Genomic DNA, 68,285 nt, shown 5'->3' with positions numbered 1-68,285 from the left:
TCTCCTTCGGTGCGGGCTCGGCCGGCCACCCAAGAGTACAGCGGCTCCCTCGGCTTCGCGGCGCGGGGCTTCGTTCCCTTCGGGCGCACAGAGCCCCTGGCCCCAGCCAGCCCTCCCTAGCAGCCCGGTCCCCTCCGGCCTGCAGCCCGCTGTGTCTCCTCCCGGCCATCCCATTTTCTCCCGCTCCCGCGAAGCTGGTCCCCAGTCGGCATTCCTCGTCTCCCGCCCCCCTGCCGCCCCCGCCGCGTCTGACTTCCCTGGGAGCGTCTGTCGCTCCGTCGGGCCAGAGTCCGCGCCAGGTGCCCCGATGTCCGCATTGCCCCGGGCCCTGGCCGCGGGAACACCTCACCACCCAGGGTTCGGAGCTCCAGGTCTAGGCCCCGAGCCCATCTCTCCGCGCGCCCGGGCTAGGGGCGCCCCCTCCAGCCGCGGCCAGTTGTGGGCACCCGGGCCCGAAGATGAGCCCGGCTCGGCGGCGGGTCTTCCCGGCTCCTGGGGAGCTGGCGGCCGCGGGGAAGAGAGGGGGCGGCTAGGAAGGAGCAGGTGCGGTAAGGGCGGCTGGGGGTATTCCCGGCTCGGCACAGACGGGGCCGGGGGCGGCGAGGTGTGAAATGAGGCGCGCGGAGCGGCCGGGACAGCGGGCCGGGGGCGGCTGGAGAACCGCCTCCGCACCCTGCCAGCCTCCCGCGCCCGGCGCCCGCCGGCTCCATCCGCCTTACCCCTCGGCGGCAGCGCTAGGCCTTTCATGGTCACTTCTGCTGGCCATTTTGTCTGGTGGCTGACCGTCTGTTTGTCTCCAGGATTTGGCAAGGTCTCCAGGTTTTTCTCTTCCTAATCTTTCTCTCTGTCTCTCCTATTCTGTTTCTCTCCCGCCCGGCTCCCTTTGTCTTTGATGAGGTGCTTTTGTGTGTTTCTAGCACTTTCCTTGGGAGGGGACCTTAAACCTGGGTGATTGAGGGAATGGGTGAGTAGAAGAGAGGGAAGACTTCCTGCAGGGGACTGCAGAGGTGGGCCGCTGTAGGGGCTCCAGCTATGACCCTGGCATCTCTCAGGTATCCTTTTGACTTTGCATCAGCTCCTGCTCCCTTGCTCACATCACCCTGCCTTCCCCACTAGATTTAATTTGTTTGTTGAGGGCTTTGAGGGCCAGGAGAGGGAACAGCCTTTACCCACTCAACAGAATGTAGCTATCCGGGCCCACACATACCCCTGGCATCCCGACTAGGAGGTCTGTTTCATTCCCAATTCATGCAGAACAAAAGGGAGCAGCCTGTTGATGGATAACTACCTTGATGATTGGTTGTGCTTGCCTTATGAGGCCAGGGAAGGCGCCCTGCCCACTGCCCCTAAAGCCTCCCAGTCTCTGTGACTCTGACTCCCAGCCCATCTCCATTCTCATATGACCATTAGTCACCAAATCCTGCAGGGTTTTCAAAAAGAGGCTCTTCCTATCTACCTGCCCATGCTCTCACACTGCACCCAGAGCCTCAGGCCTGGTCTGTGCTCGACCCCTCCACCTCTTCTCCTCTCTCCATCCCATCTGCAAAGTCATCTCTGCAGAAAGATATTTGTTCAGTAAATCAGCACATCTCCCTTTATGTTCCTTTGAATCCATCATTTCCTTTCCCCTTTCGTCTCACACTTAAACTGCAAGCTGCAAAGCTTGTCATGGTTGTTTTAAGTGTCAGGAGAACCCTCCTCCACCTAGGGCTCATGTCTTCCCCTGTGAAGTTCTCTCCACCCCCATTAGAGGTGGTCACTCCCAACAGTGCCCCAAAGTCCTTTGTTCATAACCTCACCTCTATAGCCTCTCCCTGCCTAGAAGCTATTTGTTACACATCTGTCTCTCCCACCAGACTGAACTTCTATATGTATGCACTGCCTGGCATACCTCATAAAAAGAGTAAGGATGGACTTCAAAGCCACTCTCATCTCCCCACTCCCTCTGAAAACACCCAGAAACATGTATACCCAAGTTCTATGTCTTGGAAGGGACTTTTGATATCCAGGAGATAAATTTTCCTACCAGCACTTGGATTTTCCCCACAAGCACCAAATGCCCTCAGCTTCCCTCAAACCTTGGTTCACCTACTTGCGGAGCTTTCTTCAGCCAGCAGGCCCCAGGCACCCTTTCCACTGCACCTCTGTGATGAGTTTCTGTTTGGAGCCATCATTTTCCCTGATGGGTATTCTTATCACACCTCCACAACTATTTTAGATTGTCATGGGTGTTTTGTTCATTTGTTTAGGTTCTTTATTCTGTGGATGGTTCTGTCCTTGCTGGGGTTCAGTTTGGATAGTGATGGGGTGAGAATTGGGTCAGAAAAGACCTAAAATAGCCCAAGCTCAGCCTCTGGCACCCTCCAGGGAGGCCTCCGTCCCCATTCACTTGTCAAGATAGGCCATGGTGCCATGTAGCTAAGAGGGCCTCTAGGTGCTTATGGTTAGACTGAAGTCCAGTTAACCTGTGGCAGACTCCAAACCAGTGCTCCCATACCAGCATCTCCAGCCGTAGCAGGCTGCAGCTCTTCTTCCTATGACAGCCTCAGCTCTGGAGCCATCAGTTTTCTGAGCTGGGAATCTCAGATGTTTTGGGTCTCAATATTCTACTCCTCTCTGAAAGGACAGCACTTTTGCTGAGTATCTAGATAGGGAGGGCAGGCTCTGGGAGTGGAAGCACCAGGAAGAGGGCTGGGAGAGCCATGTTCATGTGCTGAGTCCTGCTCCACATTATCACACCAGTGTCCCTTCATGTTGCCTTTGCCTGGCACATTCACTCATCTCTATCAAAGTCCTTCCCATTCTTCAAGAGCCTCTTCATGTTGCCTCCGTCAGTTGTTTCCCTGCCTTCCTCACTAGAACTCACCTGAGAGGTGCTCTGCTGCCAATAGCCGCCCTGGGCTGTATCATGGTGTCTAAGTGCACATTCATCTTGCTCATCAAGACCTCCCAGAGACCAGGAAGGATGTCCCACTCATTGTGTCTTCCTGGTGGTGCCTATCATAGCAAATTAATTTGGTTGGGTTCTACTGTCAACTCTACCACCAGCCAACTATGGGGCCCCCATCAGTCCTTTCCTGCTCTGAGCCTCACACTTCTCATTTCTTTATTAAATTGTTAGATGGGACCATTCATCTGTAAGATGCCTTACAGCTGTGAAATTCTGTGGCTCTGTATATGGAAGGAAAAGGGAGGTCAGGGTCTAAACTATTTAATGGCCTCCGTCTGTCCACAAGGCTTAGGGCATGACCCGGCCTAGGGAAAGTGCGGGAGATGGTCAGCATTTGCTGAGGCCAGCATGGGGGATGAGGACCTGGGAATGAGCAGGTCAGCCTGACAGGGGCCAGACTCCAGGTGGAATGGTGTTGCCCTCTCAGTCTCTTCACAGAGCCCTCGGAGCCCCTCCCTGAGGAGCCCAAGCCTGTGGAGATGCCCTTCCACCACTGCCACAGGGACTCCATGCCACCGCCGGGCCTCACGCCTGAGAGAATGCGGGCGCGGAAGCAGCTGTACGCCGCCTGTGCTGTGTGTGTCGTCTTCATGACTGGGGAGGTGGTTGGTAAGTGGGGAGCAGCTCTCCAACCTGGGCCAGTCCAGGGATTCCTGAGTGGAGAGGCGGAAGGTGGAAGGGTGGGAGGGGTGTGCCCAGGACTCAGGAGGCGGGAAGAGGGGTGGTATTAAAGACAAAACTTCAAGGGGGGTTCAGGGTGAGTGATGGCAGTGCTGGCAGGCCAGGGCTGACCTCTCCGTGTTGGCTGGTATTTAAAAAAGCTGTGTCTTTTTATTAAAATAGAATATCATTGTAGAAAAACCTGAAAACATGGATGCATGAAAAGAATAAATAAAAACCCGCCCTTAATCACACCCAAAAAAACCAGTTTTCTTTTATTTTGTTTTAGTTGTAGTTGGACACAGTGCCTTTATTTTATTTTTATGTGGTGCTGAGGATCCAACCCAGTAACCTGGATGTGCTAGGCGAGTGCTCTACCACTAAGCTACAACCCCAGGCCTCCAGTTTTCATTTTTGTGTGTTCTCCTCTATTTATTTTCTGTGTCTGTGAGCACAAACTATGTGATACTTCCTAAAGGGAACTAGACTTCACATAATTTTGCCCTTGCAGGTGGGTATTTGGCACACAGCCTGGCCATTATGACTGATGCCGTCCACTTGCTGGCAGATGTGGGTAGCATGATGGGCAGCCTCTTCTCCCTTTGGCTCTCTGCCCGGCCAGCGTCCCGCACCATGACCTTTGGCTGGCACCGCTCAGGTAAGGCCCTGCATGACCCAATGCCCCTAAATGTTGCAGAAAGCACCTCTCAGGGTCCTGAGCATGTCTCTGACAGCTTGTCTCCCCCTGCAGAGACTCTGGGGGCTTTGGCCTCTGTGGTCTCCCTCTGGATGGTCACTGGTGTCCTCCTGTACCTGGCCTTCCTCCGCCTGCTGCACAGTGACTACCACATCGAGGCAGAGCCCATGCTGCTGACCGCCAGCATTGCAGTCTGTGCCAATATGATGTACGTTCCAGTGTGGAGCAGGCACTATGTGGGACTCAGGGCGAGGGCTCTTCCTCCAGGATGAGAGAGCTGGCTCTTCCACACACGGTTCTCCACTGTCTGCTTTGGGTCAGCTAGAAAAGGGGCCAGGGCAGAGACCTATAATTCAGAATGAACAGACATTTGTAAAGGGCCTGCTGTGTACTCGCCCCTTTGGGGGTCTTTCATCGGTATAATCTCAATTAAACCTCAAATCACCCTTTGAAGTTGGTAGTATTATTCCTTGTTTTCCATGAGTGTAAAAGATTCTGGTGGGGGTCTAGGTGACTTGTCCAGGTCATACAGCTAATTAACTAGTAAGGCCAGGATTTGAATCTATGTCTCTGGCACCAAGTCCAGTATTGTTTCCCCCAGGCTGCATTATTTATCTCTCTTAGGCAATGCTGGTTTCTTCCTGGGGCTGGGAACACAGGTAGATTGGGTTCCTGGGGCGGTGGGAGGAGGTGGCATGGAAGCGGGGCAGAGGAGGTCAGAGAGGCTGCCTGTGCTGAGCTGCTCTGCTTTCCCCTCAGAATGGCCTTTGTGCTGCACCAGGCTGGGCCTTCCCACAGCCACAGTTCTAGCGGGGCAGAGTATGCACCGCTGGAAGAAGGGCCTGGTGACCCCCTGTCCATGGGGAACACCAGCGTCCGGGCGGCCTTCGTGCATGTGTTGGGGGACCTCGTGCAGAGCTTCGGGGTACTGGCTGCCTCTGTCCTCATCTACTTCAAGGTACCACCTGTGGAGGCCTACCCCAGCCCTCCTTCTCACTCCAAGTCCCAGCCCCTCCTTCAGAAACCCTCAGCCTCTGACAGCCTCCTTCAGGCTCCCAGCTCCCAGCCTCTTCTTGCCCTGGGTCACATTCCTGTTCCCCCTCTGCAGGGCTCCCCTCTCACCTCTTATTTGTCTGATTCCCCCAAGACCTTCCTCTAGAGGTCCCTGTTTCCTGGGCTTAAGGATCTCTTTCTCCATAGCCTCAGTACAAGGCGGCTGACCCCATCAGCACTTTCTTCTTCTCCATCTGTGCCCTTGGATCCACCGCCCCCACCCTCCGAGATGTTCTTCACATCCTCATGGAAGGTGAATCCAAAGCTACTGCTTCCCACCCCAGAGGCCTCTCTGACAAAACCCCAGCACTGGGCCGCCCCTCTTTTCTCTGAAGGAGTGTACAAAGGCTGAGTCATGAGACCTATTAGTGAAAGAAGGATTGGGACACAGGGCAGATCACGGAGGTCCACATGGCCCGTGGATATAGGATCAGGGAGGCGGAGTCTGGGGGGACTGCCTCTGGGCAAGAGCAGCCCTAGCAGTAAGACATTATGGTGCTGGTTGCAGGTGCCCCCAGCGGTGTGGGGTTTGAACCTGTAAGAGATACACTGCTGTCGGTGCCAGGAGTCCGCGCAACCCATGAGCTGCACCTGTGGGCCTTGACACTTACTTACCATGTTGCCTCTGCACACCTGGCCATTGGTGAGTCTACACTGGCCCCAACCATTACCTTCCTGGAACCATCCTCTGGCCCTCAACATGTGACAGTAGGCTGAATTACTGGGGATTGTTTCATTCTTGATCTTTCTTTCTCTCTGTCACACACACACTAGAAAGAAGGAGGCCTTGACACTGTGTTCTGGGGGAGGTTTCACCCTTTCTGAGGTAGTATTAGAAACCAACAATCCTTTAAAAAACCACTAGGATCTATAGGTCTAGTGATGGGGCACAGTTAACTTATGCCACTCAGTGGGATATCACATCACTATTAAAAATGACAATTATGAAGTCTGTATGGCAACTAGGAAAAATGTTTATGGTATAATGCTGAGAAAAAAGCTGAATATAAAATTATATCTACATTATGATTCAACTATTAAAAATATATACAGTGACTCATGAGCTGACAAAGAATTTTTGAGTTTCTTCCAGATGCAAGAAGCAATCAGAGGCATGCAATTTAGATGCTAAAAATATCATAACTTGTGGGATACTTGATGGTAACTCTAGCAGGACAATGAGACAGAATGTTTAACATCTGAATTGTCCTGGAAAGCCGGGTGGTGTGGTTGATGAAACATCTAGCTGTATGTTAATACTCAAAGGTAGAAGAAAATAGAATAGTAGGAACAGTTTAGTGTGTTAACCATGGTCTATTAGGGTGAGTCTTTCTGACATTTTCTTTGATGATTTTATGCTATTCATACAATACAGAAAGAAAAGCAAGTGCGCCATTCATGCCTAGCTTTAAGGCTACGCAGCCCTCAGGCCCCCTTCACTCTGTCCTTATCACAGCCTGCCTGGTCTGACTCCCTGGGGACTGAGGCTGCCTCTTATCTCTCTCCCACAGACTCCACAGCTGACCCTGAGGCTGTCCTGAAAGAAGCATCATCCCGGCTCTACTCCCGGTTTGGAATCTCCAGCTGTACCCTGCAGGTCGAGCGGTACAGATCTGAGATGGCCCGGTGTCCACGCTGCCAGGAGCCACCCCAAGCCTGAGCCACAGCCCCACCCTCACCCCACTGCCAGGCCCAGGCTCAGTCCTGGACTCTCAGCACCTGCCTCCCTGGTCACGGAGAAGGAATGGAGCTGGGCCCATACCTTTTCCTCTCTCCCTCTTCCACCTGCCAAACGCCCCAGCTCCAGCCCCAGTGAGCAAGACCAAAGTGTGTGTGGGGGGGAGTGTTGGGTGGGAGTCAGGCTGAACAGCTGGAAGCAGGTCAGAGGCAGGGGGATGTAAGAAGCCCCCACAGTCCCTGCTCCCCACAGCCTGGAGAGCCGCGCATGTCCTTTCTGTGCAATCCATGTGTCTGTGTGGCAGCCTGTCTGGCTGTGTGGCTGGGTCATCTGCCTCTCCGTGCTCTTGGTGTGCCTATGCCTGGGGAGGTCAGCAGGGGCCCCCTCCCCATGTGGCCCTCGCTCTGTCTATGCAGGGGTCCCAAAGCCTGCACTTTCTCCATGTGTCTTAGCCCTGTGGTTTTGTCTGTGTGTGTGTTCCTTGGTGCTGTGGCCTTGGTGTCTCTGCCTGTGTGGCTGTGCTATGGTCTCTATGAGTCTGCTCCACCCATGTGTCTGTCTGGGAGTCTGTCTGTCCATCCCTCTGTTGGTGCTGTGCCCCTAGCTGGCTCTCCCATGGGAGGGAGGACTCTTGCTGCAGCTCCACCAATAAACTTGTGTCTGACTGCATCCTCCAGCCCCGTGTGACTCAGCGTGGGAATCAACTGACAGACTCCGCAGCTGGAGTGACCTCCCATGGCCCTCATGTCCCTTCCTAGCCCTCCACCCTCATTCAGAAAGAGGCAGAGATACACCAGCCTCTTTCCTCCCTTTCTCTGTTTCACAGCATGCTCCAGCGTGGTCCTTGGTTCAGGGAGAGTCCCCATATGCCTGGGCTTGGTGGCAAGAGAAAGCTTGCAGGCTAGGAGTGAAGCAAGGATTCTGGGGAACTGTTCATGCTTAAAGGCTCCAGGAGGCAGGATTCCTTCAGGCTGGTTGCAGGGAAGCTGGGTGCCTTTGCGGGAGTGGAGTTGGACCACAGAGCCCAGTGGACTTGGTCCTTATGCTGTGTAAAGTACTTATGCGGAGGGTGGCAATCCTGAGCCCAGGTGTGGGCTATGTGTGGATGCACATCTCTGGGACAGCAAGAGGGTGACAGGAGCAACCATGGCCGGAATGCAGGGGTGGGGAGAAGTGACAGCTCCTGTTGCCTCTGACACAGCCACATCATCAGTGACTTTGGAGGAGGACATTCTTCCTAGTTTCAGGCACTAAGATCTCCCTGTCCATGGAAGAGACATGGGGTATCCGGGGTTGCTGTCTTCAGTAAGCTTTCCACAACAGAGCAAAGAGTCCCTGTTCTTTCTGAGAACAACCTGGGAAATACATGAGCCTGAAAAAGAACATTTTGGTCTTCGTTGGACAAAAATTGTCCCCTCCCTCTTGTCCCTTTCCTCCTTCCTCTTTTCTTCCTATGCACAAGCTTTTCTATATTGGTAAATTTTGCCAAGAAATATTCTTTTCCAGTTTGCTGTGGGCTTGGTTGTCATAAACCAGCCTTCACATCAAGGGCCTCTTTTATATTTAGTCTCCTTTGTCTTAAAAATTACAAATTTCTGGGCTGGGACTATAGGTCAGTGGTAGAGCGCTTGCCTCGCATATGTGAGGCACTGGGTTCGATTCTCAGCACCACATAAAAATAAATAAAGATTTTGTGTCCATCTACAACTAAAAAGTACTTTTAAAAATTACAGATTTCTGAAGATTTAGTCTTACAGACCAGCCACACTAAGAAAATATTGATCATCTCATTAAAAAAAAAAAGCAACTCAGTAGGGTGTACCTGTAATCCTAACTACTTGGGAAACTAAGATAGGAAGACCCCAAGTTTGAGGCCAGCTGGGCAACTTAGCCAGACTTTTGTCTCAAAATAAAAAGGTCTGGGGATATGATTTAGTACTGGAGCAGCCCTGGATTCTATCCTAGCGCCACACACACAAAACCAGTATCTATGCTTTTAGACTGGGCATTTTCATTAGCCCATACATGTTTCTGTGAAGATTTTTCCCCATAATGGAAATACTTTTATTATAAAAGTAATATATGCTTGTTTTAAAGGTCCAACAAAGGCAGTATCTGAAGTAGGTGAGTGTTTCGATCTTACTCCCAGAGGTATATGCTAGTCAGCAGGGGTCCGTCCATCCACATTTTTGTGCATACTGATGTGTTTATGTGATAACATAAATGGGGGTGAGAAGCATCTAAATCCTGACACATCTTTCCATGTCAATATACACGGATTTCATGATGTTTTTTTAGATGAAGCTTTTCGACTCATTGAAAATAGGCCCCAGGCTGGGCCCCCCCAATGGCTGGGCAGGGTGTGGAGGCTGGGCTGGGGCAAAAGCTGGGGGTCCACCCACTCAGGCAGGCTATGGGAGATTGCCCCAGCTGCTCACCACGCTTTGCTAGTTCCTGACACTTTCTCATTTTATGTCTCATTGATTATGGGCCCCAAGTGACAGGATGGGGGTGGGGAAGAGTGAGGAAATGGAGAAGAGGAAAGGAGGGCGGGAAAGAAGAGGGCAAGATGATCACCCTGTGAAGAGCTTTACTCAAGGGCTGTCCTAGGTGCCCAGTGCAGGTGAGGAAACAGAATATGCAGGGCAGAAAGAGACCCAGGCATACCATTCATTGGCTGCCCCATACCCTGCAAGATGAGGCTCAGAGAAGGAAAGGACTTCCCAGTCTCACACAGCCAGTGGTGGGCAGGAGTAGATCCCTGGCTCCTGAGCCACCCTAGGCTATTGAAGCTCATTCCCAGGTGAATTTTCTGCAACCTTTTCTCAGCTTCCCAGCCACCTCTTCGCTAGCATGCCCAGCCCCTGGGGCTTTGGGACCAAGTTTTTCTGCTCTGGTGTTGCCTCTGCTGATTCTTGACACAGTTAACCTCTCTGCATTTCCCCTTTCCTAATGGTAAGATAAAGATTCCCTGATACTGTGGCTGGAAATGTGCCCAGTATAAAGGTTAGCTTTGGGTTGGAATCCAAGATGAGGGGGGAAATTTCAAGGGAATAGGGTGACCCAGCATGCTAACTGCAGGGGCAAGAACCAACATTTACTGAGTTTACACTTTGTGCAGGGCGCTGTGAGTAGGTAGTATTTACACCTTACAGATGGAGAAACTGAGGCTTACTGTCCATGATCATGTAGCTAAACAGGGTCAAAACTGAGATTCAAACTTTGTTCTGGCTGCTGAAAGTCCCCAATCCTTTTTCCTTGCTATTCTGCCTCTCTGCCCTTCAGGCATCACTGTCACAGATGGGGAAGGACAGGAGGACCAGGAAACTGGCCTCCTTATTCACTGGCTCTCCCTCCCTTGGGAGGAATCCTTATCTGCAGGGGATGCTCCACCCCTCCTCATCATTCTCAACCCACCTTCTCCTCTTTGCTTATCTAGAAGTCCTTTCCTCGGGACGCCATTCCCTGGTGATAAAATAACATACAATAGGAGGTAGTGGGAGAGGTGAGGGGAGGGGCTGCATGAGGGGAGGCCAGCGGGAGAATAAGGAGGGAGTACCCATCCATCAGCCCTGGCGGCTCTTTACACAGCTGAGTAACTGGGGAGGCAAGGGCCAGCTTGCAGGCAGAGAGACTGGAGGAAAGGGAGCCAAAGGGAGCTGAACAGGAATGAGGTGGAGAGGAGGAGAGAGCCGAGTTTGTCACACTGAAAGCACAGTTGGGAGACTCTTTAAGAGACTAGAGACCAAGGGGCCAGATGGACTAGCCAGAGAGGAGATCATGGATCTGAGAAGCTGCAGAGACTATCTGGGGCCACCCAGCTGGTGGAGGGACAGGCTCTGCTCTCCTCTCTAGACAATTCACTGGGAAGGCCCAGGGAGGGCCGTGTCTGAGACATGCAAGCTAAAGACCTGGAAGAGCAGGGAGCAGCCTGCTCTTTGGAAGCCCAGGGTAACTGGCAAAGCAATATCCACATCCAGCCCCTTTAGGGACTTCAGTGCTGACTAATCTGAAAGAGGGTCCTGCAGCCCACCCTGGTGTCCAGACCCAGACTGTCAGTGGGAGCATTGCCCCCCTGAGGCCCATAGCAGCAGAGGCAACCAGAAGTCTGGAGGGAATCTCTGGACCAGAGTCACTATGGGAAGGGTGGAAAGGATCCCTGTCCTCTTCCTGGCAGATTCTCCCACCTCTGTGGAGCATTTCTTTCATAGTTGAAGGACTTTACACCCCTAACTTTCCTTCCTTCAAACTCAGGGAGTTCCCAGGACCTCATTGTCTGTACCTCAGGGCTGACCCATCAGCACCTGGTCGATACCTTCCAACTGGTGCTGGGCAGTTCCTGGCCCCAGTGGGGCAAAGTCTGAGGGCCCAAATGCAGCTGTGGTCACACATAATCCCAAGACAGTGGACCTGTGGCCAGAGCTGGTGATAAAAAGCATATGGGGAGAGTGGGTAGGAAGGAGGGGCCCAGTTGCCAGGACCTGTACCTCCTTCCTTCAGCCCCCACCCCCAGCCCCTCTCTCCTTTTGCTACCACTTCCTATGCACTGCTCCAGCCCTGCTCACCTGCGCTCTGGCTACAGCATCCTGAGGCCGGGGAAGTTCATTCAGCAGATAGGATCCAATTAGCCCTAACCTCTGATCCCAGTCTCTGATTTCTTTTGACCCCATGGTGGGCTATCATTGCAGCCCAAAACCTGGGAACAAACAAAAGGGAACCAAAACTGCAAAATAAAAGGGACAGCAAAACTTACCAAAATAAAAAGTTTTCAGACGCTGACCAAAACTGAGCCACACAGAATTTCTGGGAGGTGCAGTGGCAGTGCTGGCTGGGTGAATGCCCTGCAAGTGGTGCTCTCCTTTAAGGAAGTCAAGTTGACCTTGGGCTTGCCTCCACAGCCCCCGGCTCACAGCCTAGTGCTGAGCATACACTCAGTGATGACTGTTGGTAAACGAATGAATGGATGGAGGGATGGTGAACAAGATGGGCATGGAGCCAATGACCCATCCCCAGCTGCCAAGTCAATACAAAGCCACAAATGTCTTCTTTGACCTCAGCAACCACCAATGGGCCAACAAACCACTGACTTCCCTGGGTGCATTTGCCAAAATGTGTTAGTAACTATGCTGGTGTCTCTCAAGGAGGCAATAATTTGTATTTCTAAGGTCCTCCATGGTGGGTGACATGCCTACTGCCACTAGAAATTTGCGGGGCCTGCATTCCTCCTGAGCCCTGCCACCTGGCAACTCTTAATCTCCTTTGGACTCATCTCAGGTTTACATCCTTTTAAAGGCTCATTCGGGTCCCAGTCCCAACACCTCTTTTTTCCTTGTCTCTTAGCAAGTGATTTCAGCTTCTAAACTAGTCCATCAGTAACCAGGCCCTCATGAGACCTGGCACCTACCGTCCCACCACAAGCACTGAGCTGATGTCTGCTGGGAGTGTCCTTGCCTCAGCCTTTGTTTTACCTCACACTTGAATTTGGGGCCTCCTGGAGGTCTCTAGCATTCCTTCACATTTCTGAAAATCAGACGTTAGCCCTCTGATCATTTCTCTCTTCCCCCTTAATATTTTGTGACATCATTCCTGTCTCAACCCTGACCCTCTTCACCTACCATTTGCATTTACTGCAACCAATTCCTGATCACCCTCCCTGATGGTGGAATGACTCCCCGCCTCTACCTCTCAGGTGTTGCTGCCAGTCTTCCCTGAGCACTCATTTCACCCTGGCCCTCATTCCTTGCTCTACCAGTGTCTCCCCACAGTGACTAGGATATTGTTCCAGAATTAGACATCTATCAGTTTTATACTGGGAACTTCCATTTCTACCCTTTCTAATTAAAACTCTAAGGTACACCCAGTTGTCCACATTTACAATTAGTGATCAGTCAGGAATCAGACATGGGTGGACCAACTATTTTGAGATTTATTCCATCCCAAGGATTGCAGAGGAGTTGGAGAGAGGATGACTTTGCAGTGGTAACAAGTAAACATTAGTTTGGACTTTATTCAGGAGGGTGGGGGCAGATTTACAGGGTTCATGCAAGTGTCATATTAATATTTTTAAGATGCTTAAATAGTGCTTGACACATAATTAGAACTGTTAACTGTTTTCAAAAAATTAAATAGGTCAAATCTCTTCAGTATTGAGCATCTTGGGAGGAAAGGCAAACAAAAACTAAAGCCTATGGTTAATGACAATCACATGGAACACGTGGGGATGGTTTTCAGTGGATGTGGAACAAGCTCAGACATGAGAATTTTGTTTTATTATTAAAGGGCTGTTTTTGTTCTTTGCTGATATCTTCTTTCTCTTTCCCAGTGTATTAAGACCTGACTTCTGGTTGTAGGGGAAAGTTTATTCAACTTAGAGCTGTGTTATGATTAGGGAAGCCAAAGAAAGGAGAAGGGCAGGAACACCTCCCACCACTTTGCCACTGAGGAGAATGAGCATGCCGCCTGGCAGAAGACAAGGCTTCCACTTGGGGACAAGGATCCCAGGTCTGCAGAAATCTGTGACAAGACTGGGGAAAATATTCTGACTTATGAGAATAGTTTAAGCAGGAGACTGAAGCTCTGGAAAGAAGAGTTCTATAAATGATACTATTTACTAACTCAAGTCCCCCAGTTACCCAAGGAACTGGCTGAACAGGATTCAGTGACTGGAAAGGGTTCACGTTAGCGGAACTGGAGATCCCAGCTCTCTAGAGGACACAGCATCACATCTAGCCCTACCCTTCTTCAAACATCAGCCAGATTATTAATTCTTTATCTGTTGGAATCAACACTCAAACCTCACAGGTCTGCCGTTAGACTCTCAAAGCTTCCAAACATCACACAGCAGGAATCCTCTGCTGCACGTGTTCCATCTCCTCACTGTATGGCAAACTGTGTTGTACATATGGTTCTTGCTCCTTTGTCCTTTTGTTCACTCATCAGAATCTCTTCCTCTCAGAATCAGTTCCACCCCCGACTCCAATGGGCCTTTGACTGCTATCCATACTGATCCCTGCAAAATTCTGTTTGGATGGCATTAAAGTCAGAAACCTTTTCCTTTTCAATAGAAAGGTGGGTTTCAAGTCAAGCAGTCTGGTGGCCAGTAGTCTGAGAAGCCATCCACCAATTTCTCTGAGCCCATCTCCACATCTGAAAAATAGTTGGAAGGCTGGTATGAGATTAAATGAGACTAGGTGTGAAATTCCTGCTTATACCAAGTTTTCAAAAAATGGGGCCCTTCCCTTTTCCTATCTCTGTAACATGCTAATAGCTCTGGGTGAAGTAGGCTCTTCCTGTAGAGCCTGGGAAGAGTTTGGACCACCATGTGCCAAGGTGAAACAGGTTAACCTATAGATTCATGGAGTGCCTCAACAAGAGGCTAAAAATTGAAGGTGAGAACTGTTTACCTTGTATACCCACTGTGCATGGTGCCTTGGGCCCAGAGTTTGCCAAGTTAAAGTCTGTTGCAACAAGAAATGAGACTCCTCTAATGCTACTAAACTGCATGGGATGTAATGGCTGTTCCACACAAGACTTCACCTGTAGATACACAGGCTACTTCACCCTGTGCCCTACCCCAGGGTCTCCAGCCAAATGTTCCTCAGGCCTCCAAGGCTCTGCCCTTCTAGCCAACATCAGACAGAGGCTCCCAGGGATGGAAGGAGGGGCGCTCCTAACAGTGAGAGAACTCCAGGGTGAGGTTTTGAGGATGAAATGGGTGCCTTATCCACTGAAGGAGAGGACTGGTCAAAAACAGGAGGGAAAAGTAAGGGCCTGAAAGATAATAAACCACATCGGTCCAGCCCCAATGCACAGCCTTACTTTTATGGTGAGCTGTATTCACCCAGCATCCAGGAAGATGGCACTGCTGTTTGTCAGGACTTGTGGGTCTCTCATCCTACCACACAGAGAATGTGGCTTTAGCAGAGAATGCTAAAGCCTGTGATAACTCATGAAGAAGCAGGAACTGAAGCAGCTTGGCTATTTATTAGTCAGTAGAAAAGTAACTGTACAGATATGCGGTGCAAGAATGGAGATGTGGCAGACAGGGTCCCGGTATCTGAGGATGCACCCTGTGCCAGAGACCTCCAGTCTAGAGCCTGAAGTTGGTAACCACGTGAGTGCATATGTGAATGTGAGCTACATTTGCTAAGTGTGCTGCCCCCGTGGGGGGCACTGGGATTCCTTGCCCAGCAGCTGGGCCTGAAGACAAGGGGCCAAGGAAACTGGGGCCTAGAAACGGCCCAGCACAGTGGCTAACAGAGCCATGCGGATGTACATGCCATTCTCAGCCTGGCGGAAGTAGGCTGCTCGGGGGTCTGAGTCCACCTCCATGCTGCAAGACAAGGAGAAGAGTTACTATGCAGCTCACAGAAGGCCTGCTCAGGACTAGCACACCCCCCCCCCCCCCGCCAACTCCAGGCAATCTCCAGTTTTGATTCCACATCACCTTATCTCATTGACTCGGGGCATTGGGTGCATCACCACCATCTTCTTCTTGGCCCGAGTCATGATGTGGGGAGTGAGGATGAACTGGCCAAAGCACTGCAAGGCAGATGGGGTCCCTGTTAGCACTTCAGGGCAGTGATGGCTATAGAGGACACAATTTGGGCTCCTCCAGTGTCCCTTCTATATCCACATGCAGCTACATCAACTAAGGGACCTGAGGCTTAATGGCCCTGCCCCAGCCCATGCCCAGCCCTCCCAAGCTCCAGCCCTGTTTCTTCTTCAAGCCCGGCACTCACAGCTTCATACTCCTGGGTAGAGCCAAATCGCTCCTTCTGGATCCGAGTCATGTACAGCACGTCAGTGTCAGGCAGCGCCTCTTCGATGCTCTCAAACTCTTCCTGGAGGGGAAGGCAGAGCCATGGGGAATGTAGAGCTGGGTTCTGACTACTCAACCCAGGTCCCTAAGCTTGCTGGACAGTGAGAGTCTCACCTGCTTGGTGCCACGGGAGGCCACAAAAGCCCACACATTGGATGGCATACGCAGGCTGGGAGGTGCCACGTAGCGCAGGCTGACACGGTATTGAGTGAGCAGGCAGGCCAGGGAATGCACTGTGCGTCCATGTTTCAGGTCACCCACCATGGTGATCTAGAAGAGGAACACCATCACCAGAGGGACCCAGATTGAGAACCACTGCCACCACTTCAAAGCCTATCTCCAGAGTATAGTATAGCCCGGACTAGAGAAACCACTGCTTTTCTCTCCAGAACCTCCCCTGGCAGGGCTCCAATCCCTGTCACTGCCCTCACCGTCATGCCATTGACCGTCCCTAGCTCTTCCCGGATGGTGAAGATGTCCAGCAGGGCCTGGGTGGGATGCTCTCCAACCCCATCTCCAGCGTTGATCACTGGCCTCCGGCAATGCTTGGCTGCCAGCTGTAAGAATGGAACGAGGAAGGAGAATCCTGCCTTCTGCAACTCAGAGGCCCCTCCCCAATCCAGCCCTCTCTTCCTGGGTCCCCTCACCCATGTGGCCCAAATAAGACATGAAACAGAGGCAGAAGGGACCCCATGTCCTTGGGTTCAGCCTAATCAACGCATCTCAGCTGGCCTCACCTCCACTGCTCCAGGCTGGGGGTGCCGAAGCACGACGACATCAGCGTAACAACTCATAGTCTGCACCGAGTCAACCAGGGATTCACCCTTCTGGACCGAGGATGTGGCTTCTGAGAAGCTGAGCATAGAACCCCCGAGTCGGGCCATGGCCGCTGCAAAAGAGCTGCTGGTCCGTGTGCTCACTTCATAGAACATGGAGGCCATGACCTTTCCCTGGGGAGAGGATGAGGAAGGCATGTGTGCACATTCATCTTGGGGAACAGGACAGAGCTCACCTCTCCAGTTTATATCAAAGAGAGTTGAGGGGATCCCTCTTTACCCAAACCTCCCCTGTGACCTGTCACAGTCTTGATATTTCTACCGCTAGTGTGTCTCTGAGCTAAGCATTCTGCCTCCAAAAAGCATCACTGAGTGTGAATAACTCAGCAGAGGAGGAAAGGCCACAGCTTTCTCCCATGACCACTTGGCACAGACCAGATGACCCCAAGTATGGTCTGATGCTCTAGTGCTCAGGTCCCCATGTCAACTAACTACCTGCTGAGATCAGGTCTAGAGCAGCAGGCCCTCCCAGAACAGAGGGCCGAGCTTATGACAATGCAGGGACTGGAGGCACACAAAAGAACCTGATGGCAGGGACAGGAAGATCCCCTCTGACCACTGCATATCCCATCCCCAACGGGGGCTAATGACAGATAATGGCGGGGAACCTCAGCCCACAACCCTGATCCCAACCTTGAGGATGTCGAGGCTCCGCTCTTTCTGTACCATCATACGCAGTGTGTGCGCCACATTGAACAGATGCGACATCTAAGAAAAACCCCAAGTCAGAGGGAAAGGCGCTGAGCAGCCCCTGGAGGTCCTGGCCCCAACTTTCCAAATCCTCAAAGCTCTGGGTATCCCTGCCCTCCCTCCCCCAGGCACCTGATCCTTGGTGAACTGCTTGACAGACAGGATATGTTGGCCCACTAATGAGTGCAGCAGGGGTGAGGTCTGGGGGTGCAGCAGGCCAGGGGTCCCCAGGTTCTGGGGTGACGCCTGTCTAGGTACTGGTGGTGGAGGGTAGCAGGTGCCATCAGGGGTTCCCATCAGCTCTGCAGTGAGGGACGGGGCAGAAGAAGCTGGTCAGAGGGTTCCTCCTACCCAGGCCAGAGTGGAGTGTCCCCAAGATGAGTGTGTGCCAAGAGTGGAGTCTTACCTGGCTCAGCTGCCTTCCGAGAGGGCTTCTCCTTTGGCTCCTCAGCTGTAAAGAGGGCAACAGGACAGATGCCAATTTTCAGCTGTGGTCTAGAGAGCACCAATTTTCCCAGGAACTTTGCCTCACAGCACCTGTGTTAAACCACCTCACACGACAGTAGCTACAGCAGGTTAGGGGAAGGTGAGAGGGTGCAGCAGCTCTGGGGTTCTGTTGTATGGGAATAGTGGTGCCCTCCCAGGGCCTTCCCCCTTGGCACAGGGATCCTAGGCAGAGGAATGGCCAGGCTCACACCAATCAGCAACCAGGATTTACCCCATACTCTGCTGCCCTGTGGGATCCCAGCTCCCGGGCGCAGGAACACAGCTGCCCATAACAAAAAAAAAGGGCTGTGAGAAGCAACTGTGGGAGGTTTACCTCAAGCTGTGGTGATTTACTTAGGCAAATGAGGAACAACTAGGACAAAGGGATGGAGAGAAGGACAGGCAAATGCTGGGAGGAGGGGCCTGAACCAGTTCCTGGGCAACTGAGTCCTGATCTTGGACACAGAATGCAGGAGAAGCCCGTCCCTACACACTTTAGTCAGAGTGGCCTTTCTCCTGTGCCACAGGAAGCCCTCTCTTACCTGGCAGACCAGGGTCGGAGGCTCGATGGATTCGAGGTGGCAGATGGAAGCGACCATCAGGAAGCCCTGGGATGCCTCGGCGTGGTCTTTCAGGTGTCTGGAGTGGTGACATGGGCTCAGTGTTTTGAAAGGTAATGAATCTAACCACAGTTCACAGTCCCACAGGAAGAGCTGTCCCTTGTGTGTGTGCATTTTTCTCCATGTCATCTCCCCTTGGCCCCATCCTTCTGGTGTTATTTTGTCAATAGGTGACAAACTGGCTTCTTAGAGGTGTGTGTTAACCCCGCAGCAGGGTTCTAGACAGAACCCTGGCTGGATGAGCAGTGGGTTTGTGACACTCACAGGCAGCCTCCTAATAGTCAACTTTGTTTTGCAGGAGGCAGAGAGAGAGGCAGGAGGCATTTTAGTGGTCAAGTGTAGAGCCCTTGACCACCAATGAAAATGTTCAAACTGTTGGTCCTACCCTTGGGCACCCCACAAGCCCCAGCCCAGGAGCAGTGTGATACCGTGGTTATCTCACTGGTGGCAGGGGCAGAGGGTGGGGGCTGAGGGACAGCCCCCTGAGGCCACTTCCGTACATCCTGTCCATAGCCCGGGGGCACCAGCACCTGCAGACAGAAGGCAGGGGTGGGGCATGAGAAAGGAACAGAGAACACCATGACTGGGATTCTAAAGGTGGACATCAGCAAGCAGCTGATGCAGGGTCAGCTGCAGGGGGCAGTGGGATTGTGTAGATGTGCTGCACAGGGAAGAAAACGAAAACCACAGAGGTCATTACTGAGATCGGGTAGGGGCCACACACGCACCTGCCCATCGATATAAGCAACCTCGCCTCGCAAGACCACACGGCGGATGGTGCCCTTCACTTTCTGCCCTTCAAAGGGTGTCCAGCGGGCCTTGGAGAAGGGCATGTGGCTGGCAATTGTCCACTCATGCTCCAAATCCACCTGCCCAGAGGGTGTGGTTACAAGAAGGAGAGGTCATACCAGAGAACAGACCAAGGGCTAGAGTCCCCCACTCGCTTGGGGCCCTCGCCCACACACCTCCACATAGGTGTCCTCCTGTTGGGGCAGGTGGAAGATCCTCCGAGGATTGTGATGCAATCGCTGCAGCAGGTCATCTAGACTGAGGCGGCCCTCGCTCACAGCTGTCAGCAGCAATGGCAGCATGGTCTCTAGCCCAGGGAAGCCAGGTGGAGGCTGGGGCCCACACTTCTCCTCCAACGTGTGGGGGGCTGGAGAAAGAAAGAGGTTACCTTCTGAGGAGGCAGGGAGTCACCTCAATACCTGGGGATTCACACCCCAGGGCTGTACTTCCAGTAGTCTTGTATTACCAACCTCAATGCTTTTTTTTTTCTTTTCCCCTGGGAATTGGAGCCCAGGGAACTGGGAACACTGTCCTCCCACACCTGTGCCCATGTATTCTCTCATTTACAAAAGACTCACACTTATTCTCTCAGTCAAGTATTTGTCAAGTACCTACCACGGACCAGGCAGTAAATTAGAGGCTGGGGTCCTACACAGATCAAGATCCTGTTTTTATGGAGTTCAGAGTCTAGCCCCCTTACATTTTCTTGCTAGGGCTGCTCCATAGCTTGACCTGGGACACAAAGGAGGAGTAGGCTGGGCCTTCTCACCGTGATCTGAAGCAAAGCAGTCAATGACAGCCATGTTCTCCCACAGGGCTTCCACATCCTGGCGAGAGCCAAGCTCGGGCCGGACTTCTCCCTTCCCAGGCCCCAGACGTTCCAAGTCATCACGGCTCAGGAACAGGTGGTGGGGTGCTACCTCACAGGTCACTGGCAGTCCTTGTGCCTTTGCGGCTTTAATCAGGAGGATCTAGAGAGAGAGGAAATCCGGAGGAGGTCCCGCATGTTTGTCCTTTGAAGTTCTCATGGCTGGCAACTCTCCTAGAGCATTATGAGCCAACTGTGCCCAGGGTGCTAGATCAAGGCCCTCCTCCCATCCTCTCCTGCCCCACAAGGACTACCATGACCTTTAGAGTTACTGGGAAAACAACAGGGCACCAGGACCTCAGGTGCACTCTCACCTCCTCCTTCCGTGCCACGTGACATATGTGCACTGGGCGCTGGGTCAGCTGAGCCACCATGAGGATGGCAGCGACACTTTGCCGCTCTGCATGAGCCACAATGGGAAGGTGGGATGGCCAGGTCTCGAAGTGCTGAGGGCAGAAAGAACTGATGAGGGAGAGTGCAGAGTCTTTGATTCTTTTCTCAGAGCCCAGTGCTTTTGGGGTCCTCAAGCCAAGGGATACCATTTGGTGGTCTTCTGCCACAGGTGTACTCCCTACCTCCATCCACTGGGCCACACTGTCCAGCCGTAGCTCAGAGAAGGTCTCATTGAGGTAGAGCTTCAGCCCTGCTGCAGACCCTGCCACAGTACCCAGGGTCCCTGCATTTTCAGATGAGGCTCCAAGGAAAAGGGCAAAATCACAGCGGGCACCAGCTTCTGCCAACTGCAGGGGATTCACATGAGAAGAAAGCTACTGACACCCACGCCCACAGGCCAGCCTAGCATCACACCTGGCCCCACAGGGAAAGAAGAGGGCAAAGGGCCCAAGGAAGCAGGGTGTAGTGGCTCACCTTCTGGGCCAGGGCCAGAGCAGGGGCATCAACAATGGGGGGCCGGGTATTAGGCATGGCACACACCATGGTGACACCACCAGCCAGAGCAGCAGCTGTGCCAGAGGCAAAATCTTCCTTGTGTGTCCCACCTGGTTCCCGCAGGTGCACATGAACGTCAATAAGTCCTGGGAAAACACGGGCACAGCAATATTAGAGGGAGATTCAGAAATAGGAAGGACATAAATGAGTTGGCATAGTGGGAAAATTAAAAGCAAATGATATAAGTTCCTCAGACCAGGGCATCTTGGATTAAGGAAGGAAGGGCTCAGAGTGAGACAGATTCTGAGGCCTTCACTGTCTATACAGTCCAGGGCAGAGTGGACCCATAGCCACCTGTAGAGCCCAAGGGGCTCTGTGCCAGCTACTAGTGTCCCAAGAGATGTACTTACCAGGTAATCGCACAAGCTTCTGGGAGGTCATACAATCAACGTGCACTTTTAAAGGTGGGGCTGGCCCAATCTGGCCTAGGGCCTGCAAGTGGGGAGCATGGTTAACATTGATTTAATGGAAGGGGGACCCAGGGGTAGTGGGTAGGGACCAGGCTTTCCTAAAACCAAGGCTCCTCCCTCTGTAGTCACAAAGCATTCTCAGAGCAATGCTGTTTCACACTGACCTTTTCCAATACTGAGGATGTGCTCACTATTCCCTCCCTACGTCATGCAAAGGAGAAGCAGGTTCCCTCCCAGCACCCCATTTCAGCTACCTCCACAAAGAGTTTGGTGCACTTGATGTCGATGATGAGGGGCACAGAGAAGTCAGCAGCCAGGCGCCGGGTACGGTAGCCCTTGGTAACGAAAGAAGAGAGACGCCGGCCCCCAGCCCCACGCATGGACAGATTAATCACTAGCTCAAAATGATTCTCAGCCAGCTGCTCCAGGATGCTCCGCTGTGGTGGGCACTCACCATCCACAGCCTCTTCAAAGTGCCAGTCCACAGCTGTCACCTGCAGGCCCAGAGTTAAGGTCAGGGCCAACCTGAACATGGCAGGGGTCAGGAAGGCCAGCCTAAAACTAGGAGAGCTGACCTAGGAGTTCATAACAAGGAATTAAGGACCCCCAGTGGGGACCAGGGCTACCTCTATTTGCTATTTGCAAGGTATCTTTCTTGACGGGAAACGTATGTGGAATGAGACAGGTTACCAAGGACCATAAACAATATGAGCTTGTGGGCACATACACAGGCAAGCCTTGGCAAAAAAATATGCCAGAATATTAACAGTGCAAAAAACTACAAAGGACTTTTTTCTTTTTGTTTTCCTGTATATCCTACTTGTTATACATGAATCACATGTTAATAACATGACATGATCACAGAAGCAGAGGAAGAGAGAGAGGCAAGCCTGGGGCCACAGGAGGGAAGTATGGGGTGGTGGCAGGAGTTGTACCTTGACACCATGCTCTGTGTAGAAGTCAGCTGTACCCAGGCTGGCATAGAGGCTGTAGCCCAGGCTCTCAAGCAGACGCACAGTTGGGAGCAGCTCACTTTTGTTCTGAAATCAAGCAGAGGCATGAAGTGGGAATGTCTCTCTGTCTTCCATTTCCAACTCCTGGGATGACCCTCTGTAATTCTGGTACCTTATAGCTGCCAATGGTCAGCAGAATATTCTTCTTGGGGATCTTAAAGCCAGTGCTTAGCATAGCCTTGAGGTAGGCTTCACAACGGCTCTCCCCGAAGCAAGCCACCTCCCCAGTACTGGTCATCTCCACGCCCAACACCACGTCAGCACCAGCCAAGCGGGAGAAGGAGAATTGAGGTACCTGAGAGAGCAGGATGAAAGAGAGGGCTGGGTTGTCCCTTGGAGAGGGACAAACATAGTCCTTGCTCCTTATTGTACCTGCAGTGATGCTGGCCTTCCCTGATGCTATGTTCCACATGCCCTAAAGCTTTTCTAACTGTTCCTGCTCCATCTGTTCAATGATCTTGGGATATTTTCCCAAAAAACTCTGAAAGTCAAAAATCCTCACAATCCTTGGGACTCAGTTCAAATGCCACCTCTTCTTCTAAGTCTTCCCAGGTCAGCCCTCTTGGAAGTTGCTTCTTCTGTATCTAACCATCTTGCACATTTGGTTTATACCTTAATAATGTGGGTTTATCTGACTGTCCCATAATAAAGCTATTTTTGGACCCAACTTCCTTTACCTCCCATTCCTGGAGAGTAAGCTCCAAAGGGACAAAAACTATCTATGACCCCACCATCTGGCAATGCCTAGGTAGGTGGCAGTTTATCTGCTGATTGAGCTCTCTGCACAAGGGTTTCAATCCTCCTTACCTTTACTCCTACGACTCCAGAGCCAGTCATGAGCCCTACAGGTTCCACCTTTTCCCCCATGATGACCCGTGTGGCCAAGGCCACCAGGTCAACACCTAGTGTCTTGGAGACGAAGGGGAAGGATCGTGAGACTCGCACGTTGCATTCAATAACTTTCAGCTGGTCGTCCTGGGGCAGAGAAACACTGGTCAGGCCTGCACAGGCTGGGCATTCTGAAGCTAATGAACCTGAACAACTGTCACTAACTCTGATAACACTGAGCTCTTTCCTGCAGTACTCCTGTCTACTTGGGTGAGGACAGACGCACCACAGGAAGGTACAGAACATAGAGGAGCTGCAGAGCCCTTTAGTCCCTTCCTTTTGCCTTTATTACCTTGGCAATGAGCTGAAGATTAAAGGGTCCTGTGACTTGCAGCTCCTGGCCTACTGCATGCACAATGGCTTTGATCCGCTCCAGAGTTTTGGTGGTGATGTCTTGTGGTGGGGTAACCAGTGTGGCATCTCCTGAATGCACACCTGCATTCTCCACATGCTCAGAGATGGCAATGGCTTCCACCACACCATCACAGGCCACAGCATCCACGTCAATCTCCTAGTGGGGGACATAGGCAGTGTGATGTAGGGCAAGAGCCATCCTAAGACTTGCCCTTTCCCTTGGATGCTCCCTCTACTTTTTTTCCCCCCAGTATCAGGGATTGAACATAGGGACCCCTGAGCCACATCCCCATCCTTTTTTTTATATTTATTTTGAGACAGGGCCTTTCTAAATTGCTTAGGGCGATGCTCCCTTTCTTTAACAGGCCCAAGATGTGACCCATCCTTCCCAACCCATTGTTTCTATGACTCTGCAGGACCAGAGGGAAGTCTCCTTAGGGCCCTGAGTCTGCCCCCAGATTTCTTTGCAGCTTCTCACCTTGGCTTCCTGGATGAACTTAGAGATGACTACAGGGTGTTCCTTAGAGACAGCTGCTGCGCTGCTCAGGAAGCGCTCCAGGTCTCCATCAGTGTAGGCTACATTCATAGCAGCACCACTCAGAACATAGGAGGGGCGCACCACACAGGGGTACCCCACGGTCTGGCAGAACTGACGAGCAGACTAAGAGGGACAGGGAGTTTAGCAGGGCTGGTCACATTCACCTACAAACAACATCCAGCCTATAGGCCCCTTTACCCTGGCCTACCTCTAGGTCACTGAGCTCCCTCCACTGAGGCTGGCTGATACCAATAGTGTCTAGGAGCCGGGAGAACTTAAATCGGTTCTCTGCTGAGTCGATGGCTTCAGGGGAGGTGCCCAGCACCCGGCACTGCTGCCGATGCAAAGCCATGGCCATGTTGTTGGGCAGCTGCCCACCCATGGACAGTATCACACCTTCAGGGTTCTCTAGCTCATAGATGTCCATCACCACCTATAGACAGTGGCCACAAAGAGGGTCAGGAAGCCGAGCCTTCTTGCTCACAGCTCCCTTCACTCCCAATAAGTGCCACAGAATATTGGGTCAGTCATTCTTTCCTGATCCTGGCCACCCAGGTATAGGGCAGCCCTCATTCCCCTTACCTCAAAAGAAATCTCATCAAAGTAGAGTCGGTCGCACATGTCATAGTCGGTGCTGACTGTCTCTGGGTTGTAGTTCACCATGATGGTCTTATACCCCATCTGCCACAGGGTGGGGAATTCACTTAGCAATTAGGAGGCAGGAAGAGCATGGAGAAACTAAGCCAAAGCCCCCACTGGAGAGTGCCAGCCAGCTCAGCTTCCTGTGAAACAGTTGTACAGCACAGCTGCATTGGGGGGAAGCAGGCAAAGAGTTGGGGAAGAGACTCAAGTACTGGATGGACTAAGCAAGGCCCCAACCCAAAGCTCTCTGACAGAAGAAAGGTATAGCAAATAACAGGAAGAGTCAGGATTAGGTGAGGGATGACAGGCAACCACCCAAACTGAGCAGACAGCAGAGAAACTAATAAGCAACACAAAATCTCAGACCTTGCGGAGCTGCTGGATGCAACCTACAGCACACCAGTCAAACTCAACGCTGGAGCCGATACGGTAGACGCCAGAGCCCAGGACCAGGACATGAGGTGTTCGAAAGGTGAGGTCATGGGTTTTACCCCAGTATGTCAGGTACAGGTAATTTGTTTGTGCTGGCCATTCGGCTGCAACTGTGTCAATCTGTTTCACTGCTGGGCAGATCCCTAGTTCTTGACGCAGCTTGCGAACAGCCAACTCTGTGCTGAAGGAGAAGGGTGGGAAACTCAGTCCCTGGGAGTAGGATACAGACTGACAGAGAGGTAAGTTCCTAGGGCAGGGATCAAAGAGGAAAATATCCCAGGGAAAAAGGCCAGAGCCTCCAAAGCAACCCAAGGGCCCTTCCTGATACAAAGGCTCTGCCCACACTTCTCAGCCCAAGCCCCTCACCACAAAGTCTGACCTCAGGACAGCAAGGGCAATCTGTTTGTCGGAGAAGCCAAGGCACTTGGCCTGGTATAGCAGGTCTGGAGGCAAAGGCTGTCCACGGTGTTGTTCCAACAGCTGGGCATGGGTGACAATCCTCTTCATTCGGTGCAGAAACCAGCGGTCAATGCGTGTGAGCTCATACAGGCGCTCCACTGAGTAACCAGCCCATAGAGCAGCAGCCACCACAAAGATCCGCTTATCTGTTGGCGTCTCCAACTCCTGATGGGGAGAATACAGATAGATATGGAACTGTGCAGAGGCAGGAGAGATCGGAATGCTAACCAAAAATATTCCCAATCAATCAGATGTGGTGGTGCATGCCAGTTTCTCAGGAGGGTAAGGGGGAGAATCATTTGAGCCCCAAAGTTTGAGACCAGTCTAGGTAATACAGTGAGACCTTATCTCAACCAATTAATCAAAAACAAATTCCCAACCTACTCATGTCAGCACCTCTGAAAGCCTGAGTGCTTGAGTTGGTATTAGGAAAAAGAAGCTGAACACCATGGCATAGGCTTGGAATCTGCAAAATCCTGGATACAAATCCTGGCTCTGCCTCTCACTGCATGAGCAATTTTTATAACCTCACCTGTAAAAACAAGTCTAATAATACATCCTCCCATAACGAGCAGAGTCCATGCTAGGGTGTTCCTGAGGAGGTAAGCTCCTTACCACATCACTGACTGGCTTCACTGTGTGATCAAAGCCCACACAGTTCTCATCCACCATGCGCAGGGCCTTCTGGAAGGCCTCCTCAAATGAACGTCCAATGCCCATAACTTCACCTGGAGGAACAAGATGAAAAAACTGAGGGCTTAGGGGCAGGGCACTGCCCAGCATACTTATGGTTTAGTCAAACCTCTGGGAGGTTCTCAAGGTAAGCCCCAGGGTAGTGGGATTCATGATATTTCACTATTAAGAAACCTCGAAACTTTAAGCTTTTCTTCCTGCCGTTTTCATGGATAAGCTTTGTGCTTATGAGTAAATATGGAATTGATATGCCTAAAATGGGCATTGTAGATACTGCGACATGTTATAGTTTATCCCACTGGCCTGAACCACTGACGGCTGCCCAGTTATTCGGCTTGTTTTATTTATACTGTAATGACACCATCTGGAATCTGCCTCAACCTTTAGACCTTTAAAAGGTTTGGGTAACAGGAAGATGACATCATTACTATTTGAATCCCTCTAGAGACAGTTACATTTTAAAAAGTATTCTAGAGTTTTTCCTCCTGGACTTTTTTCATATGTATATTTTATACATGATTATAGTACATACATAATGCCCACCCCTTTTTTCTCATAAATATTTTCCCACATAGCTGTGTGACCTCACAGACACCTAACTTCTGTGTGATTTGCCATAATTTAACTGCCAACTTACTGATGGACATTTAGCTTTTAAGTGCTGATTGTTACAAATGAGGCTGTGACGTTTTGGATTAGCTTCTTTTAAATTTCGAGAAGTGCAAGGGTAAGGGTAAAGGCCCTTGGTAAATACTAATTACTTTATAAAAGTTTGTACTTTACAATTGAGTTTAACCAAGCTTCTGAAAAGTGAACATAATTATTTTAGTTGGTTTTTGCTCATTAAATAAAAAAGAATATCTCTTTTGAACTAGATTTCTATTAAGTAGTGAAAGGAAACTTTTTCTCCCCAGGTCTGCTTATGATTTCCTCTTCTATAAAGTTCTGCTCATGTCCTCTTATCATTTTTTTCTTTCTTTTCTTTTCACTATTAAGGACTGAGCTCAGGGGTGATCTATCACTGAGTTACATCCTAGCCTTTTTTATTTTTTGAGACAGGATCTTGCTTAGTTGCCAAAATTGGCCTCAAACTGGGTTCCTCCTGCCTCAGCCTTTCAAGCCACTGGGATTACAGGCATGTGCAACTGCACCTGGTTTACAATCCTAATATTTATATTTCTTAAAAAAGTTTGCCAGTTGCAGTGGCACACACCTGTAATTCCAGTGGCTTGGGAAGCTGAGGCAGGAGAATTTTGAGTTCAAAGCCAGCCTCAGCAAAATGAAGTGCTAAGCAACTTAGTAAGACCCTAAGTACCACCTCTCCACAAAATTTTAAAACACTAAGATGCTGATAGTGGTGCAAATGAAGTAGAATTTCTTTTCTTTTTTTAGTAATGGGGATTGAACCCAGGAGTGCTTAACTACTGAGTCATATCCTTAGCCCTTTTTAATATTTTATTTTGAGATAGGGTCTCACTGAGTTGACTGAGTTGCTTAGGGCCTCACTAAATTGCTGAGGCTGGCTTTGAACTTGTGACCTTCTTCTCAGTCTCCAAGCTGATAGGATTATAGGCGTGTGGAATAAGATTTTAATTCCTTTGTACTGTGGTTATAGAACCTCTTATTTTGGAATTTGTTAAACTTTGCACATTCATACAGGAAAACCTACAAAATTCCTGAAATTATATAACTTGGAGACAGACACACACACACATATATAGAAAATATGCATACACATATATATAAAATTTGGATATGTATATATATCCAAATTAATCCAACTCTGACAAGATCACAGATGATTTTTTTTTCTGGTTAAATAATCTTTCATTTTTCAAGGATTCATGTATCTTACTTGTACAATAAATCCTATAAAAAAGTTAACCAAAGAATACATTCTAAGAATACTTGAATAGATGTAAAACACTTATTACATAATTTCAGCTAGGAATCATTCTTCAATTGTCCTATTTTCAATTTACTTCTCTTAGCCATAATTTAATTATGGCTTCATTCCCATGTTTATTATAATTTTCATTTAACAGAAACTCATCTCCAGAAGGAACAACTTGGCAGTCTTGTAGGATTTCTAAAAATTATGAAATAATATCTGAGCCCATACTTGTTTAAAGGCCACTAGTGCTCTAAATGGAAGTCTGGAGCACAACAAAATGCTCTTATTTACTGAGCTGGTGACACTTGGTCTCATACATACATACTCTTGTCTTGGTTGAAATGTTTTAGAGAACAGTTTAAGGCAACTAAACTCCACTACTGGGTGGTGAATGACTGTTACACCCATTCATACTCATTGATAAAGTTCCCTATTATAATTAAGATCTCTCATGGCTTGCTCTAATCTTTTTTTTTTTTTTAAACATATCTTTATTTACTTGTTTGTTTTTTTATGTGGTGCTGAGGATCGAACCGATTGCCTCACACGTGCAAGTCAGGTGCTCTACCACTGAGCTACAGCCCCAGCCCCTTGCTCTAATCTTAACATTATTTTAAAAAACATTTCATTTAGTGACTGAGGCACAGAGTGCCAGGGTAGGAGATAGGCTAAGAATACCTGCAATTGGGCTGACTCAGATTTAGAAAGGTTCACAAGAAAACAGCAGTAATTGTTCTCCTGAAATTTAAGTATTTAAACTAACAGTGAATAAAATGCCATTGGCATTAACAACCTAATGATGAGGCCATGGGTAAAATGCCATGAGGATGAAATGCTGTCCATGGTTTCATGAACTTGTCTCCCAGGTGACAGGTGATGCAGTGAACATAGGGCATGCAACTAGGAAGCCGATCTAGTTTTCACTCTTGGTTCTGCCCACTACTCCTTTGTGAGTCCTCAGCCAAGTCACTTTTCTCCCAGGGGCACCTCAGTTTCCTCATTTGTTAAATGAGATGAGACAATCTGCAGCTTGCACCCTGGCCGAGTCTGCCTTCCAACACATTTCCAGGTGACTTTGACCCTGCTCCTGATGAGGACTATTTTAGTTTGAAGTGTCCCTATGAGCTCTCAGAAACCACATTTCTAAGTTGCTGCTAAAAAAGGCACCAAGGAACTTTTAGGCCAGGCTAGGGAACTCTAACATTTGGTCCTAGTGGACCTTGTGGGGGTGACCAGGATATGACTCTCACCAACGCTCTTCATGCAGCTCCCAATCTTTGTGCTGACACGCAGGAACTTGCTGAGGTCCCAGCGAGGAATCTTCACCACACAGTAGTCCAGACTGGGTTCAAAGGCTGCTGTTCCCCCTGTTACAGAGTTCCTGGGGACCAGCAAGTAGGGTTGCCAGACAGAGAAAAGTATACAGGACAGGGTGAGCTTCCAGATAGTTCTGACCCACACATCCAGACCAATATCCTTTTCATAGTCCTTGCCCCATGAATATTTTCTTCAGCTCCCCTGACCCATTTTTGGTAACAGGGATTGACCCCAGAGGTGCTTTTACCATCGACCCACAAGTCCAGCCCTTTCTAAAAAAAATATTTTATTTAGAGATGGGTCTCACTGAATTGCTCAGGGCTTTGTTAAGTTGCTAAGGCTGGCTTTGAACTTGTAATCCTCCTGCCTCAGCCTCCCAAGCCACTGGATTATAGGCGTGTACCACTGTGCCCAGCCTCCCTGCCCCTTCTTAACACTCAGATTCCCCTACCTCATACCTGAGTTCAGGCAGGGGGATGCCCAAAGCTAGCTTGGCTGCCACATAGGCTAGTGGATAGCCTGTGGCCTTACTGGCCAGAGCAGAGCTGCGAGATAGCCTTGCATTCACTTCAATGATGTAATACTGCAATGAGGGAGAACAGAGAAAAAGTTACTGGGTACCCAGCCTGGAAATCCCTGCCTAGAAGAGATCTCAGAAAGGAGAGAGAATAGCTTTTTCATAAGGACAGAGAACAAAGGGCCCTCCCTAAGGCTCAACCTACTAAAGTTGATCCTGGCTCTCAGGGTCTACAGGGCCAGAAAACCTCTTAACTACGAGGCCCAAAGATTGCAGAAAGAAGAGGAGGTAACAGATGCAATGTCAGCTCCAGGGCCTTAGCCTCACCTGTTCAGACTCTGGATTCAAGGCATACTGTACATTGCACTCTCCAACAATCCCCAGGTGCTGGGTCACCTTGATAGCTGTCCGTCGCAGGAGCTGGTACTCTCTGTCATTCAGTGTCTGGCTAGGAGCCACCACTATGGACTCACCAGTGTGGATGCCCAATGGGTCTAAGTTCTCCATATTACACACCTGGGAAGGGGAATGCCACAAATGTCATTGCCCAGGGGAATCAGGAGATAGGAGGCTACATCTCTGGGGCTATGCCTAACCTGGATCTGAGGGACACAGACCTCTCAGCCCTAGTCTCTGCTCTTCCAAAAGCTCAGACTGCCTGAGCCAACCCTCCCTCCCCAATCACTCACCGTCACACAGTTGCCATAGGCGTCTCTCACCACCTCATACTCAATCTCCTTCCATCCCTTCAGGGACTTGTCTACCAGCACCTGGCTTGTATGGGCAAAAGCAGGAGCCACAAGAGCTGAGAGCTCCTCCTTGGTGGAGGCAAAGCCGGAGCCTAGGCCCCCCAGGGCAAAGGCTGCACGCACCAGCACAGGGTAGCCCAGTCGCTCAGCGGCTGCTTGTGCCTGCAATGAATGGAAGAGATGAATTCATAAGTTATTTTCTGCTTCCCACAGGTTGCCCAGAGCCAGAGAAAATAAGACATAAAAGAAAATTACACCACTCTACTACACAACCAGCTCTCGAACCTGTTCAAGAGAATTTGCTGCCTCGCTGGGGGCCACATGCTCTCCAATCTCTGCCATCCTGGCTGCAAAGGCACGTCGATCCTCAGTCAGCTCAATGGTCTCCACGGGTGTGCCCAGGACCCGGACCCCATATCGAGATAACACTCCAGCCTTTGTCAGTTCCACACCACAATTCAAGGCTGTCTGGCCCCCAAAAGTCAGCAATATACCATCTGGCCGTTCATTACGTATCACCTGAGACAAGAAAGAGGAGTCATAGGCCTTTAGACCTTAGGGGTAGAGAGTGACTCAAAGCAGCTTAGGAACCCAGAGTGACCATAAAACCCCCCATTCACCAAGAGTCCCCACCTCAGTCTAGTCTTACCCCCATCATACCTGGGTTACATAGTGAGGAGTTATGGGAAGAAAATAGACCTTGTCGGCCAGCCCCTGAGAGGTCTGCACTGTGGCAATGTTGGGGTTGATCAGCAATGTCTGGATGTTCTCTTCCTTCAGGGCCTTAATTGCCTAAGAGGACAAGAAAGACCCATCAGCTTTTATTATAGAAGCAAGTCTTGAAACAGTCTTTGGCCAGCATTTCTACTCTTCTTCTTCCCCTCCTTATAATCTTAGTTCCCTAATAACTGATTTCTTTCCTTCACCACCTCCTTCTTTCTGTATATCCTCAGACTTCCTCCATATAATCAACATTACTTCAGTCCTTAAGACTCTACTCACATTTGCAGGTCACATACACTGAAGGGTACAGATGACTACGACTTACCTGAGAGCCTGAATAGTCAAACTCCCCAGCTTGGCCAATGGAGAGGCCCCCTGAGCCTAGAATCAGAACTTTTCGTGGTGGTGGAAGACCAGAGCCAGGGGCAGGAAGTCCAGCTGGACAGAGGCGCTCGGCCAGCCGTTCTCGAACTGTAGAAACAAATAAAGTCAAAGAATGGCACAGCTAAGTGGGACCCAAGACACCATCTGGATCAGTCCCTTCACTTTCAGAAGAGTTCAGAACAAATCATGCATCTAATGACAGAGAGAGGACCACCAGAACCCAGGACTCATGACTCTGGAGTTCCTAACAGAGGTGACACAAACTGTCTGAGCTTGCTTATCTTCTCACGACTCCCAAACTCCAACAAGTATTTCTGGGGCATGTTGATCTTATGTTTAGGTCCACAATTCAATTCTACTCAGAGTGCTTACCTGTCTGGCCTCCAGGGTTGCCAGCTGCAGCCTCTTTCACAGTTTCCAGAAAGATATCAAAAAGTAATTCCATATCTGAAGGACCGGCTTGGTGCTCTGGGTGAAACTGGACACTGTTGAAGAGATTGGATGCTTTATCACTATCATGACATCAGCAGCCTCAGAGGTGGGTAGTGGATAGAGGGGACTCAGTTCTACTGCTGGGCTTTACTTTCCCCATCTTCAAAGACCCTAGGGCTTCAAAGCCACACACTTGCCAGTTACCCTGGCAAGACTATACAGGCTCACCTGAAGAATGGCAGGTTGTCGTGTACAATGCCTTCATTAGAACCATCATTGGCATTGGTGAAGAGAGGAGCCCAGCCTACGGGCAGGGAGTCTGTTTCCACAGCAAACCCATGGTTCTGGGATGTCAGAAAGCAGCGTCCAGAGCCCACCAACAAGCAGGGCTGGTTATGGCCTCGATTCCCATATCTGGAGATAGAAGCATGTCAAGTCACAGGCCCCTTTCACTCTCTTTCCTTCTGTGCCAAACCTAGCTCTCCTGGCCCTCATTACTTGCTAGGCCCACTCTTGTTCATACACTAATTCTCTCTGACTCTCTTCCAGTCCCCAATGTACCCCACGCCCCCCTCATGTTACAAGTGTGTCACCTTCCTCTTCTCACAAGTCTCACCTCATCTTGTAGGTCTTAGCCCCAATGGCTAAGGCCAACAGTTGGTGTCCCAGGCAGATCCCAAACACAGGTCGGGGATTAGGCTCAGATAAGACACGGCTCAGTGTGGCTACCACACTGGGATAGGAGGCAGGATCACCAGGGCCATTGCTTAGGAAAAGACCATCATACTCTGCAGTGGGCAGAAAAGATATCATTGAACATAGGATTTCAACCAGAAGAGACAAACCACAGCTCTTATCATATGAACAAAAGCCCTGGTGCCTCGTCTTTTTCACTGAGACTATGCTATTTTTACAGGAGTAAAAGTTGCTCCTAGCAACTAGACTGATGGATTGATCTTCCACCCAAGCTCCTGGTCTGAAGCCCTGGATAGGCCGCAGCTACTCACGTTGGCTGTCTAATTTATGATCCCAGGGAACCACAGTGACCTCAGCCCCACGCCGGCAAAGACATCGAATCTGATTATATTTGAGGCCACAGTCCAAAGCAAGGATCCGAGGGGTACCCCCTGCATTGAATATCTGCGGAGTCTAAGGAATAAAGAGCATCAACAGTTGGCCGCTATGATCAGCAGGTATAAGGTATGCCCCCACCAACCCCTACCTTTGAGGCCCCCTGATTCACCCTCACATGTTTATCCCAGTTGTGGGCAGAAAATAACCAACATGCTTCCACTTACAAAATTCTGCTGTCCCTTTGTACCTTAATGGAGACCTCTGGCACCAGGGGCCGGGCATTGGGGTCCAAGAATTGCAGGGCTGAAGGCTCAGTCCCATCCTGGATCAATTTCCCAAGCAGAGACCCTTGTTCCCGCAACTTCTTAGTCAGCTCCCGAGTGTCCACTCCTGTAAAAATAGCATAGTCTCAGAGATCACACTCCCCCAACTAAGTCATCCAGGAGCACTTTCATTCCAGAGATCTAAGTCACACACCACTATTTTATGGGCATCAAAATCCTGGTCAAACAGCTGGGGTTGTAGCTCAGTGGTAGGATGCCTGCTTAGCACCTCAGTACCACATAAAAATAAATAAATAAAGGTATTGTGTCCATTTACATTAAACAACAACGACAACAAAAAAACCCACTCCTGATCAAAGGACACTACCATGAAGTATTTGTGCCCTGAATATCACATCTGAATTGAATCACAATTCTAGATCAATCCAATTACAGAAAGTTAATTCCACAAGGAAAAAGGACATGCTAACTTTCACTGTAAGAATACAGCCAACAAACTATGGGATATTCCTAGGGAAAAATGACCTGTTTTCCTCAAATAGGTTAAAGGTCCATAGATTACATTTAAGTAATAGCAACCAAATGTAGCATATGAATTTTGTTTAGAGCCAAATTCAAATAAACAAATAGTTAAAAGAAATTAGGTGACTGAGGAAAATTTTAACATTATCTGCATATAAGGAATAAATTTTTTAAAAATATAACAGCATTAGTCACTTTTTTAAAAAAATTCTTTCTCGTAGACATTAAACTACTGTAGATGAAATGATATGATGTTTGAGGACTGGCGTTGTGGCTCAGTGGTAGAGCACTTGCCTAGCACACATGAGGCACTGGGTTCAATCCTCAGCACCACATAAAAATAAAATGTAGGTACTGTGTCCACCTACAACTAAAATATATGTGTGTGTGTAAGTTTTAAAAAAGTGATATGATGTTTGAGATTTGCTTTAAAATAACCTAGGGATGGTAACAGTGGTGATCAAATAAGATCAGTCTTAAGTGGATGATTATGGAATTCATTATACTATTCTTTCCTTTGTATAATGGAAATTTTCCATTTGAGTGATAGCTCAGTTTCTTCCCCAAGCCCCAAATGCCAATCTAAACTTTTGACACTTTCTGTCACCTTAGACCTTGGTTCTGAAAGACTTCAGAAACCTTCTGATTCTTTCCATCTAGGCACACTATGCTCTGTTGTGACACACCAGTGGCCTGTCACCATACCTTGCAGGCCAGGAATGCCATGCTGCTGCAGCCACTCATGCAGGGTGCAGGTGGCGCTCCAGTGGCTAGGTGTGGGGCAGCACTCTCCCACCACCAGTCCTGCCACATGGATCTCCGAGGATTCGAACCACTACAGATGAAAAGAGGAGAAGGTGAAGAGCTTGGGGCTAACTATCTCCCGAAAGCATTTGTCCCCACTGTCTGGCCATAGACCTTCTACTTGACCACACTAGCTGACCTGTCATTCCTTCAATATACCTAGTATTTTATGGTTTTGCACAGATAGTTCCTTTACCAACTTTGCTGTGCACTATAGAAAATACTGAATATATAGGCTCAGCATGCCTGATTGCTGAAAATGACAATTTGCTTTTCCCTTATCCAAAATTGAGTTCACAAATACTCTTTTCTGTGAAGGAATTCCCATTCATCCACTATAGCTTATGCCTCCTTCTAAGATTTCACCTACCACCTTCCCTTCTTGCCATTTACATTGTATTGTGAATATGTATTTGTGTCTGACCACACAGTATCAGTTAACAAACGTTTACTAAATGTTCACTATGTGCAAGCATTTTAATAGATGCTGGGGAAAAGCAAGGAGTACAAAAAGAAGAGGTTCCTTCTTCATGATGTTAATTTCTGACTTAGGGAGCCAGAAACCACATATAAATAAATGTTAATTATATAGTGTGATAAAAATAGTAATAAGTAGCACAGTACAATACTAGACATATCATATTCTTTTCCCACTTTATTAGGGATTATCATTTAAAAAAGTATAACACAACTTTGTTACTCAATAAATAATAACAAAACAAAGTTTCTGTGAGAGGGAGTAGCACACTTATATCACAATCAGCTCAATGGTGAAGGGTTTAAAGGAAGATGGATTTAATCCACACATGTGCAAGTCCATTTACAGCACACGTGCCACAAAAGTATCAGTGTTGGGCTAAGGTTTTTATGAGGCCTCACTTCCACTGACCCTATCAGGATCTCAATTTTGCAGTTTTATAAACTCAATTTTGTCGGTGTGTCCACAGCTGATAAAGTTGATGACTGACATATGTTAATCAAATTCACAAGATATTGCATTATAAACTAGAATGCAGTGTGTTTAAAGGTTTATAATGAAGAAGGGTTCTTTTCAGGAATAACAATGAGAGTATCTCTTATTCAGTGCTCTCTTTTGCCAGGAGAGCAAATCAAGAATCAAAGGCTCAGCAAGCCTAGAATCAGGCCAAAGTAAGTTTTGAGGAATAGTGAATCTAGGCTATGGTGACTTCCACTATTACCTATGCAGTTGGTTCTTTTTTTTTTTTTAACTTGAACTCTCAGAGGACAACTTAGTTTCCAAATTCCAAGGAGAAAGACTAGGGAAATCTCACTCTAGCAGGAGACTCAATTTTATAATTTAGAATAAAAACACTTGAAAAGTAGAAAATGAGAAAAGGCAATGTAAGAAGTCTAAAGGATAATAATCAATGTCACTGGTTTTGTAGGTAAACTAGTACCCACTGTCACCCAGAAAGGAATGACCCTTTCCAATCTCCTACTAATTTATGTAATGCCGGAGCCCAGCTCTCCTCACATGATTCTACTGTTATAAATCCTTTGCTGGTTCCTTAAAAAATTAAGCTCAAATTGGTTTGGCTTCAAGCCCTCCACACTCACTACAACCTATCTGCAGGACTTTTATTATTTCTGCATTCCTATTTGGACAACTGTTCTCCCAATCCCTTTGCCACTTTCCTGGATCCATGCCTTCACTACAGACAAAATATTGCACTCTGCGCTTCTCTAGGTACTTAACAACCCCTACCTACAGTTGTCTTAGTATTTACCGCTTCAACGGGTATCTTTGTTCTTTCCAGGATGCCTAGCAGGGTGTCAATGTCGTCATTTCACCAACAGTTAACAACTACAGATTTGAAAAGAAATGTAGAGAGAAAGGATTGGGCGTGGCTACCTTTCGGAGGCCGAACTCATCCACTTCATCTGGGGGGATGCCATAGTTGCCGATCAGAGGATATGTCAGCACTAAGATTTGTGCTTTGTAGGAAGGGTCAGTGAGAGCTTCGGGGTAGCCGACCATGCCGGTTTGAAACACTGCAAAAAGAGGCACAGCTGGACTCGGGCAAGGGCACCCTTCACAACACCGCCAGAGCGGAGGTTACCCTCGTGGAGGCTGCCTTGGTGGTGAGGGGTGAAAGGGCCGGGGCCGTGGCACCGATGGGGATGAGGGAGTGTGTAGGTGGGGCCTGGGCACCGCGGGTTGGGTAGAAGGGCATCTGAGGGGATGCGGTCGGCAGCCCGCCCGGGCTTGCTTACCCACTTCCCCGGCAGTCGACACAGCGGCCCCGAAGGGCCGGCCTCGCAGCACTGACCCGTCCTCCAACACCAGGGCCGCCATGGGAACCGAGCTGAGGCAGGGGTGAACCCAGAGACGCAGGAGGCGCTGCACGCCCCACTGGAACCACGCGAGGGCGGCGCGCCGGAGTCGGTCCACGTGGCTAGCAGCACAGAGCGCTAGAGAGAAGGCGGGCGCCGCGAGATAAGAGCCCTAGGCGCGCTCCGCGACTGCACGACTGCGGCGGCGCGAGCAGCAAGGCAGCGTGAGGGGCGGGGCCGGGCACGTTCGGGGCGGGGCTCGAGGTGCGCCCGCGTCGTCCCGCGTCGTCTCCGCTGCGCCAAACCAGCGAGACCTGAAAAACCCGGCCTCCGCGAAGCTGCCCCCCCAAGCAAGAAACACGAAAGACTACCCGCCTTTCCCTAAAATGTAAAAAAGAAAAAAGAGAGGAAAAAAAAAGGGGAAAAGTTCTTTTTTTTTTTTTAATGTTTATTGTAGTCAACAGCACAAATGGGAACTGGTACTGGTTCATTCCTGACTCAAAAGAGTGTCCAACACTAGCGTAGTGCAATTTTTCTTTTTCCTTCCAAATGCAGCCTCAGACTTAGGAGGGTCCGTTGGTCAATGATGCCCGTCAAGTTAACAAATCTTCCTTGCTGGGCTATATACATCAGGATGATCTTAGGTCAGTAGGAAGCCCTGTGTAGTTCATGAAGTCTTGGCTTTTCGGCGCTGGGTTCCCCAAAGCAAAATGGAGAGGGATAGTGTGGTGGATCCCAGAATCCCAAAGAACATAAATAGTGAGAAGGAGCCCTGTGATTAACAAAAAAAAAAAAAAAAAAATTACACAGCATTCATTGCACGGAGGACTACATCCTAACACCTAGTTCATTCTGGGCAATTCCCCTATAGCTCCTCTTCTCTAGGTAACTGGCATCAGCTTCTTGTGGCTTTCCTTTCAGAGAGGTTCCTGCCCTATGCATTCCTTTTATTACTAATAAGAAGGTCAAATCCTCACCTGGCGCATACACTTGTATCCTTGGAAGCCATCAGCACAAACACACTGCAAGAGACCAGGACCATCAACTGCACAAGATCCATTCTCCGGACACATTTCTGGAAGTCAGAAAGAAAGGAGAACATCTCTGAATGGAATCAGGTTTATTCCAAAATATGTGCTTTAACTTAGTTCTCAGAATACAAATAATCAGAACATAATAATATTTAAGATCTTTTCTTTCCAAAGAGTTAAAGCCTCAGATCTTCAAACAAAAGACAACTTAAGTATCATTATATTTCTGATCTAAAACAGATAATATAAGGGAGGAAAGGAAATGCTCAGAAGGGTGGAGATAAGACAGCATACCTGGGTCTCCAGTGCTATTGCAAAGGTTCCTTTGCCCTTGGCAGATCTTGTTGTCTTTATAAGAGATAACTTGTTTCCAGGCATCATTACCCCCAGGACAGCTTATACCTTGTGGCAGTACCCTGAAGACAACATAGGTGATCATAACATGCAACCTGAGGGGCTGAGGGCGTAACTCTGAGGTAGAGCAAATGCTTAACATGCAAGAGCCATAGATTCAATCCCCAACACCAAAAAGAATAAAATAAAAGAAAGAAGAAAAAGAAAATGCAGCCCAAAGTTGTTGAATTTGTAGCATTTGCCCTATCCTGTTACTCACAGAGTCTGGAGCTGGATAAAGCCACGGAAGGTGTTGGCCAAATTATCCTTGAGAGGGTTTGCCTGAAGGTCTCTGCAAAGTACACACTGTTCAGTAAAGTATCTTTTTCCTGATTATCCAATATTAATATTCATTTACTTTCTAAAGGGTCCATCCCCAAAGATTTTCCTATCAACACTTTATCATATTCACCTTTTGGGCAAGAGGGAACCTAACCACTTACATGATAACAGCAGTATATGCTTGAGGAAAGTTTGGCCCAGGATCCTCCAAAGAACAGTTCTGGAGATCCAATCTGAGGAAATAAAATAATTGGTATAACTATGTATCTTTTTTTTTTTAATCCAAGGCAAGGTTTGTATTTGATTATGCAGTCCCCCTTTCAGCTAATGGTAATTGAATACAATTGTTTAGAGCCACAGACTAGGTGTTGTAGTGGACATTTCAATCATGCATTATCTGACACAATCAATACTAGCTATATGTAGTTACTTTAATTTAGTCTAAAAATTCAGTGTTTCATTTACATTAGTCACATTTCAAAGTGCATGTGAAATAACCACCTTAGTGGCTATGTTTTGTTTAGTACAGATTAGAACATTTCCATTATCACAGAATATTCTATTGGACCAAACTGTTCTAATACTTTTTTCTATGCACTGTGCAAATATTGGAAGAAATTTTGTTCTTGTTTAGATTAGTGAATCTTATATAGATTCTCAGATCCACAGAAGACATTTAAATTAAAAAAAAAATGTATCACATACAGTTTTTTTCCAAGTGCAACTTCTATTACAGACGGATTCTAAACTCCTGGACATTAAACTCCATGACATGCTATTTTTTCTTCACTATCTATTGCTTTCCAGTCCTTTATTTTACAAACACTTACTGAGTGCCATGTGCAGTGGTGAACACCTGTAATCCCAGCATCTTGAGAGACTGAGGCAGGAGTACCACAAGCTTGAGGCCAACAGGTATAATTTAATGAGATGTGTAAAATAAGCAGGATTGGGGATGAAACGTAGTGACACAGCTCCCCTGGGTTCAATCACCAGTACTGGGGGGAAAATTACTGAGTAACTACAAACTGCAAAAATTAGGAGAGGACAAAATATATATAACACAGTATCTTAGTCTTCAAGTGGATTACAATGTAGTAGGGGAACAAGAGCATAACTTAAAAAAAAACACTAAAAATGAATACATTAAATTACAATATGAAAGAAATCATAGGAGACCATATACAGAAATTTGAATGGTATAAACACTAAGAGTTACAAGGGAAAAGATATTACTCTGGGATGTGGTAGTAGGGAGCATTCACAAAGGATGTTGGAATTTAAGTATTGCTATGTCCTAACTTGGTGGAGGAATACAATTTTAGTTATGGAAAGAGGCATGAAGAAACTAACAAAAATGGAATGCCTTTGGGGAGGAGGCAAGTCTGGCTGGAGCTAGACCTTATGGAGGGTTTGAGTGGGCAAGTAATTTAAATGATGGAAAAACAGGTTGGGACTAGTTATGGTAGTTCGTGATTTCAACTGTATCCTGTGGGCAAGAAATAGTTACACATACAATATGAAAGCAAGATAATGATAATGAAAAAAACTGGCTTTCAGAAAGTTTAACACAGGAAGTATCTAGGTAGATTAGGGAAAGAAGAGAACGAGAGCAAGGGATGACATTTTCCAATTTGAAGTTTAGAGTGTACCCAGGAAGAAATGTTTAATAGGTTAGAGATACCCACATGTACCTGGAGCTTGAAGAAGTCAAAGGTCACTAAAAGATACCTAATTTGGGGAGAGATTTGCATGATGGTTATAGTTGAAGCCATTAGGAATAGACAGATTCTTGGGCAGGATGGCACATATCTATAATCCCCACACACTGGGAGGCTGAGGCAGGAGGATCAAGAGTTCAAAGCCAGCCTCAGCAATTTAGCATGGCCCTAAGCGACTCTGTGACATCCTGTCTCTAAATAAAATAAAAAATAGGGCTGGAGATGTGCTTAGTGGTCGAGTGCCCCTGAGTTCAATCCCCCATACCCTCCCCTAAAAAAAAAAAAAAAAAAAAAGAATAGGCAGATCCCCCTGCCCCCCCCCAAAAAAAAAAAAAGTGTAAAGGGAAAAAGGCAGCCAGGCCAAGGAGTAAATCTGAGGGGTTAACCTGAAAAAAGGGCCAGGAAGAGGAATTTGTCCTAAAGAAAAAATGAATTAATCAGAAAAGGAAGAAAAGCCAGTAAGGGGAGAATCTCTTCCAGACACACAGTAAATAACCCAAGTCTTGATAATAAACAAAAGAACAAAGCTCTTTTCAAAATGGTGCCATAAAAGCCCTTTTTTGGTACCAAAGGGACTTAACCATTGAGCCACATCAGCATCCCCCCCCCTTTTTATATTTTAGTTAGAGACAGGGTATCGCTTAGTTACTTAGTGCCTTGCTTTTTGCTGAATCTGGCTATGAACTCTGATCCTCCTGTCTCAGCCTCCTGAGCCGCTGGGATGACAGACATTCACCACTGAGCCCAGCATAAAAGCCTATTTTTAAAAAGGCCCAAACTATGACTTTTAAGCAGTTTCATCCAGGAAGCACAGGATTGTTTACCTAGCCAAAAACGCTATAACAAATTTAAAAGTTTGAGGATCATGGTTTAGATGCCTCCGGTTAGGCACCAATATTTATCTCAAAACCCAATCTGGCAAGGATTGTAGATTTAGGTCTGAAACTCTTTTCCGGTATCCAAGGATGTCTTCTACTCCCTCACCCAAAGATGGTGCCCTTTTGATTCAGGCAGCAGCGGGCGTGCAGCATTAGCTCCGGAGTCTGCTTACAGTAATGGGCCACGTTTGACGAATTTTGCACACTCCCCGGACACTGGGTACATATCTGCAGAAGAGAAAGAAACCTCATTAGGGTTGTAGAAAGAAAAGCCAAGAGAACAAACAAGGATCAAGAATTCACTGCCAGTACACCTCTCCAGAATTCCTCTAACGCAGGGGAGATGGCTCATGTCATATCTTTTTATCAGGCTGGACTAGGAGATGCCATTTCTTCTCCTAAAGCTGGGCGCTGAACGAGTGCGTCAGATTTTCAGTACCAGTCTTCACACAGGAAAGATCTTTATCTTTGAGGATTACTACACAAGGTTTTTACTATGGTCTCTCCAGAGACTTCGCATCTTGGCAGCCCCAGTTTAGCCGAGCGTAAAAGGACTGCAGGAACACAAAGAACTCGTCAAGCATTACAGAAAGAATAGTCCTATCACCGCACCACGCACGGCATTCGTGACTGGACAGCTTGCAAAAGAGTCATAGGACTCATCCGCACGAAGAATTTAAAATTATTCAAAGGCTGAGGAGAGAGGAGGTCGAATTTCATAGGTCTTTGAATGTGGGCAGGGCGAGGGCGCCGGAGGCCTGGGCAACGTGAGTACTGTGAGTACTCCTACTCGGGAGTAGGATCCGTCTGGGGTATTCCTGGGACTAGGATCTGGAGGCCTCGAGGAGGAAATTCGAGCTTGAGCCGGCAGAGGGAGGGGAGAACCGCGGGCAAGCGCGACACACAGAGGGTCAACAAACCCTACTTCAGCCCGGCTTCAATTTGCTTCTGTACCTCGGGTAGCGCCAGAGCCCTTTCCACGCCCAGAGCGAGGAGCAGGGCCATAGCCCTGGAAACCAGGCTTGCACCACTACTAGGAACGATAGGCGCCATTTTCCGCCCTCTCCGACCTCCTTGAGAGCTCGCGAGAGCAGCACGGGGCCCCGCCTCCGGAGCGCCACGCCCTCTAAAGGTGCGTGATCTAACCCTTCTAGTGCAATCGCCTCGGGGCGTGGCTTAGTCGGACAGGTCCAGTCGCCGAGGGGCGGACATCTCTACGAAGTCCGTGCTAGTTTCGGTGCGCTCCAGTGCTCATTCGGGGTGGACAGACCCACTCGCCTTTTCACTTCCCCCTTTGGCATACGCCCCTGTAGCCGCTCAGCTCCCGTGAGCCGACTGCAGACTCCCTCCGGCCCGCGTTCTGCTAGTCCAGATGCCAAGGTTGCGCCCCCGCAGCGATTCTGGCCTCTCCATCCGCCCTCAGTAAACATGGCGGCACAGCGGCTGGGGCGGGCAGGGGGCGGGGCCCCGCTGTCACCCGGCCTGGGCGCTGCGAGCCCAGCCCTCCAGCAATCCACGTGTGGAGACCCGGCAGGTGGGCTGGGCCGGGCCGGAGTGGGCGGGGGCGAAGGGGCTGGGCAGAACAGTTTCTGGGAGGGCGAGGAGGGACTGGTAGGGGCGGAGCGGACTGTCCCTAAGCGTGGGGACTGGAGATCTGAAGTGCGAGCAGTTAAGAGGTGAGCTCGGCACGTGTGGAGGGCAGGGGAAAGCCGGGAAAGAAAGAGGGTAAGGGTGATGGAGGAGCGGAGGGCGAAGGGCAAATACGGGCGGGAGGACACGAGCCTGGGAACGCCCCGGGTGCCAAGTCGCCTTCACCTCAGTCCTGAGACCGCGCGGCGTCCCAGAGCATAGCGAGGAGGTTGGGGCAACACAGACGTGCCCTTCTCTCTCTCTCTCTCTCTCTCTCTCTCTCTCTCTCTCTCTCTCTCTTCCTTTCCAAAGACAGGGAGCGATGCTGAGTTCGGAAAGAAAGAAGGGACCTTCCTAGCCCTGGCTGAAGAACGGAGGTAAGGCAAGGCAGCAGTGTCCCAGGGTAGCCGGTGTTCTGACTGAAGGGTGCTAGGGGACGCCTGCTTTTGGAGAAACAGTTTTTGCTTTGATTAGCGTCCCCCCTGCCCTCCCCCCAAAAAAATAAAAAATAAAAGCTCATTGAAGCCAACCAGAACTCATCTCGAGTAGCCAGCAGAGCCTCCCCTTCGTGTTCTCCCAGGTATCTATTACTAGGTACCTATACCTGAGAATCTTCGGAATTTGTATTTTACATTTGGATGGCAGGCACATTTTCCAAGATGTTAAAATCCGATCTTCGCATTTTGATAAGAAGCCCCAAGCTTTTCAGACCTTGAGGAATTTTAGACACAAGACAAATTTTGAGAGAATATTTTTGGAGAAGTTGATCCTACAGTGGGTCCTTTACATTTTGTAGGAGTCAAAGCATTCCAGTGCAATGTGCGACCAAAGTGAGTAAGGCTTTTTTAAAAGGGGCCTCCATGAGCTGTTGGTACCTTGGTATGTTGAAGTTTTAGTGAAACAACTTGGTTCCTCCTTTTGACTCCAACTCTCTGGCAAGTCCATTGGATTTTATCAGTGTAGGGTTTTTAGAAAGCCACTGCTCTGTTCCTAGAATTATACTGTGTTCGATGAAGGCTTTGTTACTGTTTTTTTTTTTTTTTTTTTCCCTGTCTTTCCTGGCTCTCTTTAGCCATCCAGGAGGGTTCTCTGTACTTCAGGCAAATAGAATTTTATCAGGAAGCCTATCAGTTTACCTCAGCAGTATGGTGTCCCAGTCTTTTCTGTAACCACCTGCCTATCAGTGCCATTAACCATTTAGTTCTACGTGTTCTTTGTTGCACATAGCAGACATCTCTTTCTAGTAGTTCCCATCATCTCTATCATTAGCAGTAAAAATTGTCAAAGAGGAACAAGAAAACTCAAGATGTTGCAACATAAAAAAGCCCTGGGCATCTTTAGATTAAACCAGAGTGACCTGTTCAGAACTTTGTTCTAGACACTAGCATTTGTGACTGTAAACATGTGACCCAATAGTTGCCAGCTCTTTCTTCTTTTCATTGGTCCCAGGAGGTTCCAAGTTCAGATTCAGTCTATTCCTTGCTAACTAGGTAGCATATGCCCAAGAATTCTGGAGAGCTAAAGGTCGGCCTGATCTTCCCTCCGGTGGGCAGGACCAGAAGACACAGTTTATATTAATCTATCTCTAGATTAGTTGAAATGTAAACTATGTGTCTTGAATGATTGACTATAGTTAACACTCAGCTCCTGCCCTTTCTTGGAGTAGTAAGGACAGATCTTTACAGACAATACTCTTCCTTTAGACAGCACTATTTTATTTTCTCCCTTGTTTTGTATCATACTGCATAACCTTAAGCAAATTATTTGTTTCAATTACCTTGTGAAAAATTCCTGTCTTAACCTGAGAAATGGTATTTTGAAAGCATCAGCCATTATAACTTCATTATTTAGTGTTACTAATGAGAGCAAAGCACTTAGCACACTTCTGGGCTATATAGCAGATGTTTAGAAAATGTTAATGTTAGGCTATCTAAATACATGACACTCTGGTGTCTTTTCCTCCATACCAATTAAGTACTCCTAGGGCATTGGTTCTGAAGACAAGATGATATTTATGGAGAGCAGAATGGATGGGGAATTATTAGATCCTGGTTCTGATCTGGCCTCTGACAACAATTGGCTGTGCTTATGAAAAGTTCACTTGAATAATCTGGGCCTTTGCTTATCTGTGAAATGAGGAGGATATAATAGTGATCACCTAAGATTTCTTTAAATGCTGTAATTCTGCAGTTCCCTCTTTGCTTCTCTGTGTGTTCTTGGAGGATTACTATTTTTTGTGTGGGAGTTAGAAAAGCAACTTTCCCATTTTCTCTCAGTTCCTCCTTTCTAACTCCCTCCAGCACACAGGGTGCCAAGAGTGACTTAGGCCGAAAGCCTAATCCATCTAGGAATGCTATTGAATATGAGCTCACTGCTTCCCATTTTGGAACTTCTGAGTTGGGGTGATAGGGCCATTTGGTTCACAGTGAATGGTTCCCTGCATGGATGGACCAGAACAAATAGCTTTTGAGCTTTTCCCTACACCTCATTCCTGGTCTCTTCTTAGTCACTTTATACAGCCAGACACTCCACCTCTGCCCAGCTCTGCCACAGAACAGGGATTACTTCTCCAGGTAGGTGTCTGCCTACACAGTGTGCGAACATTCTCCCCAGCTGGTTAGCTTTTGTCCACAGTGGTTCTGGAATCATAATCTTCAATCCTTGGTTCCAGCACAGTGCCCTGGCTGGCACCTTGCCTCTCACTTTGGAATCCCATCATTCTTTCCAGATCTGTTATTGACCTTGGTAGGGCAGGTGGAGGGTCTGAGAAATTGGGTATCAGGTTGATTGAGTAGTGTTGGAGAGAAAGGAAAGGGCACAGAGTGATTAGAATGGAGTTTGGGTTGCCATGGAGGCAAGCTCACTGTTGAGCAGTGCTGAGAAGTGGTGCTGTTAGAAGGGTGATTCTGGGAATCATGGGAGGTAAGGCTGAGGCAAGGGGAACAGGGGAAGCCCTGCTGTCATTGTTCTCCATTTCTTCTTCCCTGCAGGGCTGTGGCGCCAGGCTGGGCTCTACTAGCTTAGTACATTATGGTGACTGGGTCTTTGCCTACAAGGCAAAGTTTATATTAATTCTGAAAAGAAACTGGAGCTAGAGTTGATTTTTCTTTTTGCTACTTAGGTGGAGGCCCAAGAATATTATTGAATTTCACAGCTTTGCACACCCAAAGGTCCTAGCCAAATTATTGTCTCCTGGCTCTCTTACTCTGCTGCTTCCTCCCTTTCCGATTTCCCCTAACCAGCCCATCCCAGGCCTTCACAGGTAGTTATCGCCACACTGTCTGGTGCAAGTCTAACAGGTATGGAACAAAATAGGCTTGACTAGAAGTTGACTCCTTGCAGCTCACCCTGGACCATGTCACTGGGTGGAAGAGGAGGACTGTGATAACCGTGGCTGGGAGCCAGCTTGTAAGCTGCCTGAGTGGCAGCCCAGAACCCAGGAGCAGCACCTGACTGCAGACCACAGACACTGCGAGGATGAGTGTAACGATGAGCACCGCAGCCCCCCTCCTCTCAACCTCGCACCCAAGCGTGGCCACATCTACCTTCTCCTTTGTGGACTATGTGGTATTTGTTCTGCTGTTGCTTCTCTCCCTGGCCATTGGTCTCTACCATGCTTTTCGTGGCTGGGGCCGCCATACTGTTGGCCAACTGCTGATGGCAGATCGCAAAATGAGCTGCTTTCCTGTGGCGCTGTCCCTGCTAGCCACCTTCCAGTCAGCTGTTGCCATCCTGGGAGTTCCATCTGAGATCTACCGATTTGGGACCCAGTATTGGTTCCTGGGTTGCTCCTACTTCCTAGGGCTGCTGATACCTGCTCACATCTTCATCCCCATCTTCTACCGTTTGAATCTCACCAGTGCCTATGAGGTGAGCAGGGAAGGTCGGGGGAGACATGGGGACCTCCAGAGATATGAATGGAGAAGAGGACAGGACATACATGAGGTGATCTAGGGCCCTAGATCACCGCCATCCAAGGAAGATGGCAGAGAATTCCCCTGAGTTTCTCAGTTCTTCCTGGATGGAGTCCAGGTGGGGCTGGGAGTCCGGGGAGTGCCTTGCTGAGGAAGGCTTAGAGTAGACATGCGTTAGATGTTCCCTCCTGGATCTTTGAGGGAAGGGATATGTGTTGTGGAGGGCAGAGTTGGGAGGAATGCCATACCTTTCTTTCTGTATATTCCTACCTAGTACTTGGAGCTCCGATTCAATAAAGCAGTGCGGGTTTGTGGAACTGTGACCTTCATTTTTCAGATGGTAGGTGGAATGTGATAGAAATTGAGCCCGGGGCATGTAGAGAGCTGAATTTAGGCATGTTGAGGGAGATGGAGTTTTCCCTGCTCTCAGACTGGCAGGATTGAAATTCCTGTGAGGGGTCAATGTCATAGAAGCCATCAGCAGCCCCCTGCTGCCCATTCTGTCCAATGCTACCATAGGTACCGGGGTGATATTAAGCCAGACATTGGGAGGAGAAGGGAGAGGGAAGTGAACTAGGAAAGTGGAAATCTTGGGGAAATTGGAGCTGAGGTCCATCCTTCTCTCATCCCACCTGCATCTCCTCTCCCCATCGCATCCTTTCGCATATCCAACAGGTGATCTACATGGGGGTCGTGCTCTATGCTCCATCTTTGGCCCTCAATGCAGGTGAGGAGTCAGGCCCCTGGCTTCCAGCAGTGGCAGTCTGGGAAAACACCTTTGGGAGGGTCAAAGAAGGGCAATGTGCCATAAGAACCTAACTTTGGACAGGGAGTTAAATCATTGCATGGGCCCTTGGGTTGGCTTCTATCAGGTAGAAGCAGGATTGGTTCACCTTACTTGAAAGCTGATCAAACATTACTATGCCTCACCTGAATTGGTTAATCAACACCTTTTGGTGGAGCTCTGCAAACATTTTTCCCCATTGAGAATGGTTTATTTTGTCTTTAATGACTAATTGCTTCATTTCTATGACTTAGCGTAGCTGCATTCACCAGGGCTTTTCCGGCTTCTGTCTTGGGAAACCCTCTTCCAGAGATATGAGTGTGACTTATATCTGCTTACAGTGACTGGCTTTGATCTGTGGCTGTCTGTGCTGACCCTGGGCATTGTCTGCAACATCTATACTGCATTGGTAAGTGCTGTAAGGCCTGAGAGATAAAGAAGGGATGAGGGGCTGGGATTTTAGCTCAGTCGCAGAGTGCTTGCCTCCCAAGTGTGAGGCACTGGGTTCTATCCTTAGCACCACATAAAAATAAATAAATAAATGTCTTGTGTTCATCTACAACTAAAAAAAAAAAAAAAAAAAAGGAATGAGATAAGAATATAGGTGAGGAGATGGGATGAAATCTACAGATAGGTTGGGGTGACGGAAGATGAGATTTAGGATGGGAGGTAGGAGTGAGGATGGGAATGATGCCAGTAGAGTCCCAGTGATTACTGCCGGAAAGTTGTGTAGCCTCCTCGCTGGTTGTGTCCTCCCTGTGGAAGATATATTTGGCAGGTGTGCTGTCTTTTCTCTGCAGGGTGGACTGAAGGCTGTCATCTGGACAGATGTGTTCCAGACACTGGTCATGTTCTTAGGGCAGCTGGCAGTCATCATTGTGGGGTCGAACAAAGTAGGAGGCTTGGGGCATGTGTGGGATGTGGCTTCCCAGCACGGCCGTATCTCTGGGATTGAGTAAGTACACATGTTTCCTGACTGCAGTCTGCAGTATCTGGGATCCAGGCCCATCCTAAAACCTAGTATCTGGGCATCATAAGCAAAGGGCATGCTGGGAAGCTCAGGTGCAACACTGCATGGGCAGGAAACTGGCACTACAGAGAGGAACGGTGATCACAGGTGCCCTGCTAGTGTTTGTGGAGGATCAGGATGGTACCAGGATGACTACCTGGGACGAGGCTGGGGTTGGAAAAAGGGAACTCTCCCTCCAGCTTGCTGTGCTATCTCTTGAGTCTATCCAGGTCCTTGTCTTAAGTCATTCTCTTAGCATAGCAGTGGCGCTTTGCTCTGCTGTCCACTTACCTCTCTTTCCAGGAGGACAAGAAAGCCAAGTTGGTGTCTGGGGCTCTGACATGGTGGCTGGGTGGCATTTGTTGCAGGCTGGATCCTGACCCCTTTGTGCGGCACACCTTCTGGACCCTGGCCTTTGGGGGAGTCTTTATGATGCTCTCTTTATATGGTGTGAACCAAGCTCAGGTGCAGCGCTACCTCAGTTCCCGCACAGAGAAGACTGCTGTGCTGTGAGTGCGGGGTCAGGAAGCAGTAGAGGAGGGGGTTCTCTGGAGATGCATGAGGTGGGGCAGGATGGCAGGGTGCACATGCATCCATTGGAGCCAGGAATTAGACCTCCTCTCTGAAGGCTCAGGAGGGTGTGCCTGATGGTGCCCATTAACCCAGCCTTACCCCTTGGCACTGACTTTTTGCAGCTCCTGCTATGCCGTGTTCCCCTGCCAGCAGCTGGTCCTCTGCATGAGCTGCCTCATCGGCCTGGTCATGTTCGCCTATTACCAGGAGTATCCCATGAGTACCCAGCAGTCTCAGGCAGCTCCTGACCAAGTGAGAAGGCCTCTCCAGCTCCCTCCTGTGCCCATGAGAGGCCAGACCTGGCATCCAAGCAGATAGTTTGAGTAGCTACAGAAAAGCCCCAGGGCCTGGATGGGAGATGGAGGAAAAGTCCTCTCTAACTCTGAGGTTCCAATAGTCTAGAGAGTCAGATGCCAGCCCTAGTCATCACCTAATTAGTGCTCATCCTGCCGGGGTGGGGGTGTGGGGAGAAGGTTACTTTTAACCTGTCCCTCACTATGCACGGCATGCTCTGCCAGGAGTTGTCATATGCCTGGTCTTATGTAAGCCTTCCAGAAGTGTCATTTTATAGAGGAGAAATTGCCTTGGTGAGATAGGCAGTGTGCTGACATCACACTGCTAGTCAGAGGCAGAACTGGGACTTGTGCTGCCATGTGTCACTCTCTCTTCAGGGCCCCTTTTCTGTTGACTTGGGGGAGATCACTTATAGTAGCAGATGCCTGTGTATCTGACTCCCTATCCTGATGCACCAGGCTCTGGGGACTTGCTGGGGCATGTGCAGAGGGGTTTCCGTGCACAGCCCACCTGGGGAAGGCACCCTTCTGAGGAGGTCCATGTACTCTGCTCTGCTTGCAGTTCGTCCTCTACTTTGTGATAGACATCCTGAAAGGTCTGCCAGGCCTGCCTGGGCTCTTTGTTGCCTGCCTCTTCAGTGGCTCCCTCAGGTATCGCCTTTGACCACTTGCCCCAGGTGTGGTGCTCCTATTCCAAGGGGACAGGTGGAGGAGGGATCCCATTGAGTTTCTCACTGTGCCATCCATTGTGGATGACAAGATATAGTCCAACTGTATAAGACCACAGCCTCTGCAGATGATGCTCTGTTTTGATTAAGAGTTCTCAGGAATCGATTGACTTCAACAAAAGCTTTACCTACATCCGAAAAGGACAGTATCTGGGGCTCAGTAGTAGAGCACTTGGCCTACCACATGGGTGATCCTAGGTTCAGTCCCCAGTGCTGCCAAAAAAAAAAAAAAGAAAAATCAACAAGGGACAGAGTCCTTGCCTTCCAGACCTCCTCTGAAGTATCCTGAGTTCCAACTGTGAGGATGGTTCTAGGTTGCATATGTCATCTCTGTCACCTTTTGGGCCCTGTTCTCTCTGTAGAGTCCCTTGTTAGTTCTGCCTATCTTGGCTCCTGGGCACAGTGCTGTTCCTCATTCTCTTTTTTCTAGCACCATATCCTCTGCTTTTAATTCATTGGCAACTGTTACGATGGAAGACCTGATTCAACCTTGGTTCCCTGAGTTCTGCGAGGCCCGGGCCATCGTGCTTTCCAGAAGCCTTGGTGGGGTTACACTTCCCCATATTGTCAGTTTTGTTCTTTCTGAGATACACCCTGACTACTGTCAGCACCTATTTTATCCTGGGCACACCAGTTGCCTTCACCCCATGGTTTTATATATCTCAGAGCGTTTCCTGGGGGAGGTTTCTGAGTCACATAGCACTGAGAATGGGCAGAGGGACCTGGAGCTGGGGCATGAGGAATATGTGCCCTCTTTCCAGGGCTCCAGGGTGGTGGCTTGGTTGGGTGGTTGTATTGTTTTTCTCTCTTTTTATTGTGTTTGCTCACATCTGCTTATTTTCTCCCTTGTGCTTTTCCCCAGCCTTTGGCTATGGGATACTTTGTCTTGGAATGGCCTATATTTCTTCCCATTTGGGATCTGTGCTGCAGGTAATGACTATGGAGAGAAGAAAATACTTTGTAAGGAAGAAAAGGGATTGATTGAAACAGGAAATTTTCAGCAGGGCATGGCTTAAGGAGCAGGTGTCAGAAATCTCCTTTGATGGACCACCTTTAGCTTTTTGCCACTTTAGACTCTCAAGTGACAAAAAGCTCTCAGGTTACTTCTGGGATATTGTCAGTTCAGAGAAACATAGAGCTCAGCCTGAAGTGGGAATCCAGAGCACATGCCTGCAGTCAACTCTGCCCTCTGTTCCAGGGGGAGGAGATAGACAGCTGATGAGTGGGGCTATGAGGCAGTGATGGGTAGTTGTGCTTGCTCAGTGAGCCTGGGGTCTTTGATTGTGGGTGGTGTGTTCTTTTCTCATTTTTCCTCAACTCTGTCCTCCCCAGGCAGCAATCAGCATCTTTGGCATGGTTGGGGGGCCACTGCTTGGACTCTTCTGCCTTGGGATGTTCTTTCCTTGCGCCAACCCTCCTGTGAGTGATGTATCTGGGTCCACAGTCATGTGCATGGGATGGGCCTGTGGACTGGGTTGGCAGGGCTTTCAGGATGGGGGGCTGGAGACTGTGAAGGTTTGGCCTTGTGACAAGTAAGTGTGCTGTGTCTTTGGGCAGGGTGCCATTGTGGGCCTGTTGGCGGGACTCATCATGGCCTTCTGGATCGGCGTTGGGAGCATAGTGACCAGCATGAGCTCTAGCACTGCACCTTCACTTAATGGGTCCATCTTCAGCCTGCCCACCAATCTGACCACCACTACTGTGACCACCCTGATGACCTCAACCACCCTCTCTAAGTGAGGCTGGGCTTGCTGTCCTTCTCCTTGAGGGCAGAAACTCAGTTTTAAGGATCTTAAACAGGCCTTGCTAAGGGATTGGCCACCAGAGGACTTAGGGAAGTGTTGTCTTGGGTAGTGTTGTTGTAGGTGGATAGAATGAGGTGTCTAAGAATGCCCTTTCAACCAGTTGCTAATTGTCCCCCCCCCCTCTGTTCTCTCCAGGCCCACAGGGCTGCAGCGATTCTATTCTCTGTCTTATTTATGGTACAGCGCTCACAACTCTACCACAGTTATTGTGGTGGGCCTGACTGTCAGTCTGCTCACTGGTAAGGATCTGGTATTGCTGTGCAGAAAAATGAGGAGGGGCAAGGGGGCTCCTGAGGACTCTGCCCCTCAGAGCCCTTGGCTGTAGGTAACAGCCAGGCTTCCCAGCAGAGGTCCCAGAGGTGGGAGGGGGCTGAGACTTCTGCTGAAGGGACAGCCAAGGACTTGCTGCCCTGGAGGGTTCCCCAGAAGTCACTCAAAAGTTCCTTTGCATTCAGGGGGAATGCGGGGCCGGCCCCTGAACCCTCGGACCATTTACCCTGTGCTGCCAAGACTTCTCTCCCTCCTGCCCTTGTCCTGTCAGAAGCGGCTTTTCTGCAGAAGCCACAGCCAGGTGGGACCCATTGTCACATGACCTACTTCCTCTTGTACACAGATGCCACTTGCCTTCCAAGTCCCCTCCTATCCCCTTTTCTGTCTCCTGTCTCCAGCACTCCTTTTTCTAATCATGTGCCTAAACAGGGACTGTCCCCAGCAGCTGCCCTTCCACAAGGCCAAGCTGGCTCGGGGAGCAAAAGGATCAGCTCAGCTCAGCCTGGCCTTTCTGCTGCCCTATCCCACTCCTGCTCTGCACTGTGCTCCTCCTTCTCCTCCCCTGCTCCCCCACTGGCCTGGCTGGGCTCCCTTTTAGCGGGGACCCAAGCAGGGTCTCTCGCTTTCCTACATGTGTCCCTTCACCACCCTTGCCCACTCTTACCAGCTCCACTGCCTTTGCTCTGCATGTTCCCAGGATGTCCCCACGGACTGTGACCTGTTTCCGGAGAAGAAGATGAATGGGGTGCTGTGGGCCAGCAGAGACAAGGAGGAGATGGCTCAGGATGGCTCAGCCCACCAGGGCAGCAGCCCCACATTTGTTCTCCAAGAGACCTCTCTATGATGGGGGCAGATCCCCACTGCCAGCCAGCAGTCGGAGTACACTATAGTGCAGGGATGGGACTGGGTGACTTTGTCTACACCAAAGGATCTTGTTCTTAAAGGTTCTCACCTGCCATGGAAATTGTCCCATTCCAGGTGGGTGAGAGGAGGGCAGAATTTCTCCTCATCCTTTGCCAGTCTGTTCTCTAGAGGACCAGGCTGCAGGGGGAAGGATAGTGCAATAATGAGCATAGGAGCAAATCCTCTGGGAAAGGGATATGGCTTCTGATTCAGCATAGCCAGTATCCTTTGGAGAAGTTAGAGACCATACTTCTGGGGAAAATTTTCCTGGGGCCCAATTTGACAAGATTGACCAGCTCCACCAGCTCCGCATAGCTCAAAGCTCCTTAAAGGACAACTGTTCCCTTATTATTCCATGTGGGCACCGATTCTGTCAGCCACGGTGGGCCCTGTGATCCCTTTCAGGTTGTCTGTGACTCCCAGACTCCTCGTTCTTGTGTGCCTAATTTGTTCTTGAGAGGTTTTGATGTCCCTGAGCCTCTCTGAATAGGCAGATGTGTTCATCTGCTTTGTGTACAGTAGGCAGGTTTTCCACATCACTGACCCACCCTAAAACACTGAAATGGGCTTTTGGGGATGGGCAAATATGGATCCAAGGAACCAGGGCCGTAACCAGGTCCTCTGTGGAATATGCTATCCTCATCTCCAGAGCCAGGCACCCTGGTATCATTCTGTCATTGATACTCCTATTTTCTTTTGGAGTTTCTTCCTCATGTATCTTTGTTCCTAGGGAATAAAAATTGCTGTTGCATCTAGAGTCTTGGCTTCTGTTCTGTCTTCAACTATCCACCCAGTCCCTGGAGAAGAAGAGCCCCTCCTGTGCATAGATGTCTTTGTCAGTGGAAGGGACAGAGGGGCCTTCCACTGAAACTTCCTGGAGTTTCTGCAGTTCCACATCTGTTGGGGCGGCATTTCGCTCCTCAGGGTGGAAGATGTACTTACTCCTTAAGGCTTTACTTCTTGTGGCTTAGGCTGTCACCTGTTGCCCTTTTTGTCCTTTGCCAAACAATCTCTGTTGCTGAGAAGCTCTCCAGATTACCTCAGCAGAGATGTCCCAGGCAGATCTGAGGATTCAGCTCCCACTGAGGCCACCTTATGGCTCCCAGACATGATCCAGCTATTCTCATATCCTGTGCTGGACATTCTATCTTCCTGTCTCCACCCCAGCCTTATTTTTTAAGAGACAGAGTCTTGCTGTGTTGCCAAGGTTGGCTCCATACTCCTGGGCACACCTGATCTTGCTTCTGCCTCCTGAGCAACTGGGACTACAGGCATATACCACAGTGCTGGTTATATCCCAACTTTCTCTTTCCACTTTAGTTCTCTTTCCACTGCTGCTCTGGCCAGCCCTGTGGGAGAACAGGCTCATCATGCTCAAACCCAGACCCCAGCCACAGCTACTCTGCCCAGATCCAATTAGAGCACCAATGAACCTAAAACCTTCTGCTCATTGTTTCCCCAATCCATGACACTCTGGAATTGAGAATAAAAGTTCCTATTCAGTGATGGGATGTAGCTCAGTGATAGAGCTATCTAGCGTGTGTGGGTTTAATCCCCAGCACTGCAAAAATATATAAATTCCTATTCAATATGGACTGTGGATATATAGTCTTGAGCTACTCCAGACCTGAGAAATGGCTGTAATGGTCAGGTCCAAGATATGACCATTGACACTATTTCAGACATGCCTGGTTGGGGCTTCAGGGGGAATGGAGAGAATAAGATCCCTAGAGTTTGATTTGCCAAATTAGGGTAGAAAGAGTCTACTCAGAAGCCAGGTGACTAGGTATGTAATTTGTCAGTATCCATGAGAACTGGTTCCAAGAACCCCCTCAGATACCAAGGTCCTCGATTGTACAAGTCCCCTATATAAAATGATAAAATATTTGCATCTAATTTATCAAACCAGGGTTTTCCAATTCAAGCCTTGTTTCCTGGTTCAAGTGCCCTGGCTGAGCTGCCTCTGGAGCAAGGTCTTATGCTGAGAACAAGCTATGTGAAAATGTCTATGCAAAGCAGAAATGGGAGATTTCTGGCTCAAGCCATAGGAGAGAGCAACAATTGTGTATACCAAGAACTAGTGAGATAAGATCACCTGTGGATTCTTTTTTTTTTTTTTTAAAGAGAGAATTTTTTTAATCTTTGTTTGTATGTGGTGGTGAGGATCGAACCTGGGCCGCATGCATGCCAGGTGAGCGCGCTACCACTTGAGCCACATCCCCAGCCCCATCTGTATTCTTGAGGCCTGGCCTCTGAATCTCATTTCTTGGCCAATCCAGGAGTTATGGAACAGTGAAGAGCAGGGCACATATCCCTAACCCCAAGCCCAGGGCTTAGTATAAAGAAAAATTCACATTGACCATTCTTTCAGGAAATAGGGCTGGGAAGAAATACCTATAATCAGTTTCTTGAACTCAGAACCCTGAGCCCTCTCTTGCCTAATCTCAAACCCCAAGCACTTCTGCCCGCATCCCTCCAAATGTTCTAAGGATTGTCCATCCTCCCAGCAGGGAGTCCTAGAGAACACCAGATTGACAGAGACCCCTAGGTCTGCCCTCCTCTCCGGTAGCCCCTCCCACTGGGGGCTTGAGGGCACTGCTCCCTGGCTTACTACCCCTTCCCACCAATCTGCCAGAGATCTAGAACTAACTGGTGCTCCTTTGTTCATTCTTCAATATATTCATCATTTACTACAAAAGGGCCTTAACATAGTGGCCATTTTATAGCTAAGGATACTGCTATGTCACTCCAGGACCCTGAACCAGATGCCACTACTGGCATCTCAGAGTTGCCCCATTTAGCCTCAAAGTCTTGTGTTTAGTTATATTTGCACAGAAGAGGAAATAGTACCACAAATTTTCAAGGACTATTATGGGGGGCGGGTGGCAACAGGTACAGTTCTCCATACAAATAATTCAAAGTTCAGAGAGCAAATATGCTCCTTTCCTTCTAATGCCATAAACTTCTTTTCTTCACAGCATTTTACAAGTGCCATTTAATGCTTTTGAGGATGGAGTGTAATAGACCTGGGATCAAACACAGGTTTAGCCAAGTATGGTGGTATAGGCCTGTAATCCCAGGCACTGAGGAGGCTGAGGCAGGAGGATATAAGTTTGAGACCAGCCTGGACAATGTAGTGAAAACCTGTCTCTAGCATGTGCAAGGTGCTGGGTTCAATCCCCAGCATCACATAAAAATAAATAAATAAAGGTATTGTGTCCAACTAAAAAAAATATTTAAAAATTGTTTCCATTTAAAAATATATTAGGGCTTTGGGGTATAGCTCAGCGATGGAGTGTTTTGCTTAGCATGTGCAAAGCCTTGGGGATAATCCCCAGTACTGCATTGAAGGAAAAAAAATTGCATGCACTTTTATACAGAGGTATATATGCAATCCTTAAATATTGGTTATTATAGTAATTATTGTATTTTTCAATGCACTTTCATATACTACCTGATTTTATGCTTTGAGAGAAAAGCAAATCTCATCTGCATTTGTATGTGTGTATGTGTGTGTGTGTGTGTGTGTATGTGTGTGTATGGTGTAGAAGACTGAACCCAGCTGTTTTAGTCAGCTTTTTTGCTGCTGTTGCTAAAGGATCTGACCAGCACAATTATAGGGGAGGAAAAGTTTATTTGAGGGCTCATGGTTTCAGAGGTCTCGGTCCAGAGAAGGCCAGCTGCATCCCTCAGAGCTTGTGGTGAGGCAGAACATTATGGTGGAGGTGTGCCAGAGGGAAGCAGCTCACATCATGGTGATCAAAAAGCAGAGAGAGAGAGACTCTGGCCCCAAATACAAAATATGCCCAGCAGCTATGCCCCCAATTAACCACCTCCTCCAGCCACTCCTACCTGCCTCTAGTTGCCACTCAGTTAATCCCATCAGGGATTAATTAACTGGTTGGGTTAGAACTCCCACAATCTAGTCATTTCTCCTCTGAACCTTCTAGCATTGTCTCACACATGAGCTTTTGGGGGACACCTCACATCCAAACCATAACACCAGAACCTCATGCATATTAGGTAAACACTCGTGCATCATCCATACCCTCAACCCATCATCTGCATTTTTACTGATTTTTAAATTCACTTTAATTTTTTTTTGTATTTTTAATGTATAAAGTAACTGAATGGCTTGACTGGTAAAGTGGTTGAGACAGCTAGAATTTGGGTTTTTGACTTTCAGTGGCCCAACAAGTTGTACTATTGCCATGAAAGCAGCATCCTTTGGGTCAGGGTGTTTACACAAACAATGGGGTCTCTCTGGAGACAGCAATCTGGAGTACAGTGAGACATTAATTGGGAGGCCAGTAGCACCATCATTCTAGAATTTTTCTAGGGCCACAGCTTTTAAACTTTTTGGATTGAGGCCCATGAGAAGAAATATATTTTACATCATCATCCAATACATGCATTGCTATAGTTTGAATCTAGAATGTCCTCCAAAATCCCATGTGTTTAAAGCTTGATACTCAGCATGGTGCTCTTGGAAGGTGGTGGCAACTTTAAGAGTTGGGGTCTAGTGGGAGGAACCTCAGGGCTAACACATGTTAGCTGCAGGGCAGGCTGAACAAATGTTAGCTGCAGGGTAGGCTGAACACTCAACCCTCATCTGTCTGGTTTCTTTTGTGTCTGGATCCTTGTTTGCCTCAAATCTGAACACTCAACCCCACTCAAGGCTGAACACTCGACTCCACCTGTCTGGTGCAAGGGAAACCCACATCTGGCCCCTGCCCGGTCTTCCTGATGGCAGAAGATGGCACCCTTAGCAATTACTCTATGATCCAATCATTGTAGCCAAGAAGGCAGCTTGCAGACTCAAAGACCCCATTAGATTTTGGCTATAAAAACTCCCCCTCCCCCCCTTCTTCTCTGTCACCCGCCCCCTCTCTCTCACCCTCCTTCTCTCTTTATCTCTCTTTCTCCCTCTCTCACTTTGTTGTCTCTCCCTCTCTTTTACTCTCTCTCATCCCCTCTCCCTCTCTCTTTCTTCTCTTGCTTTCTCTCTCTTATGCTTTGCTCTCCCCCAATCTCTCTCTTGCTTTTCTCTCTCCCTCTCTTTTTCCCTGCTCTCTTTCACTCGATTTCTTTCTCTCTCTCTCTCTTTTTTCTTCTCTGTTAATGACACTATCAACAATAAAGATCTCTTGGTCGCTCCAAGTGTCATGGTCACTTTCCTTTCAACACATACTGTGTACATTACTAAAACTAGAATTTCATGAAAAAAATACCCATAGGGTGTAGTTAATATTTTCTGAGCACCTCACCTTCCTGAATAATCCAGTCCATTATATGAGTAGCGGAAGGTAAGCTTTCATGGTGGGGGCTGTTTGGTGTGGGCTATCAGAACTTGAGTGAGGAGGGAGTGCACACATGGGATTGGCCCAGGTTGGGAAGTCACAGTCTGAGCAAGGGAGAAGAGCATCCACCTGAAGGGGCAGATTAGCCTGGAGGCCACAGGGTGGGGATGAGGAGAGGCCATGTGGGTTGGGAGCCCGAGTGGGATGAGCATGAACTCAGTGGGAATGCGAAGGGCATCTCCATAGGGTAGAGATCTGATGTGGGGTGTCAATTAGGGTGGAGCAAGGAGGGAGCCAGGTTTTCATAGCCTGAACAAGTGTGTGTGTGTGTGTGTGACATGAAGAATCAGAACCTAAACAGAATGAAGAGGGCACCTATACGTGTGAGTAGCCCAACCTGGGTTGCTGGAGCCTGAGGGCAATGAGGAGGAGGTCTATATGAGAAGAAGAGCTGTGGATAGGTGGGAGCCCAAGTAGGGTGAGGAGATCATCCATCCTGGAGATTTCCTGGAGGTGGGTATCAGCGTAGGATGGGTGATGAGGTGATCCACACAGGGGCCAGGTTGGGGCAAGAGTAAGGTTTCTGTGCAAGAGACTTTGATGGGGCTTTGGCTTCTGAGCAGTGTGTCAAATAAATATATTAAGGATAACACAGGCTATCAGAGATGGGTGTTATATGTATGAAAAGGAAGGATGAATTCTGTGTTGTGAATTAGAATAGGAGATATTAGCATATATTCATGATTTTCAACATGTCTCTAGGAAATAAATAGAGACAGAATTAGCTCTTCCCAGAGGGCATGGGAGCAGTAGCACTTCAATAATAAGTATTTTGTGCCTAGATTTTGGCTTCTAAATGTCATTGTCCTATAAAAAAAAAAAATCCAGGGCTTCTGAGAGACATAGATGATTTTAGGGCTGGGGCCAAAGCACAAGATGTTCCAGGAACACCTTGTGTAAGAAAGCAAAGTACTTCTCAAGGGTTGATAAAATCATCTCAAAAAGACATAGAAGCCAGCTGGCTAAATCTGGGACAATGTGAGCATCACAATTATAGTATTGGATTATAACCCATTGACTACCAAACAGAAATCATGAGTTAATATTGACAAAAGAAAGTGAATAAATCAGAAGTTAGAGGAAGAATAATATCTCTACATAATTTTAAATACCTTCCTCTGTACAAAATACTTATTGGTTACCAGGGGAAAAGAAACATTTTTGTAGTGAAAAAGCCTGGCAGATATCATCTTAATTAAGTAATCAAAATGAGCATTATTAATTGTGGGGCAAATGACAGTCATGTGCCATCTGATAAGATGCAATGGGAAGAATGTAGTATCCTGAGGTATTCCCATCAAAGGTGTATAACCCCAATCTGATCATGAGAAAACATCAGATAAAAAACTGAACTGAAAGACATTCTGTAAGATCACTGGCTTGTAATCGTGAAAAGTATGAAGGCCATGAAAGTCAAAGTCAATGACAGATTGAAATATTTTAGGCTGGAGACTCAAATGATATGACAAATGCAATACGATTCCAAAGTTCATTCTTTTGCTATAAAGGACATCATTAGGACAATAGGTGAAATTTAAATGGGAGCGGAGGATGAGATGGAAGTGATATTAATTTTGTGATTTTCCCAGTTCTATTGCTATTACATGGGATAAAGTTGTTCTTGGTAGGAAATATACAAAAAATTGATTTTGTGCATCACCTACTAATTGTTGCAACCCCATGTTTGAAAAATGCTGTGGTGATCAGTGTCCTTCCCAGCTTGCAGGTATGCAACTTGTTCCTTTTCCATTTCCAAACACGAACAGTCCCACAATTCTGGGGCAGTCATGGATTTTCTATTAAAGTGGCCACATCCTCTGAGGAGCCACTTCTGGCTGTTCCCCTTCTCGTGGGAAATAAAGGGCCTACTGCAGTCCCAGTAGGCCACTTTGCTTCCTCTCTGTCTGATAGAACATGGAAGCAGCCTACTCCATGTCAGGGTGATGGTGGGAGGGTCTTGAGTCCGTTTGTCCATTTTTGCCAGTAAGAGGAAAATCCTTCCAATCATTCTAGTATGTCACTGAGCCATTGGCAGAAGCTCTAGCTCAGCAATAAACTGTTTGGATTAATTGTCAATGAGAAAATTGTCAAACTAAAATTTGACATGGATATCCCAAAATGAGCATTAAATATATTTTCAGGTTCAAAAGGACTCATGAAGACAGATGTGACCCACGCCTGTATATACATCTGTATCTCAGTGATTTGGGAGGCTAAGGCAAGAGAATGGCAAGTTCAAGCCCAGTCTCAGCAATTTAAGGAGACCCTGTCTCAAAAAATAAAAAGGACTGGTTGTGTAGGTCAGTGGTAAAGTTCCCCCTGGGTTTAATCCCGAGTTCTAAAAAACAAACAAACAAACAAGGACTCATAAAGTTTTCAATTATACCCGTTTTTTTGAAAGAATTACTAGGGGAGCTATTCCAGAGAGAAGAAACATGAATTCATCAAAAATGAACTAGTAGGGGCTGGGGTTGTGGCTCAGTGGTAGAGTGCTTGCCTAGCATGTGTGAGTCACTGGGTTTGATTTTCAGCACCATATATAAATAAATAAAATAAAGGTCCATTTATAGCTAAAAATTTTTTTTTAAAAAAGTGAAGGATTAGGATGACAAACCATTTAACCAATAAAATTATAATCTGGAACTAAAATTCAAAATGATATTAGAGGGTTATGGGAGAGAAAGGGACAAAAGGAAGCAAAGTAAGCTAAGATCCTCTTTTTTCTTTTTTAGAGAACACAATTCAGACCAGATAACTACAGAAAAATTAAAGTGTACATTGAATATCTGGACGATAACTACACCAAGCAACTTAATGAGGCCCTGTCTCAAAATAAAAAAATAAAAAGGGGGGCTGAGTTATGGCTCAGTGGTAGAGCACTTGCCTAGCATGTGTGAGGTTCTGGGTTCAATTCTCAGCACCTCTATAAATACATTAATAAAATAAAGGTTCATAAACATCTAAAAAAATATTTTAAAGAGGACCGCGGATGTGGCTCAGTGGTTCAATACCCCTGGGTTCAATTCCTAGTATATAAAAAAAGATAACTAATAACATAATGGATATACAATGTATTACCGTCACAGTATTAGAGTAAAAAATAAACTATGTGGAAAAAAAAAATCCTTGATTACTTCAAACAAAAGTAGAAAAGGAGTAGAGGGGAGAGCATGCTAAATAAAAATCCTGAATGATAGGATAAGAATAAATCTAAGCAAATCCCTAGCCCCATTAATTATGAATATATAAAATTAAGCCATAAAAGTCATAGATGTTTGATTAAAAAAATAAATCAAGCTACTTGTTATTTTATTTATTTACTTAGGTACGGGGAATTGAATCCAGGGGTGCTTTAACTGAGCTACATCCCCAGTCCTTTTTATTTTTATTTTGAGACAGAGTCTCACTAAGTTGCTGAGACTGAACTTGAACTTGCAATCATCCTGCCTCAATCTCCTGAGTTGCTGAGATTACAGGTGTGTGCCACTGTGCCCATGCTACTTAGTATTTTAAAAGAAATTCTTAAAAGAATTTAGTGGCATAGAATTATTGAAAATAAAGGATAGAAAAAATGTGCCACTCAAATGATAAAAAGACTGTAGAAATGGGAGCAATAATGTCATACAAAATAGGGTTGGAGGCATAAAGCAGTGAGCAGTGAGTTAAATGCATTAATCAAAGATAGTGTTTTGTGTTGTTTTAAACAAAGAAGACTTCTGCTGTATTTGTGTATCAAACAACCAGATTAGTTAAATATCTGGATTAAAGCTCCTGTTGAAATTAATTAAAATGCCAAATAAATTTTTTTAATCTTCTTAAGGTGGGGCATATAGGTCAGTGGTAGAGAGCTTGCCTAGCATGTGTGAAATCCTGGATTCAATCTTCAACTCCACAAAAACCCCTTTAAGTCATCACCTAGCGACTAAGAGATTACAGATTTATTGGGCCAAAGTCTAGACAAGGCAGGAATCCAGAGAGGTAAGCAGGTCCCTGAGACTGCTTTTGTCCTTAGTATATTTGCAGATTTGGGTAAAACTGAGCTTTAGTTTTGTCAGCTTCAATTTTGACAGCAATGACATCTAGGCATGTGCAGACAGATAGAACTTCTCTCCACAAAGCTTTTATCTTTTTCCTTTTTTTGGGGGGGCAGGGGTCGTGGTGGCATGGAGGACCCAAAAGTGTGATACCTTCAGGCCCCAGGGACTGAAAGGAGTGTTCCTTTAGACTCAAACAGAGCAGATGGGGTGGGAAGTGGGCTGAATCTCTGGAAAATCTCAAATTGGCCCTCTTGTCAATTTATAGCCTAAATTTGCTTTGGTCAATAAGTCAAAATGTGGTACTTTGAAAAGAATGATGAAATTCACCAACTGGCAAAAACCAAGAAAGGACTGAATAATTCATTCTTGAAACACAAAGGATACATAATGATAGGTAGAGAAACAAGAGAGTATCTGAATAGTCCTATTCCCATTAAAGAAAGAGAAACAGTAGTAAGAAATACTTTATGAAGAAAACCCCAGGCTTGGGCTGGGGTTGTGGCTCAGTGGTAGAGTGCTTCCCTAGTATGTGTGAGGCACCAGGTTTAATTCTCAGCATCATATAAAAATAAATAAATAAAGGTTCATTGACAACTAAAAAAAATATTTTTAAAAAGAAAGAAAAAGAAAACATCAGGCTCACAGGTTTCACCATTGAGTTTGACTCATTCTTCAAGGAATACACAATTCTAAATTTACACATATGATTCCAGAGTATAGAAGAAGCCTTTCTGAATACATTTCCCAAAAAACAGCAACAAGCATATGAAGCAAAAAAATTTTAGTATGTGTTTTTATAAGAACATAAACCTATGGGCTGGGGTTGTAGCTCAGTGGTAGAGCACTTTCCTAGCATGTGTGAGGCAATGGCTTCTATCCTCAGCACCACATAAAAATAAATAAATAATAAAGGTATTGTGTCCATCTACAACTAAAAATATTAAAAAGGTTAATTCTTAAAAAAAAAGAGCATCAACATAATACCAGACAGAGATAGTATTAGAAAGGAAAAGCACAGGTAATCTCATTCATTAGCACACATGCAAAAATCATACATATATATGATTTATATACATAAATACATACTTAATACATAAATATAATAAAGCATATTATAATATATTTAATATAATATATAAATCATATCTATAAATACATATCTATAAATCATACATACATATATATATTTTGTGTATGTGGTACTGAGGATTAAACCAAGGGCCTTTTGCATGCTAGGCAAGCTCTTCCTCTGAGCTATATCCCCAGACCTTAATTATTTTTATTTTGGGACAGGATCTTGATAAGTTGCCCAGGCCAACCTTGAAATTGCAATCCTCTTGATTCAGTTTCCTAAATAGATGGGATTATAGGTGTGTACCACCATGCCTGGTCAAAATCATCAAATATTGTTGGGTGGAATCTAGCACTATATATAAAAAGGACAATATATTATTCCCAATTGATAATACATTAATTAATTACATTGTTTTTTGATGATATATTAATCAGAAATGAGAGGCTGGTTTAACAACAAACACTCAAATAATATAAGCCTTGTCGTTAACAGATGAAAATGAAAATCTTGTATCCATCTCAATAGATGCCAAAAAGATGCTTCACGTGCTTTAGCATTTGTGTAATAGGAAAAGGGCTTCTCTAATTTGATAGTGGAAAAAGCTATAGAAGCCAGGTGCAGTAGTGCATGCCTCTTATGCCAGCAACTTGGGAGGCTGAGGTAGGAGGCTCTCAAGCTTCAGGCCAGTCTCAGTAACATTGTGAGGCCCTAAGCAATTTTGTGAAATTCTATCTCAAATAATAATAATAATAATAATAATAGAAAAAAGCAATAGCAAACATTTTAAAACTATAATACAAGTAAAATATAGAATAATTTAATTGTTTAACTACTATTACTAATTCAAAGTTTTTGAAAAAGGGAAGCAGTGGAAGAAAAGAGCCTAGTGATAAAACGCTGGAAGAATGTCTGCTATTTCAATTTCTTTTTTTTTTAAACCTTTGTTATCATATTGGTATATACCCTCTTAGACATTTTTTTTAAGAGAGAGAGAGAGAATTTTAATGTTTATTTATTTTTTTCTAGTTCTCGGCGGACACAACATCTTTGTTGGTATGTGGTGCTGAGGATCGAACCCGGGCCGCACGCATGCCAGGCGAGCGCGCTACCGCTTGAGCCACATCCCCAGCCCTGCTATTTCAATTTCTATTCTACATTGTAGTTGATACGTTAGTTGTCATGAAAAGCATGATGAACCAGGCATGATGGCACACACCTGTAATCCTAGTGACTCAGAAGGCAGGAGGATCACAAGTTTAAGGCCAGCCTCAGCAACTTAGTGAGACCCTGTCTCAAAATAAAAAATAAACTGGGATGTAGCTCAGTGGTAGAGTGCCCCTGAGTTCAATCCCTACTACTGAGGGGGAAAATGATAAATTGGACTATATTAAAAATTAAAAATTATTTAAATGAAAGACAACATTAAAAGAATGAAACCAGGGCTGGGGATGTGGCTCAAGAGGTAACGTGCTCGCCTGGCATGTGCGGGGCGCTGGGTTCGATCCTCAGCACCACATAAAAATAAAATAAAGATGTTGTGTCCACCGAAAACTGAAAAATAAATATAAAAAAGAGAATGAAACCAAGCTAGCTATTCAGGAGGCTGAGGCAGGAAGATTGCCCAGGCCAGCCCTGGCAAGACCTGTATCAAAATATACTAAAAAGGGCTGGATATGTAGCTCAGTGGTTCAATCCCCAGTAATGAAAAGAAGAAAAGATGGGGGAAAAAAAAGACAGCATACCCAAAGTAGGAAAAATGTATTTGAAACATATATAACTGAGGCAAATAACATGCAACATCAAGAACTCCTAGTAATCAATATGGAAAAGACAAGTCACCAAAGAAAACTATGGGAAATATTTGAATTAATATTTTACAAAAGAAGAAATCCAAGTGGTCTAGAAAGATGAGACAAGGTATTCAATCTCATCAGTACTCTATGCCAATTAAAACAAACAGGTTACAATTGCATATTTATCAGATTGTTCAAAAATGACTTGAAACACAATTTGGAGCCATTGACTTGGTTGGTGCTAAGGTAGCTGCAGTGGTACCCATGTCACTTGTACGCCATGAATGCAACTGTTCACAGATTAAAAAGAGGCAAATATGTCTTAGTATTATTATATAAGAAAATAATTTTTACTTCAGTAGCCCTGATAAAGAGTCAGGGACTCCTATAGATTCATGGACCACACTTTGAGAACTACTGTCCTAAACCAGGAGATGTACAAGAGTGTTCATAAGGAAACAATAGCTCTGAACTGGAGACAACCCAGAAATCCACAAAAACTAGTATGATGTCCTTACAGGAACTCTATGCAGCAGTGACAAAAAATTAACCCCAACTACACACATCCCCAAGACAAAGAGTGGATCAAAAGAAAGCAAGTCACAGAAGAAAACACTGTGATTCCAGTGTTGCATAAAGTTTTACACAGAAAAATATATATATATTGCCCTGTACAAAGGTGGTAAAACCATAAAGAAAAATAAGGGAATGATTAACCTAAAGTTAAAACAGGGTTTCCTTCAGAGAAAAGGGTGGCTGAGGTGATCTGGAAGGAACTTTGAATATGTTTTCAAAGTCCTAGTTCTTATCTGTATGGAGATATCCTAAAGGTTCACTTGAAACACTGCATTTGTTTTTGGATATTTTTTTTCTCTCTTTCTTTCATATGGGGAGGGGTGGGTTCTAAGGATTGAACCTAGAGATGTTTTACCACTGAGCTACCTCCTCAACCTTTTTTATTTTTTATTTTAAGACAGGGTCCCACAAAGTTGCTTAGAACCTTGCTAAATTGCTGAGTCTGACCTCAAACTTTCGATCCTCCTTCTTCAACCTCCTGAGCTACTTCAATTATAGGCATGAACCACTGTACCTGGCTAAAATTATGCCTTGTACATATCTCATTATACAATATTTTAAACCTACAAATATCATGATAATATTGGCATACCTATCATTTCCAAAATATTATTAAGAAGAAAAAGCAAAGCCAGGTGTGGTGATGCATGCCTGTAATCCCTGCTTGTTGAGAGGCTGAGACAGGAGGATCATAATTATAAGGCCAGCCTCAGCAACATAGCAAGACCCAGTTTCAAAATAAAATAAAAAGGCCCGGGATGTAATTCAGTGGTAAAGCACCTCTGGTTTCATCACTGGTACAGGGGCAGTGAGGAGAGAAAAGAAATATACTGTAACTATAGCACTAGACAAGCAACATTTTAACTTGACAATCTGATGGGGGGAAAATTCATTTAATTTTTTTTATTACCATTGAGTTTGAGAATCAATCTCTCTCTCTCTCTCTCTCTCTCTCTCTCTCTCTCTCTCTCTCTCTCTCTCTCTCTTCTTTTCTCCTGTCCCCTCCCTCATTTCCTTTTTTGATTTAGACTCTTCTGTAAATTGCCTAGTACCTATCCTTTGTCAATTGAAGAAATTGTTAGTAGACTCCCAGCAGGAACCATCTTCCAAAATTTTGTATATTTTGTATATTTGTTCTCTAGACCTTTTACAAAACATGGAGTTTATTCCTTTGGTACATAGGAATCTACAGGAAAGGTGATGGTGTGGACAAGGAGGAAAAGGATGATGTCAAAAAGGAACAACCAATGAATGTTGCCATGGCTAGACTGAAAGGCTACAGTTACCCAGGACACTATTGACATTGTGGTAAATAAACAAGTTAAGGGCACGATTCTTGCCAAGAGGACTAATGTGCATGGGTATTTTGGCCTCTCAGGGCCTCTAGCATGCTAAGAATGTGCTCTTCCATTGAATTATACATCCCCCTGCCCCAACATTTTCTCTTCCATGAGAGAATCAGAGTTCTCAGATTCCAATTTTTAAAACTTTTAAAGATTTGGTTAGAATTGCAATAAGTTTATAGATTAATTTGTTTGTCTTGGGTGGCAATAGCATAGAAACTACTACTCCTGGGTGATGGGGGTGTCCACTGTGAGTGGCTTTCTGTTTGGTCTCCTTTGGGAATACCATTTGATTGTGACAGGGATTTTTGAAGAGCCCACACTCTAAGTTGTCCACTAGGGGTCCCCAATATCCACAGTATGGATGG

The 68,285-nt window shown here is 47.3% G+C and overlaps 4 protein-coding genes across 17 annotated transcripts in view; 2 read left to right on the top strand and 2 right to left on the bottom strand.

Moving 5' to 3' along the window:
- The window catches only part of Slc30a3 (solute carrier family 30 member 3), a 7,397-nt gene extending 163 nt beyond the window's left edge, over positions 1-7,234 (top strand). The window contains exons 2-8 of the mRNA XM_026406545.2: positions 3,378-3,559; positions 4,122-4,268; positions 4,362-4,515; positions 5,067-5,265; positions 5,508-5,613; positions 5,869-6,003; positions 6,872-7,234. Coding sequence (XP_026262330.1) covers positions 3,378-3,559; positions 4,122-4,268; positions 4,362-4,515; positions 5,067-5,265; positions 5,508-5,613; positions 5,869-6,003; positions 6,872-7,020 — 1,072 coding nt within the window. The 3' untranslated portion in view covers positions 7,021-7,234. The remainder of the gene's footprint in view (positions 1-3,377; positions 3,560-4,121; positions 4,269-4,361; positions 4,516-5,066; positions 5,266-5,507; positions 5,614-5,868; positions 6,004-6,871) is intronic.
- Positions 7,235-15,002: 7,768 nt separating this feature from the next.
- On the bottom strand, positions 15,003-37,722 carry Cad (carbamoyl-phosphate synthetase 2, aspartate transcarbamylase, and dihydroorotase). Of its 2 annotated transcripts, XM_026379680.2 has the most exons (45): positions 37,461-37,722; positions 37,099-37,238; positions 35,127-35,256; positions 33,863-34,005; positions 33,549-33,690; positions 33,158-33,329; positions 32,770-32,955; positions 32,482-32,594; positions 32,051-32,196; positions 31,663-31,794; positions 31,288-31,521; positions 30,943-31,164; positions 30,581-30,769; positions 30,195-30,319; positions 29,670-29,800; positions 26,448-26,560; positions 25,753-25,997; positions 25,308-25,554; positions 24,882-24,980; positions 24,508-24,732; positions 24,240-24,422; positions 23,700-23,918; positions 23,327-23,494; positions 22,632-22,814; positions 22,442-22,546; positions 21,761-22,000; positions 21,447-21,528; positions 21,016-21,182; positions 20,724-20,888; positions 20,463-20,594; positions 20,050-20,251; positions 19,457-19,647; positions 19,220-19,360; positions 18,920-19,021; positions 18,414-18,510; positions 18,104-18,154; positions 17,792-17,836; positions 17,518-17,687; positions 17,329-17,403; positions 16,597-16,809; positions 16,291-16,416; positions 15,974-16,129; positions 15,780-15,881; positions 15,485-15,579; positions 15,003-15,370 (listed from the first exon to the last, which is right to left on the bottom strand). In XM_026379680.2, the coding sequence occupies exons 1-45, from the start codon at positions 37,540-37,542 to the stop codon at positions 15,268-15,270; spliced, it is 6,729 nt and encodes a 2,242-aa protein (XP_026235465.2). In that variant the 5' UTR covers positions 37,543-37,722; the 3' UTR covers positions 15,003-15,267. The 2 variants fall into 2 exon arrangements, with proteins under 2 accessions (XP_026235465.2, XP_077648231.1); XM_077792105.1 differs by lacking the exon at positions 18,104-18,154.
- Positions 37,723-37,963: 241 nt separating this feature from the next.
- Positions 37,964-43,204, bottom strand: Atraid (all-trans retinoic acid induced differentiation factor). 7 transcript variants are annotated; one of them, XM_026414745.2, is made up of 9 exons: positions 43,104-43,204; positions 41,932-42,053; positions 40,921-40,957; positions 40,057-40,224; positions 39,388-39,459; positions 39,165-39,236; positions 38,846-38,967; positions 38,498-38,595; positions 37,964-38,292 (listed from the first exon to the last, which is right to left on the bottom strand). In XM_026414745.2, exons 4-9 carry the CDS (start codon positions 40,095-40,097, stop codon positions 38,188-38,190), a joined length of 510 nt encoding a protein of 169 aa, XP_026270530.1. In that variant the 5' UTR covers positions 40,098-40,224; positions 40,921-40,957; positions 41,932-42,053; positions 43,104-43,204; the 3' UTR covers positions 37,964-38,187. The 7 variants fall into 7 exon arrangements, with proteins under 7 accessions (XP_026270530.1, XP_026269147.1, XP_077647825.1 ...); XM_026413362.2 differs by lacking the exon at positions 43,104-43,204 and adding an exon at positions 42,140-42,872 and having other exon boundaries at positions 41,999-42,053; XM_077791699.1 differs by lacking the exons at positions 40,921-40,957; positions 43,104-43,204 and adding an exon at positions 42,140-42,872.
- Slc5a6 (solute carrier family 5 member 6) lies at positions 42,933-54,490 on the top strand. 7 transcript variants are annotated; one of them, XM_026408679.2, is made up of 17 exons: positions 42,933-42,957; positions 43,771-43,831; positions 46,797-47,324; positions 47,643-47,708; positions 48,044-48,095; positions 48,494-48,561; positions 48,953-49,107; positions 49,530-49,670; positions 49,857-49,986; positions 50,590-50,678; positions 51,186-51,298; positions 51,618-51,685; positions 52,088-52,174; positions 52,313-52,491; positions 52,696-52,799; positions 53,016-53,131; positions 53,528-54,490. In XM_026408679.2, exons 3-17 carry the CDS (start codon positions 46,932-46,934, stop codon positions 53,672-53,674), a joined length of 1,908 nt encoding a protein of 635 aa, XP_026264464.2. In that variant the 5' UTR covers positions 42,933-42,957; positions 43,771-43,831; positions 46,797-46,931; the 3' UTR covers positions 53,675-54,490. The 7 variants fall into 7 exon arrangements, with proteins under 7 accessions (XP_026264464.2, XP_026261466.2, XP_026260760.2 ...); XM_026405681.2 differs by lacking the exon at positions 42,933-42,957 and adding an exon at positions 43,279-43,359; XM_026404975.2 differs by lacking the exon at positions 42,933-42,957 and adding an exon at positions 43,279-43,359 and having other exon boundaries at positions 43,767-43,831.
- Positions 54,491-68,285: the final 13,795 nt, after the last annotated feature.

The sequence above is a fragment of the Urocitellus parryii genome, chromosome 12, assembly GCF_045843805.1.
Source record: "Urocitellus parryii isolate mUroPar1 chromosome 12, mUroPar1.hap1, whole genome shotgun sequence".
NCBI classification, from domain to species: domain Eukaryota; kingdom Metazoa; phylum Chordata; class Mammalia; order Rodentia; family Sciuridae; genus Urocitellus; species Urocitellus parryii.
The sequence above is the reverse complement of the archived record's forward strand: the minus strand, read 5'-3'. Positions and strand labels throughout refer to the sequence as shown.

What these genes read in the sequence shown, in the direction of transcription:
- Cad (XM_026379680.2), bottom strand. Translation starts at nt 37,542, where the DNA reads ATGGCGGCCCTGGTGTTGGAGGACGGGTCAGTGCTGCGAGGCCGGCCC. An exon ending in GCATCCAGCAGCTCCGCAAG is followed by an intron (nt 24,981 to 25,307) that starts GTCTGAGATTTT and finishes ACCCTGTGGCAG; the next exon opens with ATGGGGTATAAGACCATCAT. An exon ending in AGGAGGACACCTATGTGGAG is followed by an intron (nt 19,361 to 19,456) that starts GTGTGTGGGCGA and finishes CCCTCTGGGCAG; the next exon opens with GTGGATTTGGAGCATGAGTG.
- Atraid (XM_026411213.2), bottom strand. Translation starts at nt 42,878, where the DNA reads ATGGCGCCTATCGTTCCTAGTAGTGGTGCAAGCCTGGTTTCCAGGGCT. An exon ending in GCATATACTGCTGTTATCAT is followed by an intron (nt 39,237 to 39,387) that starts GTAAGTGGTTAG and finishes TGTACTTTGCAG; the next exon opens with AGACCTTCAGGCAAACCCTC. An exon ending in CAATAGCACTGGAGACCCAG is followed by an intron (nt 38,596 to 38,845) that starts GTATGCTGTCTT and finishes TCTGACTTCCAG; the next exon opens with AAATGTGTCCGGAGAATGGA.
- Slc5a6 (XM_026408679.2), top strand. Translation starts at nt 46,932, where the DNA reads ATGAGTGTAACGATGAGCACCGCAGCCCCCCTCCTCTCAACCTCGCAC. An exon ending in TGACCTTCATTTTTCAGATG is followed by an intron (nt 47,709 to 48,043) that starts GTAGGTGGAATG and finishes CATATCCAACAG; the next exon opens with GTGATCTACATGGGGGTCGT. An exon ending in TTCCTTGCGCCAACCCTCCT is followed by an intron (nt 52,175 to 52,312) that starts GTGAGTGATGTA and finishes GTCTTTGGGCAG; the next exon opens with GGTGCCATTGTGGGCCTGTT.